Genomic DNA, 72,089 nt, shown 5'->3' with positions numbered 1-72,089 from the left:
AAATCTAGTAACTGCTCAATAGCAGTTAACTTTGTTTTTCTACCCCAGCTGACACTGTTATTGTATATTCTTTTAACCATCACCTTTTTTATCCATTGCTTAGTAAGTATGAATTTCAAGCTGAGTTGCAAGCGCTATAGCTCTTCCTTCTATTCTCTGTGATTATTACACTATAACCAACAGTGATTTGTAAAATGCAGGTTAATTGACTATTATACTTGAAATGCATCTGGGAAATCTTTGATGTAGGAGAAAAATCTGTATTGTGAGGGAAAAAAGTGTTCCATGGTCAAACATTTGACATTTCTGTATGCTCTTTTCACTCCGTTTATGGTGTACTTTGATGACTAAAGTTTTTTATCTTGATGAAGTCCAGTTTATACATTTTTTTCTTTTGTTGCCTTTGCTTTTTGTGCTTTTTCTTCAAGCTATCATTATGATGGTTTTTAAAATGATTTGGAGTTCTTTTTTTTTAAGATTTATTTATTTATTTTTTTTATATTTATTTTTGGCTGCCTTGGGTCTTCGTTGCTGCTCGCAGGCTTTCTGTAGTCGCAGTGAGCTGGGGCTACTCTTCATTGTGGTGCGTGGGCTTCTCATTGTGGTGGCTTCTCTTGTTGTGGAGCACAGGCTCTAGGCGCGCGGCCTTCAGTAGTTGTGGCTCGTGGGCCCTAGAGCACAAGCTGAGTAGTTGTGACGCACGGGCTTAGTTGCTCCGCGGCATGTGGGATCTTCCCGGACCGGTGATCGAACCCGTGTCCCCTGCATTGGCAGGCGGATTCTTAAACACTGTGCCACCAGGGAAGTCCTTGGAGATCTTATTTTAATAATTTGGTACTTTCCTTTGCTGTATTTTTAATTGTCAATTAGGTATTTATATTTTTCTTTAGATGTGGAGCCTGGATACTTTTCCTTCTCAAAGCATTGTTATTTGGTTTGGTGTGTGGAAGAACTCTGATTTTGGAGATTTTTTTTTTTTTTACAGTATCTAAGAAAAAATTAGTTCTAAACATTGCTTAAAGGAGTAATTGTTTTTGCCAGCATTGAGACTAATTGAATTAAATATGCATAAGAGTAGAAAACATGGTTTCCCACCCAGGAGGTATAAAGCTACCTTATTTTCAAAATTTAATGTGTGGTTATTATGAATATTTATTCTGTTGAATATGAAATGCATAGGCTAAGTATATTTGACTGGATTCAGGCTTATATCGGATCTTTTAATTGATCCATGTAGCTTAGGTAAAAGATTTACTATAGAAGTAATGTTAAATTCCAAGAAAATAAACTCTGTGAGCCAATTTCATTGACAGGCAGGTATTTCTTTTGGATGATTTGTCACAATTACTTTGAAAATATTTTCAGAAAACTTACCACAAGGCTTGTGTGAAATTAGGGTCTCCTTTATCACTATTTGTGAAATCTCAAGAAGGAAGACCCTAATTGGTATAAAAGTTATTCTGGCAGCATTTTCTGCTCACCTGATGAGAGGACAAGTGGGATGTCCTGATTAGCACTTTGTGGTCAAGTGTTAATGACTCTGGAAAAGAGCCACTGTGATACTGGAAAGTGTCCAGTCTCTGAAGCTTCTTGATGCTTTCCAGCATGTGAATCCTGCCTGAGAGAAGGCTCCTGACCAAAATAGCACAGAAAGTTGGGTCAATCAGATAACCACCATCTTTCGGTAAAGGTCAAATTTACATGTGGAGATTTATGGATCCTGCGTCTAAATGAGTACAAGATGTGTAAACCTCCAAAATATTTTTTTCTAGTCTCATTTTTCACACCTATTTCCCTCTCATTTTTCCTTTTGGCTTATTTATCACCTCCTTAATTCCTTTTTGATTCAAGGAATCACAGGGGGTCAGTGGCTCAGGGAATCTAGACCTAAGGGTGGAAAGTTCTCAGGAAACAGGTAGCTGTGAGTCTGACCTGGGCAGGCAAACCAGAGTGCTATTTCCCTTTCAGAATTGGGGTCAGGACTGACTGTGTGAGAAATCATTTTGATTGACACAAACTGGGAAAACACAGTTACTAGACATTACACAAGATAGAAAGCCCAGAGTCCAGGCACATTGGCAGGAGCCAGAAGACCTACAAGGACTGAAGAAACAAAAAGTTAATGTAGAAATTTAATTCTGTAGTATCTCTTTTAACTGCCTTACCTTTTACAATCCCAAGGCTGCCATTTTATGGTCCAGCTTCTAATTAGTCCTTGATTATACAACTTGGATTATCTTTTAAATGGTCTCCACCCTTTCCCTCTCTTTTCTCTTGGATTCATCAGGGCTTTGGGATCAGATTGGTCTTCCCAAAATACCTAGTTGAGCCACCCCACTACTGTAGAACCTTCAACAGCTCCCCATAGCTTTCCAGATTAATTATGTTCTTTAGCTTGGCTTTAAGGACTTCCATTCTCACACTTCACACTATTTTTATCATCTTATCTCTCCTTATTCTGTATAATTACTTTAAATGATACCCAAGTGGCTGGTTTCTGAATGTGTCCCGTGCATTCCCTCTTCTGAGTAATTTCCATCATTCTCTCTCCCCCTGTTAAGTCAAAAACCTACTGATTCTTTGTCTTTTTTCAACTACCATCTCTACTGAAGATAAAGTCACTTCTTTGACCTTTCTTTACCTTTCATGAATCAGTACTATTGAGTTCTTTTGTGGTACTTTTTTCATACATCTTTCTTTAAAAAGTGATTGATTTACTTTCTCATATACTCTAATTAAACCAGGACTGTTTTATTTATGACAAATTATAAGCAGAGCTCTTAGGACCTAGGAATTTTCAAAAAAGAATTTTAAAGATATGCATCAGGAAGGAAGAAATTTAGCCTAGATAGTATTCAGTTGTAAAAAAACAGTGGTCAGTAAAGAAATTTCTAAACATGTAAGTAATTTAAATAAATATTTACTAAAGAGTAATAATGATGACTAGCTTGGAGGGTTTAAAAAATAAAGTCGAATGAAAATATATGACATTCAAAGATGTGGAAGATGGAGGCTAAAAATATCAACTTTGTCAATTCAAACATTCATGTTAAAGATTTAAGGACAACTACGGGAGGCAGGGAAATAAAATGATTACTTCTAACCAGCGAATAGAAGAAAAGGGAGTGAAGAAAATGTGACCGATCTGAAGAAGGAAAGAAAGAACAAAAAAGCACCTTCCTCTTCAATAAAAGAATGTTAAATAGAACACATAAGATAAAATGGCAAAAGTAATAAAAATAAATTAGTAAACTAGATAAAAATACAGAATCCTACTATATTCATTTTATACCTATTGTATTTTATACCTATGTCAAAAACAAAATGTCATAAAAAGTTTGAAAAGATATACAAGGCAAACACTAATACAAACACTAGTGCAAAGAAAAGCGGAATAGCCAAATTAGTATCAGTTGGACTAGACATTAGGACTAAAAAGCATTAGTAGGAATAAAAAAGGTCACTATATAATGATGAAAGGAACAATTCACCATGAAGATGTAACAATCTTGAACTTTTAAGCCCTGAACAACATATTTCCAAATTATACAAATTAAAATTGGAAAGAATCATAAAAATAAAATAATTTCACGATGATAACAGGAACTTTTAATAAATCTCTCATTGATAAATCACCTAGAGAAAAAAAATAAGAATTAAAAATCTTGAACAAAAATTATGATTTATTAATTAAACTCTGAACCCAACGATTAGAAAAGAGACTTTGAAAAAGTATGTATAAACCATTTACAGAAATTGATCATGTTCAAGTCTCTACACATATAATTGATATTATCATATAGACTATGATCTTTGATGAAAATGCAATAAAATTAAAAATTGATAACAAAGGAATACACACATAGGTCAATGGAATAGAATACAGTACCCAGAAATAAACTAACATAAATATTGTGATTTTTGACAAAGGAGTAAAGGCAACACAATGGAGCAAAATTAGTCTTTTCAACAAATGGTGTTAGAACAACTGGACATCCACCTGCAAAAACATGAATCTAGAAAAGACCTTACACCCTTCACAAAAATTAAAATGGATCATAGAACTAAATGTAAAGTCCAAAGCTATAAAACTCTTAGAAGATAACATAGGAGAAAGTCTAGATGACCTTGGGTATGGTGATGACTGTTGAGATACAACACCAAAGACATGATCCATCAAAGAAATCATTGATAACCTGGACTTTATTAAAATGAAAACTTCAGCTCTGAAAAAGACACTGTCAAAAGGATGAGAAGACAAGCCACAGACTGGGACTAAATATTTGCAAAAGACATACTGGTAAAGGATTGTTATCTTAAATATCTGAAGAATTCTTAAAATTCAACAACAACAAAAAAAAAACTAACAACTTAGTTAAATAATAGGCAAAAGACCTGAACAGACACCTCACCAAGGAAGATAAGCATATGTAAAGATGCTCTGCACTATATGTTGTTAGGGAATTGTAAATTAAAATGGCAATGAGATACCACTGTACACTTACTAGCAGCTTTATTTATAATTGCCCAAATGTGGAAGGAACTGAGATGTATTTCAGTAGGTGAATGGATAAATAAACTATATTTATGGATATAGTGGATATCCAGATGATAGAATATTATACAGCACTAAAAAGAAATGAGCTATCAAGTCATAAAAAGACATGGAGGAACCTGAAATGCATATTACTAAGTGAAAGAAGCCAATCTGTAAAGGGTATATACTGTATGATTCCAATTACATGACATTCTAGAAAAGGCAAAACTATGGCAACTGTAAAAAGATCAGTGGTTGCCAGGGGTTGGGGGATAGGGAAGAATGAATAGGTGGAGCACAGAGGAATTTTAGGACAAACTATTCAGTATAATACTATAATGGTGGATACATATCATTATACATTTGTCAAAACCCACAGAATGTACACCACCAATAGTGAACCCTGATGTAAACTGTGGACTTTGGGCGATGATCTGTCAATGCAGGTTCATTGATTATAAGAAATGTAACACTCTGGTGTGGGGTGTTAATAGTGGGGGGAGGCTGTGAGTGTGTGTGGGGTCAGGGTATATGGAAACTCTGTACTTTCTGATGAATATTGCTGTGAACCTAAAATTGCTATAAAAATTAAAGCCTTTAAAAAATTTATAACAGAAAGGTAGTTAAAGAAATTCCACCCTCTATATTTGGAAGCTACTTACGGACTTAAATCTGATTATGAAAATAAATAAAATATAAAATTACTTTTAAAAGATTAATATTACATTATTTTTGAATTATATATAATAATTAAAGAAAACATCAGAAATATTAAGATTGAGAAACAGGTGTAATACAGTGCAAATAAAGGAAAGGGTAACAGTGTTCTAAAATCCTTATTTTAAGTAGAAAGACTCAAAATATGCTGTATCATTCTTGATTGAAATGATTTGAAAAATACAGATTAAATGAGGGTTTTGAAAAACTAGAAGAAATTGGCTTTAGATAGGATCAATTAATATTATAAAAATGTAAGTTCTCCCTAAATCAATCTATGAACAGTGCAATTCCAGATTATCAACAGCTTTTTCTGAAATGTGATGAAGTGACTCTAAAGATTTTCTGTAAGAAGGTACATGTCAGAATGAAAAGGAAGTTTTACAACTGAATAAATCTCAGTACCTTGCCAAATATTAAAATGTGTTATGATAATGTGATTCTGAGATACTCTGAAGGTAAATTAAAAAAATATAAAAATATATGTGATGAAGATGGCATTTCAAATCAATGATATAAAGATGGATTATTTAGAAAAAAATAGTGTTGGGAAAATTGTGTAGTTATTTGGAAAATAATGAACCTGGATTCACTGATATAAATTCTAGATAAGCCACAGAATTAGACATATACTTACAAATAAAAAACTAACCAACCAAATAAACTATAAAAGCAATAGTAAGAAACATGAGTTTCTATTTATTTAAAAAATATATTTGGGTAGATGTCTTCCTAATTGTGAACTGACATGAAATTCAAAACCCGTAAAGGAAATTTGGATAACAATGGCCAGTAATAAGAGCGATCAATATTTATTGAGCATTTTCAAGTGCTAGGCAATGTTTTTGGCTCTTTACATTTTCTTTTACTTATTTAATACCCTTAACCCAATGAGGTATATAGATTTTATTACTATAACTCTTTTATAGGTTTGAAAACTAAGGCAGAGGGAAGTTAAGTAACAGTAAGTAAATGGTGAAGCTGGAATTCTGAACCCAGTCAGGTTGATTTCATACCCTGAGTTCACTCTATGGCACTATACCACACAACACTGCCTTATATAACACAAAAAATGTGTACAGCAAAATTCAGTATAAAATCAAAAGGAAAATGACAAACAGGAAATTGTGAGCAACACCTAAAGACAGTCAGAAACCAATATGCCTTACACACAATGAACACTGAAAAATAAGAAAACGACACACCGCTTAATAGACAAATGGATACATTTCATGATGACATAATTTACACATTGGACTTCCCTGGTGGTGCAGTGGATAAGACTCCACGCTCCCAGTGTGGGGGGCCTGGGTTTGATCCCTGGTCAGGGAACTAGATCCTACATGCATGCTGCAACTAAGAGTTCACATGCCACAATTAAGGAGCCCTGGAGCTGTAACTAAGGAGCCCACCTGCCGCAACTAAGACCCCATGCAACCAAATAAATAAATAAATATTTTTTAAAAAAGGAGATAATTTACACAATAAGGAATACAAATAAATAATAAACATATAAAAGACCTTCGTTCCCACTAATAACTAAATTAATACAAATTAAACAGATAGCTTTTTCAACTATCATATTGTTAATAATTAAAATACCGATAATACCAATGCATCAAAAATATGGAGAAGCAATTTCTCTTTGACACATTATTAGTTGGTGGCAACTTATGTTGATACATGTTCTAAAGTGACAGTTTAGCTATATTTATTAAAATAAAACATTTATACAAAAGCAGTTTTACATCTGGGAATTTTATTTTATAGAAATATCCCAATATATGCAAAAGTATATATATACAAGATTATTCACTACAGTATTGTTTATAATAGCAAAAAACTTGAAACCATCTAAACATTTATCAATAAAAATTAACTAAATTCAAGATAAGCCAAATAATTAATAGTAATAATTTTCAGAGGGAAAATTGAAAGAATTCTCCTTTTTTTCTTTTTATGTATTTTTATTTTAATGTTTTGCAATATTAAAGTAGTACTTTTGCAATAAGAAAAAATAAGATATTTTTAAAAAGTTATTTTTAGGGATGTCCCTGGTGGCACAGTGGTTAAGAATCTGCCTGCCAATGCAGAGGACACAGGTCTGATCTCTGATCTGGGAAAATCCCACATGCTGCAGAGCAACTAAGCCCATGCGCCACAACTACTGAGCCCTCGTGCCACAACTACTGAAGCCCACATGCCTAGAACCCGTGCTCTGCAACAAGAGAAGCCACCACAATGAGAAGCCCAACTACTGAAGCCCACATGCCTAGAACCCATGCTCTGCAATAAGAGAAGCCACCACAATGAGAAGCCCGTACACCACAAGGAAGAGTAGTCCCTGCTCTGCGCAACTAGAGAAAGCCCGTGCAGAAACGAAGACCCAACGCAGCCATAAATAAATGAATGTTATTTTTAGAAAAACCCTACAATTATTAAAACAAATTAGTGATACTAAATAAACACTCACAAGTGGATATAAGCCCTACATTAAAAAGATTAAATTATGGTAATGAAGAATAGTTTTAGGAATCCAAGGATGGTTTAATATTAGAAAATTTATTTGTAATTTGTCAGAGTCAAAGGAAAAGTAGATTTGACCATTTTAGTAGACATCCAAAGACTCTAGATAAATATCAATTCTGATTTTAAAATATCTTAGTAGATGCGGTATCTCACTGAAATGGTTAAGATTATCTATCTGAAACCAATTGCTAACATCATATTTGACAGAATCTCTAGAATTATTTCTTTTGTAAAAAATGATATGCCAAGGATACTGAACATAACCACTACTCTGATTTGACAAGGTTCAAAAATTTGAAAAAAACAAGGATATCCCAAGGATACCTAAGGTAACCACTACTCTGATTTGACAAGGTTCTGCACATTTCAATAAGAAAATCTATAAGTATTACTAAAGGAAAAGAAAAATAATCTTTTTCTCAAATGATATAACTGCCTACTTGGACAACTCAAAAGAAGTAATAGAAATGAAATTACAATTAGTAAGGGTTCAATGGGTATTCATTTATAAAATAAGTATATAAAGCATCTATAGTTTTCCTACATCAGTGAAGAGCAGTTAGAAGAGGGAGATCCCATTTATCCTCATAAGTAGTTTAACAGATAGATAGAAGATGGTCTATAAATATTTTGAAAGAAAATACTAAACTGTCTTACAAAAAAGATTCCAATAATAGTTATCAAAGTGTTAACTGTGGTTATTATTGAGTGAATAGTGGTTATTATGGTTGGATAGTGTTGAATTAAAAAACATACTATTTTAATTTTATTCTATTTTTTTAAAATATCTAATTTTACAATCTTTCTATGTTACTTCTATAATAATAAAAATTATAAATTATTTTAAATATTTGTTGTAATCTGTGATTGCCACATTCCCTAAGAATATCACCTATAAATCGATTATTGCAACAGTGGGCCACATTTCAATTTGTCCTGTTGAGAAAGATATCAAAATTTGCATACCATTTTTTCCGAGCATATGCCGAAGCATTCTGTTGTTTTTTTTAAAAAAAATAATCATGGGAGGTAAATGTGGCTGCTAGTTCAGAATGAGGTTCGGCATTTGTTCAGTGTACTTCAAACATTTTAACATATTGGAAATGTGCTGCTCTTTTATCCCAGCATCGCAGCTACTTCTATGAGCAATTCTTAGTGGAGTAATCTTTTGAATATTTAACCAACGGCGATAAAACAAACTGTTCCAAATTTTATTTACTTAATCTTTTAAAAAAACAAAATGAAGATCACAAGCCTTGACTCTGTACTTACGAAAGAAAAGTACATCTCCACAGTGGAGATGAATTCTTTCTGTCTGAAGCTATGTTATACCTTTTAATAACGTTTTTAAGGCCGATACTAGCCCTGATGATCATATGCAAGGTAATTGTGTTATTTGCTAAGTGCTTCAAAATAAGTTTATTTTCATAAATAATACAACAGGGTTCTTGAAGAAGAACTTTATAGTACTTGACCCATTTCTTTTAAAGTAACCGATTCCCAGCACTTTCACATAAAGGGTAGCCATGGTAAGGACTATCTCTGCTACTAAGCTAAAACCCAGTTAGTTATTAAGAGTAAGTTCTGAGGTAACTTCAGTTAGACTCTTTTCTCTAAAGCTATTAACAGGTGAGAGAGACCCAGGAAAGAGTGGGGCCAGAAGGGAAGGAGAGAAAAGAATTCAGTGTGAGGGTTAAGAAAACATATGAAATATCTTCCTGAGTCAGGCAGAATGGGAATCAGATTGGGCCAAGCCAGGTAGAGTCAAGGTAGAGCCAGGCTTTAAAACTGGGGACTTGGGGTGCTCTGTTAGTTGGGGTTTGTGTGCTGCAGTAAAAGGAAGTTGCATTTGCTTGCCTTCTCTCCCAAGTCATAGGGACCCCTTGTGCTGTGCCCTTGGCTATACCCCTGTGTAGAAAGAGAATAAAGGATTTGCTGGATAGCGTCATTGTGCCTGGGGAGCCCGATTATTTGGGCTGTGGATGGTCAGCAATGAGAAATGGACCACTACTTTCATGTTTTCATTGCTCTCCCTAAGGCAGTACATGGGTTCTAAAAGGACATCGCACTAAGAGTGAAGGAAGAGTCTTGTTAAAATGCTCATTCCTGGCCATCTTTTCCCTGTTTCTGATTCAGTAGGCCTGCAACAGGACACAAGCATCTGCATTTTTAATCAGATCTCTAGGTGATTGTGAGGTGGCTTAGGTGTCTCTGATAGGCGAGAAGGATGGCTGAGTGGGAATAAGTGGCAAGGTGGCGTAGGAAATTGTGGGCAATTTCCTCTCCTCTCCTGGTTTTCTGCTGCATCTGATTTGCTATGATTGACCTTGTGGGTCAGGGAAGAGTGAGCAGGGCATGGGGAGGGGAGGGAGGAGGGGAGGGGATGAAGGGGTTGGGAGGGTGGGGAGAGTGAGTCCACCAAGGAACTTGCTTGAAATGTGACACAGAATCCTCTCCATGTGGGAAGCCCACCCCCTTTATACGAACTGCAGGTAATGGAGGGGAGTCAGTAGAAAAGTAGGGAACAGTTTGAGAGGGATAGTCTCTTCCAGAATCATGCCTTTTCCTTCTTATCAGTGTCTCAGAATTTGCCAGGCCTTAGGAAGAGAAAGTTGATGCAACTTTTGGGCAGATGCCTCAGTATACAGTATATAATGCTATTACCAAGTCTTGTTATGACTGTGGGTTGATTCAAGTAATCATCTCACAGAGGGAAAAATAAGCTTCTACAGAGCTAATCCTGACCCATTTGGGAATTCATAAATGAACCAGAAAATTATAACTGTGCAAGCGGGATTCCATAGAGGCCATGTTTACATATAAATTTGGCAAAGCCTGAAAAGCACAGAGAGTCTCTAGCTCTAATCAGCCCAGTTAAAAATTGTGCCTACTTAAACGCTAGTATAATAGCCCATTTGATCTTTATTTTAAGATAACTAAAGACTTTTCAGATTCTACATAGGGCTCAGCTCTATGAATAGGTCCCTAGTGTGCAATTAGTTAATTTTTTAGTCATTAATTTGAAACCACTTATTGCAGAATTATTTGCTCTCAATTCTCCCTGCCAAGGGTACATATGCACAAAGGTACCTATTGTACTAATTCATAAATTGGCTGGAATGATGGAGGCATCTGATGGAATGGCTCCATTTTCAAATTCTGGGCTCCCAATTGGGGGATTCATTCAAAGGTGAGTTTTTCACTATCATACACATTGCAAGACTTTAAAAAGTCTGGAAGTGCAGTGCTTTTACCTGAGATCAGGAGTGAAAAAGGACCTTAGAAGGTGCTTCTCTGGCAGAGAAGGCTGAGGAGGAAGACAGGGAGAGAAAGCTGCTACTTAGCAGAGTCAGCCTGCAAGGCATCTCTCTGCTTGGACCTGGGAAAACCTCGTCCTTACGTTCAGTGGAGTTTACGTATAGCCAAGATATTGGAATAACATCTAGGAAGAAGAACCATACATGTTAAATTATAGCTGGAGCATCATTGGTTTCATGCTCAGAAGGGGAGAAAATTTGGTGATGGAAAATTTGGTAAAGCATTAGGTTGGGCCAGATGGTGGGTAGGATATGGCAAGACCACAGCTGTAGAGGTATGCTGTAATTGTATTAATATCTGTCTTATTCTCTTTCAAATAGTTCTGGTTCATAGGTTTATTTTTGTTTGTATGTTTTAGAGGTAAAAGTTTGATTTGAATTATAACTTGAAGGAATTGCCATAGATTCTTTCCTGAGCTAGAACATCTGGAAGAAAATAGACACATCATTTAAAGATGAAAGAGATGTTGTTCTGGAGTTTGTAGCACCACAGATTGTATTTCCGAAATAACCCTAAATCCAGTGACAACAAAATACTATGTACTGTTTCCACCTCAATTCTGAGGCAGGAACAACAGGGGATATAGAAAATAATTCCCATAATTGTAATGAATAGCATTGAAGCAGCCAATTTTGCAGCCAGCTTTTGAATAATACAGCTATTTTATGAAACTATAGCTACCTGTAGGATTTAACAAGATTCATATGTTTATCTGACCACAGACATATTATCCTCAGCAGTAACATCATCACTCACTGGGGCCTTTGTAGTGACATAAAATTAGGCGGCGACTAGTGTTTTTCATATATATTTGAAATAATAGCGTCTGGTTTGGCTAGCTTGTTAGCTAATTGTTTGAATTGTAGGATCACAAGATTTGTGAAGCATTACAGATTTCTTTTTATTTTATTTATTTATTTAGTTTTTGCGGTACGCGGGCCTCTCACTGCTGTGGCCTTTCCCGTTGCGGAGCACAGGCTCCGGACGCGCAGGCTCAGTGGCCATGGCTCACGGGCCCAGGCGCTCCGCGGCATGTGGGATCTTCCCGGACCGGGGCACGAACCCGTGTCCCCTGCATCGGCGGACACGGACTCTCAACCACTGCGCCACCAGGGAAGCCCTACAGATTTCTTTTTGATGAAAAAAAGTTTAACAAAGGAATGAAAGGCAAATTTGATTTCGTGAACTATAACCAAGGAGGACTGAATCCTCCTCAGAGCAACATTTCATTTCTTGTATTTTCATCTCCAATTAGCATTTCCCATGTTCATTTCCAGTCCTAATTTCAAAGGAAGTTTATCAACATTAAGAATTCATTTAATAATTAATTCGTATTGGTGTTAGCAGCAACGCTACAATGCATTTATTAGAGAAGTGTGTAAATGTTCCAGGTATTTTTGGCCACAGGCATTTTCATAACACTAGATATTCCTTCTGCCTCCCTTTCCTTTCTCCCCTAAGTACCGAAAGACCAAACCTAAAGGACTAAAGCTGTCCATAAGACTTGAGAGAAATCAGCATCATATCACAAAGATGCGAAAACCAGGAAAAAAAAGAACCCCTGTCAGTATTCTACAAGCAGAATCTCTTCAACATGTTTACTGTCATGATCAGTTTTTCTCTGGCATTTGTGAATTTTGGAAAATTTTAGACGACTTTAACAAGAGGGACTTTTGGTGTGCAGAGAGAGCAATGAAGTGGGAGTCACCTTATGTGCCCCCTCCTGGGGAGGATTTGCTCTACTTTCCCAGGTGGTATGACTGGAAGGGGGCTTTTCAGGTGCTGGTAATATTCTGTTTCTTGATTTTTAGTGCTGATTACACGGTGAGTTCATTTTATGGAAATGATTTACATGCTTTTCTGTATGTGTGTGACACTTTAATAAAAAGTTTTAAAAAGTTTGGTGTCTAATATTAAGGGGAAAAATATAGCTGTAGTTTCGAAAACAGCAGCAACAACAAAATCACTCCCATCCTTTTCTCTTGCATCCTGTGCACACCTCCACAGTTGCATTTTCCACATTGTGTTCTAATTATCTGTTACATGACTGTCACCACTATCAGACTGTAAGAATCACTAGTGTGGGGAGGAAAATAGCTTTGCAGAAAATGTCTAGAGCAGTGCCTGGCACTCATTTGGACTCCCTAGATGACTGCTTAGTACATCAGTGATTTAACGAAAGGAGAAATGCTTCTGGTTTTTATTCTGCTCCTGGGTCACTGTGTTATATTGCACAGAAAACCTCTCTAGGTCTACTTGTCATGCAGAGAAACAAGAGATTTCATTACAGAATGGCTAAGACGTTTTCCAGTTTGAAAATATTAAAAATAAAATATAAATGTACCAGAACTATTTTAGAGTGTTAAATATATTCTATGGTGATTGAAATTAGTGAAGATAAGGATAACTAAAAAAAAACAAAATGGAAAATAAAAGATGACTTCAAAATATAACTAGGCTTCCAGTTTATGAAAATAAACATTGAGTTATTCTTCTGAGTGTCATATTTCCCAGTTTAATTCAATCTTTCATTTTCTGTAAGAGAAAATCATTTTATCTACCTTGAATTTGTGATGATGAAGCAAAGATAAATAGTAAGGATGCAATTTCTCTCCAAAAAATGTCCTTCTAAACAGGAAGGAAAAATGGAGACTGAATGTATCCTCCCACTTGAAAACTGGACAAAATATATGAAGCAGAGGTTTTCAGACATTGTCTATCAGGCAACGCAGGACATTGATCTCTGAGGGTGGTAAACCCGACAGGGAGACCCTGGAGAAATCATAAGGAGAAACCATATCATTTCTCCAGCTTAGTGCCTGGAGCGAGTTCCAGGCTGCAGTGTAGGGAGGAGGAAACCAGCGATCTCAGTGACCTTCATGATTTGAAGAGTTGGAGTTTGGAGTCTGGGGAGGCCAAAGTGGCTCCAGTTCACTGGTGAAGAGGGAGCTGGATGGATCTAGAGATCGGTCCTCCTTAGATCTTCATCTGACTACTGCTACATGCGTGTGGGAAACTACCCAAGTCTGGGGAAGGAACCAACAAAAAGGAGCAGAGGGAACATTTCATGGAGCTCATACAGAGCTGGGAATAGTTATGTTCCTACCACCTAAGAGTGGAAAATGTCATAATTCACAGGACATCTGAGAAATAAAAAGAGTATTCAGACGGGTATTGCCTCAGTGGTGGGACAAATGTAGACCTAAACAAGAGCTACTGAATTCTACCTAACAAATCTTAACAGCAAGCCTCCAAAAAAAAAACTCTTTCCAAATGATATGACTGCATCCCAGAATAAGGCTTGAAAATATGAGAATATAAAAATATCCAGCACTCAACATAGAAAAATTCACTGTGTCTGGCATCCAATAAATATTACCACGCATACAGAAAAACAGGAAAATATGATCCATATAAGGAGAAAAAGCAGATAATAGAAACATGCCCATATGTGACACAGATGATAGAATGAATAACAAAGATGTTGAAATGATTGCTATAAATGTATTTCATATTTTCAAGAATGAGGAAATATTGTATATGTTAAGTAGACATATAGGAGATAAAAGAACCATATAAAATCTCTAGAGATGAAAAGTAGAATGTGTAAGATGAAAAATATGATGGATAGGATAAACAACAGATTGGATATTGAAGAAGGTAAAGATTAGTGAACTTGAAAATTATCAATGGAAGCTATCCAATATGAAACACAGAAAAAACAAAAAGACCTGAAATAAATGAATAGAGCATCAATGAGTCATGGGACTACTTAAAGTAGCCTAATATATGTGCAGGTGGAACCCCTGAGAGGGGAGAGAGTGGTGTTTGATAAGGAGATTACTGTGAATATGAATCATCGACCTAAACAGCCACCTCTACAGAATCTCAGTGCTCTTTCTTCCAGACAAGGGAAGAATGACCTTCTGACCACCCTCATCTTCCCCCAGAATTGTTCAAAAATCATCGGGGCTACTACTTACACCAAAGACTCAGGGTGCGAGAGCCCAGGAGGCAGAGAGGTTTCAAAGGGTGGAGCTGCCACTCCAGTCCAGACTGACCAAGATCCCTCCACCTAGTGCCTCAGAAGTGGGGCTGCTGCAGAGAGCTGTGGCATTGGTGGCCCTGGAAGAGAGCTGTAATGTGGGTAGGACCACTGCAGACAGCTGTCATGGGCAGCATCTTGCCAAGCTGTGGGGATGACAGTGCCATTCCAGTGGGTCTGGAAGGGAGAGTATCAAGTCAAAGAGAATTATTCTCCAGCCTAATGGAATGGTCTAATGGAATTCGCCCTGTTAAGTTTTAGACTTTATGATCTGGCATTCCCTTCTTTCCTGTTTCTCCCTTTTGGGATGGGAACGTTTATCCTATGTCTGTCCCACCACTGTATTTTGGAAGCACATACCTAGTTAGGTTTCAAAGTTTCACAACTGGAGAGGAATTGTACCTTAGGACAAATCAAACCTCGAGTCTTATCTGATTTAGATGATATTTATTTATTTTTAAATTTTTATTTCTTTATTTTTGGCCGCATTGGGTCTTTGCTGCTGTACACAGGCTTTCTCTAGTTGTGGCAAACGGTGGCTACTCTTCGTTGAGGTGCACGGGCTTCTCATTGCAGTGGCTTCTCTTGTTGCGGAGCACGGGCTCTAGGCGCACAGGCTTCAGTAGTTGTGGCACGTGGGCTCAGTAGTTGTGGCTTGTGGGCTCTAGAGTGCAGGCTCAGTAGTTGTGGTGCACGGGCTTAGTTGCTCCATGGCATGTGGGATCTTCCTGGACCAGGGCTCGAACCCGTGTCCCCTGCAGGTGGATTGGCAGGTGGATCCTTAACCACTGCGCCACCAGGGAAGTCCCATAAATATGTTCTTAATCCTGTTTCAGTATTAGAAAAACTATGCTTCAGCATCTGACTGTCAGATGTTATCTTATGTGGGGTGGTGTGGTTTCCCCCAGTATTCTGGATTTATTACCTTCCAGGCCCATAATGGGCTGTACCTCTTGGGCACATTGTGGGTAGGTGGGATCATGTGGTCAATCCTGGTTAGGGTTAGGTGAGAATGAACTGTGCCACTTCTGGGCTGGAACACTGAGCCGATGATGTGAGTTAATTGGATTTTAGGGATGGTGGCTGCTTTATCTGCTTCCTGAGTGATGATGAGTAACGCTTCCGTGCCTAACTGTGGTTGGACATATAGTATGAGTCAGAAATTGACTTTTGTTTATTTTAAGCCACTAAATCTTCCTTCCACAAAAAAAGGGTGTTTGTAGGACCGTTATGTTTCTATAAAATATTTTTTTAATGTGAATATTTTAATAACTAAAAATGGTAGAGAAAATTTATAGCTTTAATTAAATATTTTTAAAAGATGCAGTAGAGTCGTAATACAGAAGACACATTGGCTTTAGGGTCAGACAAGGGTCAAGTCAGTTTTGCCGCCTTAAGTTCAAGGCAGATAGTTCTCTGAGCTCCTCAGATGAAGAGGATATACCTATGTCTGAATTGCTGTGATTTTTAAGCAAGACCATATATAAATTACCTGGCACAAGAAACAGAGTAACTATCATTTATTTAGTACTTAATGCATACCAGGCACTGGTCTAAACTTTATACCTAGTGCTATGGACTGACTTGCATTCCTTCAAAATTCATATGTTGAAGCCCTAACCTGCAATGTGACTGTATTTGTAGATGGGGTCTTTAGGACCCCATCAGGGTTAGAAGAAGTCATGAGGGTGGGGCCTTCATGATGGGATTAGGAGCTTTATTAGAAGAGGAAGAGAGGTAGATTTTTATCTCCACCATGTGAGAACTTAGTGAAAAGGAGGGTATCTGAAGCCAGGAAGAGGGCTGTCACCAGGAACTAAACCCTACTGGAACCTTGAGCTTGGACTTTCTTGACTCCTGAACTATGAGAAAATAGTTTAAATTGTTTGAATCACCCAGTCTATGGTGTTTTGTTATAGTGGCTCAAACAGACTAATACACATATTAATTCATTTAATCATCACAATAACTCTCTGAAGTAAGTCCCATTATTATTCACTTTCTACAGATAAAAAAAAACAAAACTGAGACACAAAGAAGAAAGTGACTTGGCCAGAGTTGCACAGTAATTCCAACCCATGCAGTCAGACTCCAAACCCATGCTCTTAGCCACTGTGCAATGTACGAGAACACAAGTGTAAACTCTCAAAGATAAGCTGTCTGTTAGTGCTGACGAGCTTACTCTCCAGGAGGAGCAATGGCAGCTCAATGAGGGGCCCTCATGTTTCATGTTGTGGCCCCTCAGGGGTACAGGGTATAGTGTAGCTGGTGTAGTCATTTGTTGCTCGCTTATAATTACAAGGTGGGAAACACTAATAGCTGTGTTGTTTCTGAGCCCAGAGGAGAGGCCTCCATTTGGGGGTGTGGGTTTGGGGGACAGATAGACAAAACACTCAATTTGGCCCCTTAACAATGAGAGGGACCTGAAGAGTCCAAACATGCGTTCCTTGTACCCCAATGTGTGTAGCTGCTGAGCACCCTGAAGCAATGGTGCTCATGACCTTGAAGTCAAAGTTCCCAGGGAGGCACATTTCTGTACGGAGGGGACCCAAGCCTTTTGGGTAATTGTGCATCCAGTGGTTCCTCCATTGTGTCTCTAAATGCAAAGTTGGTCTTTGTGTAGACACGATGCTAATGTCATTTTCTCTCCCCTGCATACAGAGGACCAGATGGGTTTGTGGTGACTTCAGGACAAGGCTTCAGTGGGAGATTATACCAATCGCCGACTCATAGGCCTGTGAGCTTGAGTTCTATGTAGGTAAGTCTACAATGTCTTTCGTAAACACTAAATTAAATGCAAACATATTTTTATATTGTCATCACTTTGAAGAGCTTTATCTTTCAAAGGAAAGAATTATCTCTGACTCCTAAACTCAATTCAGGCTTCACTTAAAGAGTCACTCAATCTAATCCTCAGAAATCAGCCACAGGGCTCCCAAATATTTCAGTCTTTTTAATGACGCTCGCTTTAAATTCAAATCCTATTTCTCAATATCTCTTTGAAATAGTTGAGAAGCCCTGTCATTTTTCAATTATTCCTGGGATGTTAAGAGGATTTTGAAGTTATCTATTAATGAACCCTGCTCCCTCTTGTCCCACCCCACAGCAGCTCTCCACTGCAGGGAGGAGAGTGAAAACTTACATGACCCTGGATCTGGGGAAGGAGGATGGACTGAGCAAGGTTGCGGTGCTATTGGAGATTGAAATAAAGGGTGTTTTGGTCACAAGCATGCTACTCACAGTTTAGTTCCCTAAGGACAGACGTTTGGTGTTTGAATTTGGAACAAATATAAGAAAATGGTCAAGAGACCCCCATTTACTGAGACTCACAACATACAAGGTGTCGGGCTAGGTGCACTGCAGTGTATCATTAAATCTTTATAATAATCCCATGAGTAAGTGCTATGATTACTCACCATTGAAAGGTGAGTAAATGGAGGCTTAGATAACTTGCTAACTTAGAAGGGGTGAGGTTGCCAAGCTAGTGGCATAGCCAGGATTTGAAACCAAGTATGTCTGAGCCCAGCAACTTAGTTTTTAGCCTCATGCAATGCTCTGTTTATTCAACATCGATCATTGAGGGTAATCAAAGAGAGGCATCAGAAGAAAGCATTTTCTCACTTCTGTACACAAAAGATAACAAGATCCTCAGCTTTCAACAGTGATTCAGCAAACATTTCCTAAGGCCCTGTGGTATGTGGGGTGCTCTCATAGGGGTGGTGTACCAGGGGCATCATGTCATGGACGCGTGCTGGGGCACTGGCATTTTCAGACATGGACTCTAGTAGAACAGAACCTTCTCTCTTCCCACTTATGACAGGATTCAGAATATAAACAAAGAGCTCCCTCATCTTATGGGGACTGAAGTGCTGAGACAGTAATTTAAAGTTCTAAATAGTTTTGCAGAATCTCCTAAAGATTCCCTGGGGATATTTCAAAATTCAATTCAGTTCAGTAAGTGTTTAGTAAGTGCTGATGATATGCCAAGCCCAGGATTTGTACTAAGGAGACAGAGATGAGTAAGACATCTTCCCTGTCTGTGAGGAGCTCTCAGTCTAATGGGGGCTGTTTGTTCCAGATGCAAATACAGAGATTCTGTTACAGAAATTGATAAATGGGTGAATGCCTTTACCTCGAGTAGGTTTTGAAAGGCATTACATAAATGTCCGCAGTAAAATACCGTAGGAGAAAAAAAATTTAATGTAATGAATAAAAGGGGAAAGAAAAAGGTTAGGGTTAAGCCTAAATTAAGTCCGGGAAATTATTAGTACATGAGGCATAGCCCAGTGTTCTGCCCAGTACTTTGTAGTCAGCTGGTTTTAAGCTTCCTAGCTGTGAAAGCAAAAAGGGAAACATAATCAGTCATAAAGCTCACAACAGCCAGAGAAACATACCTGTTGCTTAAGAGAGGCATGTTTTCCCTGGCATCAGACCTGAGAAAAAATTTTCCTCTGAGTCTTCCTAAAAGAGACCCATATGAAATAGTGACCCATATTCTGAAATACCACAGCACATTCCAATAATAAACGCAGGAGGTATTTCCAAGTGATGGCTTATCAGCACACCAGCTAAGTTAATAGTGCCAAAGAGAAAGTCTGAAAATAAACATCTCTAAGGGTCACCAAGTCCAGGGGCCAAGGTGACTATTGTTCTGGCTCAACCTGGGGGCTAGAAATTCACCTTTGGTCTGGGAGACATATTCTGAGATGATCTCTGTTCCAAATTTGTAAGCTCCTTGGGGGGAGAGGAGTTAGCTGCTTTACCTTTGTTATACCAGGTATACTCAACCTCGAGCAGCTTGGTCACCTGCCCGTCGGTTTTTTTTTTTGTGGTTATCACATGCTTTGGAGTGAAACAGACTGGAATTGTCTTTGCTCCCTTACTTTCGTTGTTTCATGGTGGACAATTTGCTTACCCTCCCTAAGCTTCAGTTTTTCTCTTCTGTGAGTTGGGAGAGGAATACCTGCTTCTCAGGTTTATTGAAAGAAACAGGCGAGGTGGTGTATAATCACAAAGCTCTGTGCTCAGGGGAGAGCAAACACTCAACAGTAGCTATCAAGGAGACAAAACTCCTGGAAATGTGGGTAATAATGTCACTTGTCTTCTTCAGATTGCAGGGGCATGACCTTTTTTCCTTTATGACTTTAGTGTCATCAAACAACTTTTATTACATTAGTATATTTTGTTAGATTTTGTTCCAACTAAAGATTCAGTATAGCATTTCTAATGCTTTGTTTAACTTTGTATAATTTTTAATATAATCCTAAAGCTTTTTTGCTAAGAGCCAAGAAAAGTACTTGTTTTATCTCAGGTTTATGAAAGAAAATGCGACATAAAATGAAACAGAGCAAAGGCATTTCAGACCAAAAGTAGCTTCACCAGGCTTTCCCAAGACCCTACATTAGCATCTGATAGAAAACAACATCCATAGCTTAAATAAATGCACTGGAGACCTGTGAGGCTGTAGATCTAATTTTAATTAAAATTAAGATTTTCAGAAGGAGTGATTTCATTAATGCCCTTACTTAATAGACAAGTCCCAATCTGCATATCTGGACAATGCATATTCAAAGCAGGTGATGAAGGCTTGCAATATAAAGGCTCAGAAAGCAAATTGTTGGCTGACCTTGGACTGTATGGGCAGGCATGTGTCAAGTCCACATATCTGTGTCTCTTACCAAAAAACCTGTACCTCTTTAAATGCTCATAGGTATAAAGGCATGGTTGCTCTGTTTTTCTTACCTTGGCTCTTTCTTTCCTCTCCCAGAGTGGCTCTCTTGCATAGCCTTCCTCAGACTAGGTGGCCCAGGGGCCAGCTGACCCCCCTCTCAGTCAGTTCTCAGGGGACAAATCCCAGTAGACACTCAGGGAGATGTGGGCCATTGTTATATGGCTTCTGTTGAGCTTCCCTGGAAATAGGAACAATTTGAATTTCAACAACTATTTGTTGGCAATCAGAGCCCTGTGAACTTGAGCCTGTAGCTATGATTTGAATGTCTCCAGGAGGGCATGTGGCGTGGCATAAGGTCACACTGTCCCAGTCCTATTTCATATTTTGATTTGGATGGTGGACCAGACAACATCTCATTAAGTGTGCAAACTAGATCATGTTAAGTAAGTGGCTTGAGTACCTGGCAGAGAAAGATTGGATTTCCAAGTAACCTTAGAGAATGAGTCAGACATAAACAGAGGAAGGTTAGGGGTGATTTTATATATGTATACATCGCCCGTCCCTCACATGGGGGGGAGAGAGAGAGAGGGAGAGAGACTGGTATCACCATATCCATGGTGTCTATGGCTACTTGGCCCAGGCTGACACTAAATAAATACCAGTTTAATTGAAGTGGTCTAACTAAATGATTCACTCAGAGAGATTAGGAATGCTTTTCTAGCAACCTGGTTCACAAAGGATCTGGAGTTCAGGATAGTTTTCTTATCAACTAAAAAGTAAACTTGGTAATTTTCAGCTGTCTTTAATGCTAGTTGCTCTCATTGCCAAAATGAAACCTCAAAACAAAACAAAACAAAACAAAACCGTAGAACAATGAAGAAAAAAAAGCTGGTGTTCTTTTTACTGCTTCTGTTTCCTCTTTCCTTTATCCAGAAGATGCAGTTGGGGCTATGTATAGGAGATGCTGATGTAACTTTTAATTTCCATTTGGGGACTGATTGTGGTAGCCCTCATTCCCATTTATTGTTTCCACAAAATCTCTCCACACACAAAGAAACGCTGGGCCCTTTCAATAACTCTGGGCCAAGTTCTTTCTCCCCTGTGCTGTAGACACAGTTGGGATAGACGCAGCCATTGGAATCATGGATATCTAAGATCCTCTGGAGGGCAGAGTTCAGTGAAGAACCATAACTAACTGTTAGAAGACCAGCTTCAGGGTGAAGGGTGTCTTGTTCAAGGTGCTCCCTGCCGGATGCCCAGAGATGGTGCCTCTGTTTACAGGAGTGACCTTCTTTGGGAGCCGACCTTCCCTGGAACATGCCAGTTCATATTCATTTCAAGTCCTGGAAGTTTCTTCTGCTGTGTGACCTCTGGATACTATCTTAAGCAGTTATTTATCTCACTAATTATTCCACCCCCCCCAATGTTTTCTTTCAGTGTTTTACACCTTTTTTTTTTAAGCTTTAAATAAAATTTACCTAGGCTAGAGAACTAACTCACAACTTGAAACAAAATAATTCTCACTTTCTTTGTGGATTTTCTCAGTGTCTTTAGATGTTTTTTATTATTTTCAGTAGTTAGGCTCAATTTAGCGGAAAAGGATATTTGAAACAATTAATTGTTAACTCTCAGTGGTATAGATAAAATTATTGTTTAGCTTTTCTTTCTTATCTACCTTTTCTGTTTGTTTGATGGAGCTCTAGAAGCCAAGCTTTGGTGAAAAACAAACCCAGGATTAAATATAATAGACACTTGTCCCTTTTGCTTCTGTAACTTCAGGCTTTTTCCCCCTCTGTAAAATTATTATAATGATACCTACTTCCCAGAACTGAAATGCTGATTAAATGCTCTGATCTATGTATTGCTCTTAGGATGGTGCATATAACATAACAAGGGCTTAATTAATGGCAATCATATCATCAACAAAATGGAAAGACAGCCTACTGAATGGAAGAAAGTATTTGCAAATCATATATCTGATAAGGGGTTAATATCCAAAATATATAACTCAATAGCAACAAACCAAACAATCTAATTAAAAAATGGGCAAAACATCTAAACAGACATTTTTACAATGAAGACATGCAGACAGATGGCCAACAGGTACGTGAAAAGATACTCAACATCACTAATCATCAGGGAAATGTAAATCAAAACCGCAATGAGATATCACCTCATACCTACTAGAATGGGCATCATCAAAAAGACAACAAATAGGGCTTCCCTGGTGGCGCAGTGGTTGGGAGTCCGCCTGCCGATGCAGGGGACACGGTTTCGTGCCCCGGTCCGGGGGGATCCCACATGCCACGGAGTGGCTGTGCCCGTGAGCCACGGCTGCTGAGCCTGCGCGTCCGGAGCCTGTTGCTCCGCAACAGGAGAGGCCACAGCAGTGAGAGGCCCGCGTACCGCAAAAAAAAAAGACGACAAATAACAAATGCTGGTGAGGATGTGGAGAAAAGGGAACCCTTGTACGATTTTGTTGGGAATGTATATTTGTGCAGTCACTGTAGAAAACAGTATGGAGGTTCCTAAAAAAATTAAAAATAGAACTATCATATGATCCAGCTCTTCTACTTCTGAGTATTTATCTGAAAAAAATGAAAACACTAATTCAAAAAGATATTTGTACCCCCTTGTTCACTGCAGCATTATTTACAATAGCCAAAATATGGAGACAACCTAAGTTTCTATTGATAGATAAATGGATAAAGAAAATGTGATAGATAGATAGATAATGGAATATTATTCAGCCATAAAAAAGAATGAAATTTTACTATTTGTGTCAACATGGATGGGCTTTTTAAAAAGTTAATTAATTTTTTATGTCTTTTTTTAAACATCTTTATTGGAGTATAATTGCTTTACAATGGTGTGTTAGTTTCTACTGTATAACAAAGTGAATCAGCTATATGTATACATATATCCCCATATCCCCTCCCTCTAGTGTCTCCCTCTCACCCTCCCTATCCCATCCCTCTAGGTGGTCACAAAGCACCAAGCTGATCTCCCTGTGCTATGCAGCTTTTCTTTTTTTACTAGACTATTTCCTGTATAGACTCTGGTTTTCTAAGCAGCAGAAACATTTTTCAAATGAAGTATTCCAAAGCTCCAATACATAAAACAGAAATATCCTGACTCCAATAGTCCTTCGTTGTGTGAGCTTTGGAAAGATTACTTAACCTTTCTGAGTCTGTTTTCTCTTCTATAAAATGGGGATCACAATAACTTGCTGCAAGGATTAAATAAACTAATCCATGTGACGCTGCCAGCTCAGCATTTGACATAACAGGCCCCTGATAAGTGCTATTTACTTTCTATGTTGCTCTCTCCACCCACCTCCCTTTACTCCAGTCCTACTCAGTGAGTTCCTGCTATGTACCCAGCACTTGCTAGGTACTGGGTAAAACAACAGTGAGCAAGGCCTGGTGCTTGACCTCAGGCTTAGAGAAGCCCTTTGCGTTAAAGACTTTTAGTGTGGCTTGGAGTTTGATGATACAGGACTTATAACTATATATATCAATATCAGTAAAATATAAGTTTACCACATATTGTAGGCAGGGTTCCAAAGTCAAGTTAAAAAGCATTGCAGAAGACAAGTGTTTTTGTGTGATATTCATGATTGTTTGATACCCAGGGTTGCAAAATCAAGTTTAAAAACACTGGGGTACACCAAACTGTATAGTTTTCACTCTAGAACTTCTAGAAACTTTACCTTGGGAAAATGCACGATGACTTTATAAGGAAATCTCTGGCAGTTCTGTGCACATTAGGGGCTCAAGGAATATTTGATTTGTAAATATCAAATCAGTGATGCACATAGTTTCTGAGACATTATAGGAGGAAAGGAAATTTCTAGCTGAGGCTACCGATTTTCTGTTGTCTCTACTTTTCTGTGTGGGATTCATGTTGGACCCAAAGATGAATCCAGTGTTGACAGGTAGCAAAGGGGGTGAGCAAGGCACTCTGAGAAGGAGAGAGTAGATAAATTCTACTTTGTTGTGGCATAAGCCTTAAGCAACTATTTTTCTACGGAGGATTATGCATTACAGTAACTTAGTAAAACTTAGAATAAGAAGAAAACCCAGCATTCAGACTGTGCTTGAAAAGCTAGATAAAGCCTCCACAGAGTTGAATTCTAAGAGTTTTGATTTCTCTGTTGAGGATGTTTGTAATAATTCTGCATTTCATGCTACTTATTCTAACCCAGTGAACTTAATAGGGCATTTTGGTTAAATGTATGATTCCAAAGCTTTTCCCAGGCAGGAGGTAGGTATAGAACGGTAAGACTCATTCGACCGAAATCGCTAACATTTTAGAACAAAACAGAAGCACGGTTAAGCTTGTGAAGATTTAAATGTGTTTAGAGGTGATTTAATGTGTGTGTGGGGAAGCTGCTTTTCACTGTGCCAAATTCACACAGACAATTTGGTACTTAGTTTCCTCCTAACATCTCTCTACCTGTTTACCTTATTTCAACTCTCCTGTACTAGGTATTTGTTCCAGGAGCCACAATGCCCTGAGTCTATCCTGGTGCTGCCCTCACCCTGGCCTTCTGATGTCTCATTCCCCCCTGTTTCCTTTTCATCTGCCTGCATGGATCGCCATATTGGTTTTCCAGATGTTTGGGCTTGAACTGGACAAGTGTCTCTTTTGGATCCAATTCTTCATCTGCCCTTGCTAAAGTAGTAACCCATCAGTCTATTAAATCAGTGCTCATAGGAGAAACTTAGAGGAGACCTGAGGGGCTCTGCTTCAGTTCCCCAATTGTATGCATTTTTAGGGGCTTTCTCAAGGCCAAAGTCCATCCTTAAAGACTATATATGGCTCAGTGTTTCCCAATCTTTCTTTCACCGCCAATCTCTCTTACAATTTTCTTCCCTTCACCCCAATTTTTTTTAAAGAATTTTGTCTACCAAACAAAGGATATATTTTCCTATTAATTAAGGCTTTCACTTAGCTTGATGTAAGTATCAGCTCCCTGAGTTGATACGACTACAATCACGAGTGAAGAAACTTGATGTTTTAGCTGTGCATACATATTTCAGATAAACATGTGACATCCAAAGAGAGTTTTGATATTAAGAAAGCTCTACGACCCCAGGAGGATCAGGGATCCCAGGTTGGAAAAATCATTTAAACTAAAGAAATGATTCTAATGGTGAAGATTTCATTAGGTGGTACTATCTCAGGCTTGTTGGGAGATTTTGAAGGGAAATGGGGGTTTGATCTGCTGCTCAATTCATACTGTATGAACAGTTGCCAATATTTATTAACACATACCTTTCCTCATTCTCACGCATGCTATATACCATATGTGTGAAAATTTTCTCCTTGTAGAGGTATAGTTTAGGGGGAAGTTTTATGAAATAGAACTTTGTATGGATAATTTGTAATGTGAACTTAATTGTCACTCTTCTCCAAAGTTAGCAAATAATAGAGGATAATCTTAAACTAGTCCTAGAGGGGTTTCAAAAAATACGCTAAATGGCAAGATTGAATGATTAAGGAAAGACAAATGCCAGGTCTTCACTTCCCTCCATTCTCACCCAAAGATGGTTTCATTAGCACCTTTTTCCAGCAAGGGAAATCCTTAATCACACAAGCCATGTTTATTATTGAGAACTGACTTTTCTACTCATGGCAATTTGAAGAAATAAAAGACCTCAGCGCTTCATAATGTTTAAGGAGAGCCAAGAAAAAATCTGGGGACTTCCCTGGCGGTCCAGTGGTTAAGACTCCGTGCCTCCAAAGCAGGGGGCACAGGTTTGATCCCGGGTCGGGGAACTAAGATCTCATACGCCATGAGGCAAAAAAAAAAAAAAAAAAAAAAAAAAAAAAAAAAAAGAGAGAGAGAGAGAGAATTTGAACTACTGGTGGAAGGAACAAACTGAAAAATCAATCAGGAGCTGAAGTGGAGGAATCTTTGTAAATGGCTATGAGAAGCACCTGAGAATTAATGTTGACAGACACTTAAATTGCTGTCAGATTTTACTAATGGAATCACGTTACTACTAGAGCAAATTGTGTGGTTTTCAAATTTCAGCAATAAAGGAGAGGAGAGAAAAGTTCAGGCTTAAGAAAAAAAAACTACATTCTCGAAATGCAATATGCTAGAGAGTGAGAAAGAAAGAATTGTTGGAAGTGGCAAGAAAGTAACTTTCAGGTATTTGGTAACCAGGATAGCAGATGTGAGAGAAGTCATTGTCAAAGAAGAAGTGGTTCTATACCTTTATTCTTTTGAACTTAATTGGAACTGGCAGGGTTTTTTTTCCCTAAAAATAAGCACTTAATTTTAGAATCATTTTCAATAAACAGAAAAATTGCAGAGATAGTAAAGAGTTCTTGTATACCCCATATCCAATTTTCTCTATTATTAGCATCTTACATTAGTATAGTGTATGTATCACAGTTAATGAACCAATATTGATACTTTTTCACAAACTGATGTCCATACTTTATATGGATTTCCTCTTTCCCCCTGATGTCCTTTTTCTGCTCTAGGATCCCATCCAGGATACCACTGGACATTTAGTTGTCATGTGTCCTTAAGCTCCTCTTGGTTGTGATAGCTTCTCAGACTTTCCTTGTTTTTGATGACCTTGACAGTTTTAAGGAGCAGTGGTCAGATACTTTGAAGAATGTATCTCGGTTGGGCTTGGTCTGATTTGCTTCTCATGATTACACTGGGGTTTTAGATTTGGGGGAGGAAGACCACAGAGATGAAGTGCCATGCTCATCACATGCTGTCACCGTGACTTATCCCTGTTGGTGTGAACCTTGACCACCTGGCTGCGACAGTGTGTATTTGTCAGGTTTCTTCATTGCAGAATTACTCTTTTTTTCCTTTCCATACTTTTTGGAAGGAAGATACTATAAGCAGCCATCAACTAAAAAGTGGGGACCTTTGGAATCCTGCATGGGAGATTTGTCTGCTCTCCCCCATTTACTTATTTATTTCATCATTTATTCATATCAATATGGACTCATGGATATTATTTCATATTTGGGGTCATAAGTCAATACTCCTTTATTTTATTGTTCAGATTGTTCCAGATTTGGCCATTGGAAACTCTTTCATGTGGCTCCTGTGTCCTGTTGACATACTCCCATCATTTTAGTTCTTAATTTTTTGTTTGTTTTTTTAGCACTTCCTTACTTCTGGTGCTACAAGAAGCTCCAGGCTCATCCTGTATATTTCCTGCCTCAGTCCGAGAATCAGTCATTTCTCCAAAAAGCCCTAGTTCTCTTCCTTGGAGAATGGTATTATAAATCAAGATGTGGGCCCTCACCAGAGGCTATGCTCAAGTCTCAGTGCGGGGAGGGAGTGACCTACTATGAACTATCTTACTCCCTACCAACCCCCTTTCCCCATTTCATGGGAAGCCTGGAAAAATACAGAAAGAGGTCAAAGAAAATGAAAACTAGCTTAACTATCTGCCCAAGAAGGCTTGATATCCAGAGATTCACTTGCAGAGGTCTTCAGTTTAACCTGCAGTCATCATAACATCAGTTCAAACATATATTTGTTGCTGAAGATGTACACAGCCTGGCATTTGCAATCCTCCTTTCACCTCACCTTTGAAACCCTCTGGTGAGAAGTTGGCTTGCAGCCTAAGTGTGTGTGGGTTTATAGCTTGCAGTTTGAATTTCACTGCACACAGTTTAGTTGCGTGGAGCCCCATTTCACTTCATAACTGAGCCCTTGAATAAATGTGTTTCTTCATCAAACCAAACAAGCAAACAAAGCCACGCTTGCACTAAAAGGAAAAGACTGCCTGCTATCCGTGAACCCAGTAAAACTCCCACTTGCCATTGCATGTATGCAACCAGCAAGGTGCAAATCAACGATCACATATTTCTCTGCTGCGGGAGCGCACATCTGTGTGATCAGAGGTGCGCTGCAAGTGAAACTTAGCCCGATGCTTTTGCAGAGCCGTAATTCTCTTAGGAAAGTGAGAGGGAAAAGAAGCTTTGAAAATAGAACCAACAAAAAAGAAGCAGGTACATAACTGGATAATAATCACAGAGAGCGTTGTGGTCAACTGGTCCAACCTCCTTATTTTATTGAGAAGAGAAGAGCTAAGTCCCTTGCCAATCTTACTGAACTAAGTAGGGGCAGCCCAGAACTGGAGTTCAGGTTTCTGACTCCGAAACTGGTGCTATTTTCATGCTGCTTTATAGGGGATGCTTAGAGTCTTAAACCTGGTTTATGTTCAGTGTTCTTGGCAAGTTAGGAAATAAATAAATTATACATACATAAGTTTTTATTTTTCCTCCTGGGGGGAAGTGTATAGTGGTAGAAAGCAGGGTATAATCTTTGGAGGTATCATTCTTAGCCCCTCAGATAGGCTTTGGAAGTCCTAGTTTAAGCATGCATCAGAAAAATAAGGGTCAGCATAGACAGAGGAGCTGCTGGCATTGAACATTGTTTTGTACCCAGCATTCTCGGCCTTACTATTAGGGATGTTTAATTGATGTCCAAATCCAGGATACAGCATCATTTCAACAATTTTATTAAATCTCTGGCTACAAAGGGGAGAAACTCAGACTAGCACAAATTAAAGAAGGTAATTTAATTAAGAATGTAACAATTAGTGTCATATACTGAAGGACAGGAAATAATGTACCACAGAGCTTAAGGAGGATTGGATTTAAAGGATTCTCAGAGGGTTCTAGAGTTGATAAGTCAGTAAATATTTACTAAGTAGCTGCTATACGCCAGGTACTTGGGGACACATAAGTGAAAAATTCAAAGTCATTTCCTCAAGGAGCTGATGTTACAGTGGGACAATTTGAACAGTAAACATGCAAATGGATTAATAGGATTAATTCATTTACTGATAAATGCCGTGAAGAAAATAAAACAGGGAAATGTAATAGACAGTAATGGGGCAGGAGGTTCTTTAGCTGAGGTGGTCAGGAAAGGCCTTTCTGAGGAGGTGACATTTGAGTTATGAGAGGGAGTCAGGCATGTGAAGATCTGGGGAAGACACTTCCAACTAGGAGGAACAGGAAGTACAAAGTCCCTGAAACAAAACTGAGCTTTAAATGCATGGGGATGGAATAAGGCTGGTGTGGTTCAAATGAAAGAATTGAGGAGAGAAATAAGGGACATAATGTCAAAGGAGTAAGCAGAGGACAGATCGTAGAGGGCCTTTTAGACTTTGGTGAGAAATTTGTATTTTTACGTGGATGCAGTGGAAATTCATCAGAGTGATAAGCAGTATAGCAATAACTGATCCTGCTGCTATTTGTAGAACTGACCATAGTTAAAAGATTATTGCAGGGGCTTCCCTGGTGGTGCAGTGGTTGAGAGTCCGCTGCCGATGCAGGGGACATGGGTTCGTGCCCCAGTCCGGGAAGATCCTACATGCCGCGGAGCGGCTGGGCCCGTGAGCCATGGCCGCTGGGCCTGCGTGTCCGGAGCCTGTGCTCTGCAGTGGGAGAGGCCACAACAGTGAGAGGCCCGTGTACCGCAAAAAAAAAAAAAGATTGTTGCAGAAATTTACTGAGAAATGATGATGAGGTGGTGGTAAAGAATTGGTAAGGGGTGGTCAGAGTCAGTATAAATTTTGGAGATAGAGTTCATGGGACTTGCTGATGGATTAGATATGGAATATGAAGGAAGGAGAGGAATTGAGGATGACTTGTAGGATATTTGACCTGAGCAACTCAGTGGATGTTGGTGCCTTTGTTGAAAAGAGGCAGGCGAATAAGTCTCTACCCATCTAAGATGATGTGGACTGAGGGATCAAACATTCTTTTGGCCATGTTAAGGGTGAGATAATTTTTAGACAGCCATAGGGAGATGTCACATAGGTGGTTGGATACTTGCGTGTCAAGCTCAGGCACAAATAAAGACTGCTCATGCAGAATTGAGTTGTCACAACGTGTTTACTTTGTTTAAAGCCAAGGGATTGACGGAGACTAACTAGAAAGAGAATATTGAGATCAGAAGAGAATCAAAGGCAGAATCCGGGAGGCGTGACAGTGATGAAAGGTCTGGTGGAAGAAAAGCCAGCAAAGGAGATAAGGAAAGAGACTGGAGAAAGTCGGAGGAAACCTCACAGCATAAAACTGTAAAAAATTGTTTCAAGAAGTGTCAACTGTGTCAAATGCTGCTGAAAGGTCAAGTAAGATGAGGGCTTAGCGGTCATTTGCAACTTTATTAAGAGTTATATCAATGAAACAATGGGGGCAAAATCCTCATTGCATTGGGCTGAACAGAAAATTGGAGGCAAGGCAATGGAGACAATGAGGATAGATAACTTCTCTGTAATGGGGGGAAAAAAAAACCCCAGAATGTGTGGACACAGATTCAGAATTAGTTTGATGGTGGGAAAATATCATTCTTATCCGATTGCATTTAGTTTTTCTGTGAAGTATGAAGTGAGATCTCTGGTATTTGATTCTTTTTTCTCAGCTCTTATTTTCCATTTTCCCAGAATACTGAGAACAGCACCTTAGCTCTCCTGTAACTTTAGCTTGCAAGTGTCTTTGGCTTGCCATGGTACCGACTCTGGCCTCAAATCGACATTAACATTATAGCAGTGATGACCAACATGGTCTTACAGTGGTGTTTATGTCTCAATTCAGATTCTTGAGAGGGACGGCCATAGCTCATGCTAGTTTGTTGGCTCTGGGTCAATGTCTACTTCTGATCCCACTAGTTATAGTAGGAGGTCTTGGTTAGCTAGTAGAAACATGCAACTTAGGCCTAGTCCTTTATCATGGGCTTTTCCAAAGAGGACAATATGAATTGGAAAGTGTCTTAATTTCCTGTGGCTGCTGTGACAAATTACCACCGATGTAATGGTTTAAGGCAATAGAAATTTATTTCCTCACAGTTCTGGAGGCCAGAAGTCCCAAATAAAACCATCAGGAGGGCCAGGCTCCCTCCTGAGGCTCTAGAGGAGAATTCGTTCCTTGCCTCTTCTACTTCTGGTGGCTGCTGGCATGCCTTGACATTCTTTGGCTTGTAGCCGCATCACCCCAATCTTTGTCTCCGCTTTCACATTGCCTTCTCCTCCCTGTGGGTCTCTCCTCTGTGTATCTGTTCCTATACTCCTTCTACCTCTATCTTATAAGAGTACATATGACTGCATTTAGGACCCATCTGGATCACCCAGAGAGGTCCTCCTTTTAAGTTCTTTTACTTAAGCACATCGTTTGCCACATAAGGTAATAATCACTCTTTTTGTCATATAAGGTAATTTTCAAAGTTCTAGAGATTAGGGTATGAACATATACTTTTTTGTGTCTGTGTGGGGTGGGGACACCATTCAGCACACTGTAAACAGGTACTTGAAAACCTGAAAACATCTTCCAGGGCTTTCCTCTTTGTCAAACATTTTCTAAAGGATAAGAATGGAGATAAAGGATGCAAGGGTTGGATTCAAGATTTTGCCTAAATCAGTCTCTGAGTAACCATCGTATCAAAAGGACTTGTGTTAACTTAGATATATTGACACATAGTCCCAATGAAAAATAGTACCATTTGGCACCATGTTGGTCATGAAATGAGAAAATGCATTTGAACCAGACCTATTTTCTTCTCATTGAACATCTATACATACATAATGGAAGCAATAGATGACTGTGGAGAGAAATTGACTATACATGTCTTCCTTGATTTATGATGCGGCTATGTCCTGATAAACCTATCATAAATAGAAAATATCTTAAGTTGAAAATGCATTTAATATGCCTAACCTACTGGACATCATAGCTTAGCCTAGCCTTCCTTAAACATGCTCAGAACACGTACATTAGAATACAGTTGGGAAAGATCATCTAACACAAAGCCTATTTTATAATAAAGTTTGAAGATCTCATGTAATTTATTGACTATTGTACTGAAAGTGAAAACCAGAAATGTTGTGTATGTGCAGGATGGTTGTAAGTGTATTGGCTGTGATCACATGGCTGCCTGGGAGCTGCCCCTGCCCAGCAACAGGAGAGAGTATCATACTGCATGTTGCTAGCCCAGGAAAAGATGAAAATTCAAAATTTGAAGTACAGTGGGTACTGAATGTGTACTTCTTTCACACTATCATAAAGTAGAAAAATTGTAAGTCAAACCGTCTTAAGTCAGGGACCATCTATACAGGTATTTTTCCATCTAATCTGGGCTTTGTGAAGTGTAGTCAAAAAATTTATTAGTGAAACAGTCAGCTTTTACCTTGCTGTCCTTTCTTGTCAGTTGTCAGTCAAAGAGGGGAAAAATATAGAAATAGAAAGTAGCTTCTGGGCTTAGAAGAACATGAGAAAAAATATTTACAGCTTTATTCAGGCTGTTGGAGTTATTTCCTTGGCTACATTTCCTTGGTGTGTTCTTTGTGAAATTCCCTCGTCCTGCTCTCTTAGCCCATGAAAGCACAGTTATATTGCTGACCTTGAGTCAACCTTTCCTGAGGAAATCCTCCTTTTGAATAGTTATTCTTGTCAGCACTTTTTTCCTCCAGTCATCCAACTGCCAAGTCTCACCTACTAAGTTAGAGGAGAGGAATTATTCTAAGTGTCCTGCTCATAACTTTCTCTTCTGGGATGACTAAAAATCCCAGGGTTATTTCCTGTGAGAAGCACTGTCCTCGTGTTGATATCTAGTCTGCCTAATTTGACTTTAGATTAAACAGGGACCTGTTTATTCTGGTCCGTGGAGTGTTCACAGTATCCACAATTACCAAGCCCACTAGTTTTGCTTCTGTTCTCACCCCTGGGAATAATAACGGCCTCTACAAATTGTATGAAGGAGGACCAAAGCTTTGTAGGGGAAGAACATGGGGGGGACTCCTCTTGGGCTCTTTAGCCCCTGGAGGAGCTCACTGCTCATTTCTACCCTCACAGTGGTCTCTGGAGCCGCTGACCTGCCTCCCATGCAGAGAGCAATGGCCACACCCGGGGTCTCCCTCCTCTCTGTTTAGAGGCAGCCATAAACGTCCTTGTAGTGGAGCCTTTTGGGATGGATTAGAGAGGCTTAGCTACTTTGCATAGTGTCAGGTGGAGAGGATCTATTTAAATTAAGCAATAGAGAATTACATTCCCAAAAGTACCTTTAGATGGCCAATGGTCTGAGCATTTAAGTAAATTTCTGAATCATCTAGAGCTAGATTCTAGACCTGAAAATGTCACTTCTAAACCTAAGACTGAGTGATTTTGACATCCTCTAGGTGTAGCCAAATATCCCTTGCTTTAACTTCTTTTCTCTAGCAGAGTATTTCATAACATGGTGCTGACTGCCCAACACCACCCTTCGGAAAACCTTTCTTATTTAAGGACAGAAATAAAATCCTTCTTTAGTTTTCTCTCTTTTTTTTTTTTTTTTTTTTTTTTTGCGGTATGCGGGCCTCTCACTGCTGTGGCCTCTCCCATTGCGGAGCACAGGCTCCGGACACGCAGGCTCAGCGGCCATGGCTCACGGGCCTAGGCGCTCCGCGGCATGTGGGATCTTCCCAGACCAGGGCACGAACCCGCATGCCCTGAATCGGCAGGTGGACTCTCAACCACTGCGCCACCAGGGAAGCCCAGTTTTCTCTTTTTTAGGCAAGTTCCTTAGTATTCCTTCTTTGGACAGATTTTCTATTTCTTTAATCATTTTTCATGGCTTTCCCCACAAACTCTGCCTTGCCTCTACATTCTTACAAAAGTATGGAAACTAAAACTGCCAATGATGTTCATATACAGGTCTGACTGTCCCTCAGTACAGTACAAAGCTTATGTCTAGACAAGATATCACCACTCTCATTTTTTGCTTAAAGTGAATATTATGGAAAACCGGCTGAACTGTTCTGCTGGTTGATTTTATGTGTCAACTTGACTGCACCATGGGGTGCCCAGATATTTGCTTAAACATTATTCTTGTGTGTGACTGTGAAGATGTCTCTGGGTGGAATTAACATTTGAATCAGTAGACTGAGAAAGTAGATTATCTTCCTCCATGTGGGAGGGCTCATCTAATTGGTTGAAGGCATGAGTAGAATAAAACGCCCGAGTAAGGGAATGCTTTCTCTCTTTCTGCCTGACTATCTTCAAGCTGGGACATCAGTCTTCCTCTGCTTTTAGACTTGGGCTCAGGCTAAAACTTACACCATTGGCTTTCCAAGCTTTCACGCTTATGGTCTTGGACTAGAACTGTACCATCTGTTCTCCTGGGTCTCCAGATTGTTGACTGCAGATCTTGGACTTCTCACCCGCTGTACTGCATGAATCAATTCCTTAGAGTAAATTTCTCTATCTATCTATCTATCTATCTATCTACCTACCTATCTATCTATCTCCTGTTGACTCTGTTCTCTGGAGAACCCAAACCAATACACTTGCCTTAGGCAGGAAGTAAATCTAGGATATTTACCTGTACCTGAAAGTATAAGCCATCAAAGATTTCTTGAGTCATGCCTATAGTAGGACACAAGAGTCAATCTTAAAGAGCTCCTACTGGTCAAAGATGGGAACATTTGAGCATAAAAATATGACTGCCATATGTCATGGCATCACGTCCAGCTTGGGCAGAAGTCCTTCCCCTAGTGACCAGGGAGTAGCTGAGGACTTGGTGATGGCAGCTCTGGAGGCCTTACTCTGGGTAGACCCGAGGCTATGTTGCCCCCGTGGTGGACCAGACCAGTATGGTGGACTTCAGGTTCTGAGGGGTGGACGGTCTAAGACATACAACAGCACCGTGGAGGTGAGCTTCGTGTGCCAGCACCTGCAGCAGGCCCCTGATACAGGACATGAGCTTCAAGATCCTGGACCGTGTCCTCACCCCAGAACTCATAACACCATTAAAGAAAAAGACTGCCATAGATAGAAATAAGAAAAAAATCTGTGAATTCATAATGATACTTCGAAAAGGAAAATGTATACCATGTTGGTTACCTTTGTAGGTTACCAGACCACAACTCATTCTTCCGAAGAATGATAATTAAAGAGAAAGAATTGAATGTATCCTGTCTTTCCTGTATAGACTGTATCTCATGATAACCATATAGATGTAAATGTCCTTCTGCTGCACCCCCCCTCCCCCTGTCACCCCAAATGATAGACCACCAAGAACATACCTGGAGCTCAGCAAGTCAGGTTTATTACTTGTTGCAGAGAAGGAAACAGGGAACTGTGGGGCATCTCAGAGGGTGTTAGAAAGGACATATTACAGGATTTGGGCTGTTGCTGTATGATGTTGGGGGTGGTTCAATGAAGAGGGGCTTTGTTCTGGATTGGAAGGGAGGATAATTTTATGATTGGGTATTTTAATGAATCCTAAAGAATGGCATGAGGGAATTTAGTAAATTCTATAAGGCAGGCTAGAGCAAGGCTAAAGCTGTAAAGCAATTCATATTATCTATGAAAGGAGTGTGTTTAATATTTTTATCATGTGCACAGTGACCTTGTTTTTACCTGTGACAAAACAACATTATGAAGTGGTCTTGTTTTTCATCTCATTTCTTCAAATTCAGAAAGTGACTTGCCATTCTGTGAGATTGTTTGTATCCAGTAGGAGACCCTTGAGGTCTAGCTATGAGTGTCAGGCTAACGCCTAAGGTTTAGGGCTATTTTTCAGTTCTGAAAGGGCTTTTCTTTTCTTTTAAAAATAGATAGTAGAAAATAAAAGCATAGAAATGAAAGATTTGAATAATCCCATATTCAACCCCTAATGAAATAATGGATCTAGGCAAGCGAAATGCTAAAGTCATTAGGTAAAATGTTAATGGGTTACCTTGTGAATGGTTCAGGCTGGCATCACCTGAACCTCTCTGATTAAGCTTAGTATTACCAAAAGTGGGAAAGACAGACATGATGTGCCTCTTGATGTGACTCACAGCATAACCTTTAAAATATTCTTGCCCCCAAATTTGAATCTGAATCTAGGTAAATCTCTAACCACCAGTTTATAGGAAATATGAGGGGTAGAGCACCATCTTAACTAACACCATGATGGAACAATCAGCTAAATCTAGAATCTTCAGCAAATAAATGTCATGGGGAAAAAAAAAAAGAGAGGGGGAGATATTATAGATTTAAAGAGACTTGTAAAACATATCAACCAAATGCAGTGTGTGAATTTTGTTGGGATTCTGATTCAAGCAAGTCATACCAAAAGACATTTTTGAGATAATCAGAGAAAACTGAGTTCTATTTCCCGAAGATCTGTTCCATAATTCCCAGATACTGCTTTTGCTCAGTCTCTATTTAATTTGGCCTTTATGGGATAGGGGTTCTCTGCAATGACAAAGGTCTCCAATTGTTATCAGTGGAAAACTTTATTTTCTGCCTCATTCATTTCTTCAAGGTGGTGTGTCCATCAAAATAAGAGACCTGTTACAGAAAGAATTGAATAGATTGTAATATTGACTATAATTTTTATATGGTGGCTGTCATATGCAGTATTTAAAGACTGAGCTGAAAGTTGAATATCATACTATTACTTTGAAAAACTCTATGGGATTCACCATTTTATGGCATTTTCCACCCAAGAGTAAATCTTTTATAAATGTTCAAATTTTTAGAATCCCCATGGAGCTGGGATAATAGTCACTGCCTAAAATGGATAAAGACTAAAAGCCAATCATAAGCAAGTATTACCTCACCCTCTGGGGCTCTCTATTTTTAGCCTCAGTTTTGTTTCCAGAGATAGAGGTGAATAACTTTGTCATCCATTTCTCTTTACTAAATGTGCATCCTGACCTGTCTTTACTTACTCATCAGACTGGCGTTTTTGGTTACTAATTCCTTTCAGATGTTCTGATCACCTTAAACGTTCTTAATAATTCAAGGACACTTTCTCAATAAAATACTATGTATGTGCCTGTAACCACAGAGTATCGGGGAGCAGAATTCTGTGTTGTTATAGAATGCATGATGAACAGAAGCATGCACAGTGGTTAGTTACTCTTCTGTAGATTGTCTCTTTTGCAGTATTGTGGGAGTTTTTGTAAAATAGACTGGGTATTTCTGTGAACCCAAATTTCTGTCACATGGTTTTATTGACATGTCAATTAAAATTATGTCTAATAAATGTCATGTTATTATTTGAGGAAAACTCGTGGCAGCACTTTAGATTGCCTTCATTTAAAAAGTGATGTTCCATATTTAAATGATTACCTCATTAATCTCTTTGATGTTAGTTAAAATTCAGCCCAAGAAGCAAATACTTGAGAAATCACAATTTTTAATATGGTAGGGACATAAATTCATTTTAAGGAGACGAGTTCAGATTGCCCTATCACTCTCGGCTGGGCTAGAACATTACTAAGTATCAAGTTTAGTTCACATCTAAATATTGAAAGTCCATTTTGTTTCTTTTTTTAAATTTTTATGTATTAAAATTTTTTAATTGAAGTATAGTTGAATTACAATGATTCAGGTGTACAGCAAAGTAATTCAGATATATATATGTATATATATATTCTTTCTTAGATTCTTTTCCATTATAGGTTATTACAAGATATTGAATATAGTTCCCTATGCTATACAGTAGGTCCTTGTTGTTTATGAAAGTTGTTTTTTAAAACAGATTTCTTGTGCTTTCTAAAAAAAAAAAAGTGATGTTGATGACAGGAAAATGAAAACAATTTATTATGTACAAGGACAAGGTCAAATAGCACTGTCACTGAAAGCTAAAATTCACAAATCTTTTCCTTTTATTTGGAGGGTATATTGCTCTTCCTTCCATTCTTTCTACATATGAGACCAGGCCTATGTTTTAGGGGGTTCTGACTTGGAAATAATCCAATAAGGTTATTTGCTCTCCCAAATGGCTCAGTTAAGTAGGAATAGAGATACAAAAAGAAAGAATGATATATGGGGCCTTCTGAGGGCTCAAAGCAGAGAATGGCCAGAGTCTGCCTGGGAAGGAGAAGAGGAAGGGTTTCAGAGAAGAATGATGTTTAAACTGAGTCTTATAAAAGGGGAAAGGACATGCTAGACAGGGAGAGGGCTGTGAACAAAGTTGGGGAGATCTGAAACAGGACAGTCCATCCAGGGAGCTGCAACTAGTTCAGTACTCCTGCAAGATAGTGTGTGTGTGTGTGTGTGTGTGTGTGTGTGTGTGTGTGTGTGTGTGTATGCTGTAGAAGGCAGGGTAAGGATGGTGATGATTAGAGGAGTTATAACAAGAAATTGTGTTGGAGTTGTAAGCAAGGCTGAGCTCATGGAGGGCTTCGTGTGTCTTACTAAAAAACTAGAACTTTATTCTGTAGGTGATGGGGAGCCTTTGGGATGCTGATCTCTTAATATTTCCCTATCTCTGTCATAGGCTTTCACCAATAGCCCAAGCACCCTTATACCGTCAAAGGCCTAGGATGATCTTTGAGAGTCCATAGTAATCAAAGGGAAATATGGACTATACATGTGTTTGTGTCGATGTTCCTTGAGGGACTTGAGGTAGCTCAAGTTTAGGCTTTTGAGAAATTTGGCACATTTCTTATTTCATAAGGCTAAGAGCATGGGGCAGGATGACAATCTGGCGTAAGTTTGTTGCAGGTAGGATTTATTGTAGATACATGGGCTTTCCAAGATGCCATATTACTTAGTGCTTCTAGAGGAACTATGTTTTGATTCTATTCAAGAACTTGATATAAGAACTTGTAGAGCTCTTTTGCTTTCTTTCTGTCTTCACACTTTGATGAAATTTTACTAGTATTTTTGTCATTTATTTTAAGCTGTATATTGTATATACCATGTTCATGATTTTAAAAGGGGACTTAATTTGCTAATATTTCCATTTATAATTCAAGGTCTCTGATATTATAATCTAGTCTTTGATTTGTATAGAAAAGCCTAAAGAGTTCAGGCATCAAATATCCCTGAAATAACAGTTCCAGTTAGTTCTTTGATGAACTTCAGAGCAAAGAATTAACTTTTTGTCCTTGAGAGGAGAGCATATTGATTCCAGTTTATGTTCTAAGTTTCTCTGGAGAGTTGGAAGAGGAAGGTGTCATGGTAATCCAGTTCCCTCAGTTAATCAAGCAAACTGTCAGCTTCTTGAAGGGCATAGGTGCAATAAAAATCTGGAGAAAAATCAGGCAGGTGAATTTTTGACGGTTTAGATTAAGAGCTGCCTGGAAACAGCTGCATTTTTCTTTTATTAAAACGATCCATTTTACTCATCCTACCTAAGCTCTTAAACACAGAAGGCACCTTGAGGTATTCTGTCCTTCAAGCTAGTAAACCCTGAACCTCTGCCTGGCTGGTGAAATCCCATTGTACAAGGAGTCCTCTTTAGTGAGTGTTCTGGGCATCTCCTGCTGCTTAGCACACTACACCAAGTGTAGTGGCTTAAACTTCTGTTTTGATTTTGAGGGTTAGAAATTTAGACGTGGCACAGTGGGAAAGCACATCTCTGTTCCTAGGGTTTAGGGGTCTTAGCCAGGGCCACTCAAATGGCTGGGACCTGGAACAGCTTGGGGCTGGTAGGGTATCTTTCTCTTTATGTAGCCTCACGGTTTCTCCATGCGGTCTCCCCATGTGGTCTCTAGCATGGTGGTCTTGATGTAGCAAGACTTCTTATGCAGTGGCTCAGAGTTCTGAGAGTGAGTACTACAAAACGCCATGGTGGAAGTTGCAAGGACTTTTATAACCTGGTCTTAGAAGTCAGGCAGCATTACTCTGTCATAGTTGGTCTCTCAGAGCCAGTCTCTCTTCAGCGTGGGAGGTGACAACACAAAGATGTGAATACTGGGTGGTGTGGATCATTGGGTGAAGGAGTGGGGGGCATTTTGGAGACCAGCTCCCACACTGAGTCATTACCAAGGCTGGTAAGCCTCACTTCTTCAATTCACCGTAGTAACTCTTCTTAGAATGAAGGTGAGCTAGATTTCTCGCAGGCATCCACTTTTGTCCACCCCACCCCCATCTCCTTCTCCCCTAATATATTTTTTAAGGCAGCTGGAGATACTTAAAAAAATTTCTATCTGATCATGACTCTTCATGTTCAAAAGCTTTTCCGTGGCTTGTTATTGCTCTTAGGATGAAGACCTTCATTTAGCAAATATTTATTGAGTGCTTACTCTGTCCCCAGCAAATATTCCAGGCTCCTGGGATACCACAGTGAATACAACTGACAGAAATTCCTGTCCTTATGGAGCTTGCATTCTGGTATGTGTGTGTGTGGAACAAAGTAAATAAGTACAAGTATTTGCTGTGATGTATTAGGGATAAATAAGAACCAGGTAAAAGATAGGGAAAGGATGGGTTGCAATTTTAAATAGGATAGTTAGGGAAAGCCTCACTGAGGGGACAGCATTTGAACAAAGACACAAAATAGGTGAGGGTGTGAGCCATGTGGATATTTGAAGAGAGAGAATATGGGCAGAGGGAATGGCAAGTGAAAAGACCATGAGAGGGAAACACGTCTGCCCTTCAAGGAAAGATGGGATATTGGGTCTGGGGCATACAGAATGAGAATGAGAGTAATGGGAGATAAGCCAGAGACTGAACAGAATATCAGATCATGTAGGGCCTTATAGGCCATAGTATACACTTTGATATTCACTCTGAATGAGATAGGGAGCCTTTAAAACTCATGTTTTAAAAAGATTGCTCCTGGGGGGCAAAGGGAGAAATAGGAAGACCGTTTCATGGCTATTGCAATAATCTAGGAGAGAGGTGGCTAGATGCTGGCTTGGACCACAATGGTATAGTAAAAATGATGAGAAGTGGTCCAGTAAAGATATATTTTGAAAATAGAATGAATAAGTTTTGCTGATAAATTCAGTGTAGGGTATGAAAGAAAGAGAGGAGTCACAGATGATGTTAAGCAACTAAAAGGGTAGAGTTGCCATTCATTGAGATGGAGGAATCTACAGGTAGAACAGATTTAGGAGAGTTTAGTTTGGGGATGTTAAAAAAAACCTTTAACATGACCTTCAAAGCCATATTTACCTCACCATATCCTGAACCCCTGCCCCCGCGCCTCCTACGCTCCATGCTTTTGTCTCATTTCCTTGAATGACCAGTTCCTCCTTCCCCTTAGGGGCCTTTACACTGCTTTTCCTTCTGTCAGGAATGCCCTCCCTGCTCCCCTTCAACTAGTTAATCCCTAGTCCTTCAAGCTTTGCTCAACTATTACTTTTTCAGCGAGGCCTTCCCGATCCCTTTATCTAGGTTTATGTTCCTGTAACTCCCTGTGCATGTTGTTTAATGTCTGAAGGTTACCGCTGCAAGAATGTGTGCTGTGTGGAGAGGCAGACCTTTCTTGGCCCCTCACTTCCGTATCCCCATTGCCTGCATGGTGCCTGCAGCCTGTGGTGCTCAATAATTATTTTAATCAAGTCCTAAATTCATTCAAAGATGATAACATAATCAACCTATAATTCCTTTTTTTTAAAATTAAACAGACTGGCTCAAACTACTTCCTTAAGTGTAGAATCTTCAGGAGGATAGACATTGGGCTGATGGCTTTGGAAATCCTCTCAAATGCCCGAGGATACTTTTTTACTATTAGCAAGGCCATATTATATTCAGACTTGTGCAAGGACTTTCTCCATTTGAAAACCCAGTAAAGCGTTCAGTGGCAGATCAGTAAGTAAAGGGAGGATGTCACTGGTATTTCCCACACTCTGGAACACCACTTTCTAAAGTCTTATGTTTTTCCATATATGGTAGCACTTATGTCATATTTCTGAAGAGCTTAGGCTCTTCCAATGAGAAGAGGTGCTGATTCACAGTTAGTGAAATGTCATTTCAATTCTTTGCTACCCTTTATGGAGAATATTTGTAGAAGTGACTTTTTAGCACAGAAGGTGAGAAGGGAAATGGAAGTATCTGAGAGATAGAAGGCAGTTCATTCCCAGCATATATTTAGTAGTTTACTTTCTAGCTGTACTGATGAAAGATGCACACAGCAAATATGCAGAACCATAGGGGAAGAATAAAGGTATAATGAGGCAGGTAGGACTAGGTGAGACATTGCATTTGGGTGAAACATCTTTTTAGTTGCCTATAGTTTAGATTTAATTATTATCAGTGGATAGTATTATGTTTATTAAATAGTATAGTGCAATTTTCTGGGACTAACAAGTGAAGTATTTGGGGGTATGACTTTTCTCCTGAAAACTTTTCCAGAAATCTTCATGGGCATTTAAAATCAACACTGTGGCATTAGCCAGAAATAAATTCTCTTGCAGAGATAAGCTGCAGGCGGGGTTCCTCTTTGCCGGTTCCAGAGAGTTGGGTTGTGATGGCAGGGCTGTTCTCGGGCAAAACAAGACGTGGATAGGGACCATTACTGGCGTCTCCTCCGATGCCCAGGCATTTTGATGGTAACCCTTTTCCTAATATTTTTGTGATTCCCATCCTCCTCCCACTTGAGCTTGCCAGAGTTATTAACGTCTCATCTCCACTTCTGTAATGAAAGCCTCTGTCATTTGGAAAGGGGCTTTGGGATGTCACGGATCATTAACACAGTATCTTTTTTTTTTTTTATTGCGTAATGGCTCCTCTTAGCACTCTAGAAATCCTATCGTGCAGGGAAGTTTCTGCATAAATTGAGTAGGTCCAGGGTACAGTTTTTCAGTTTTCACCTTTCTAATTTTCTACTGAGCCAGTCACTCAACTTCTAATTTCTCTATGCTCTAGCCTTTCTTGTCCCGTTAGAGTCACTGCTCGGAAAAGTTGTGGACAAAGTGAAATTTGTACCTTTCGGATATATTTGCCAAAATTCTTTTGGTTGAAGGTGATTGAAACTACTAACTTAAAAAGGGAATTTTTGTTTCATTTAGCCAGAAAGTCCAAAGGATGACGGCATCCAGAATTTCAAATAATGGGGTCAGGTTCCTGTTGTGCTGCGTTCAGATTTGGGCTGCACAGCATCATCCTCAAACAAGCTTCCAGTCTCAGAGTGGGAGAGGCTCCCTCCCTCCCTCCCCAGTATCTTTACCCCAAAAGATCTTGCGATCCAGGGTGACAGAATATTTTGATTAACCAGCTTGGGTTATGTGCTAGTTCCTGTGGGAGGGGAGGTAAGATTCTGCTGACATTTCCACCCAAGTCACATGGGATGTGGCAGTTCCCCTGAGAAAGAAATTCAGAGTCAACCATGTAGTGATGATGATGTCTCCATACTGTTTTCCCCAAGTGCTGTGTAAGGTCCTGCTGGGGAGGCATTTTTACACATCAGGCTATATTTCATCTCATCACTACACAGCAGTTCTTTTCCACTCAGAAGCTTAACTCTGCTGCTCCCAGGGGCAGAGCAAGGATAGATAGGTGGATGTTTCAGCTATGGATAGGGAAGTAAATTTCAGCTAAAATTAGGGAAGAACTATTAATAGTCCTTAAGAAGAGTCTAAAGATAAACTGTCTTGAAAACAGTGGCCTCCACGTCACTGGTTTTTAAACAAGGGTCTGCTGTCCACATGTAGGATATTTTCAGAAACGATTTGCACAGTAGCTAGTAGAGACAAATGGCTAGCACTTCTGACTCTGCAGACCGAAGTATTCTCTCTGACCATGCACATGGGTACAAATACAGGCAGGATTATAACATACTTACTGAACAGGTTTGAAGCTTGGGTTAGGGAAACATGTAGGGGCTGTTATGAGTTTTTCCTACTAAATTCTTAATTATTGCCTCTTAAAAGATTCTTAAGATGGCCTGTATTCCCCCCAGTTTTATTGAGATATAATTGACATATGATATTATAAAGATAGTCATTCTCATAAAAATTTTTGCATACACATAAAAGACTAAATATTTTTTAGTTTTATACATATATTTAAAAGTTTTCCTTTGAAATAGATTTCTATTTATTTAGCCTTCATATTTTCATTATGTTGACTCATTTCTTTAGTAAAATATAATACACAAATACCCAATTCATGCATTTTCTGATCTACTGTAATTTTTTTGTGATTGCACTCTCATCTTAATGTGAATGTCATAAAAGGTTGTAAAGTTTTTTCCAAGTTATAGCCTCTAATTATTTTCCATGAGTTAAAACTGAAAATTTTGCTATATGGATTTTTGCATTATATATTTCATTATCAAATGAGATGATTTATGTTAATGGCTATATTAAATGCATAGTATTTTTATAATATTGAAACTATGTATTTTGAGAATTTGGAGTTTTATTTGGTAATGAGGGCGAAACAATGAATTTTTTTTCATAAAAATAAAAGCCTTGAATGATTTGAGTTGTATTAACCTATAGAGATTTAGAGCCTGCAGACCGGATTCGGACACTTGGGTTCAAATCAAATGTTTACCCTAGATGTGTGCCTTAGGAATGTTAACAACTATTTTATGTCTCAGTTTCCAGCTTTGTAAAATACTGACAGTACCTGCCTTTTAGGATGATGGTGAATTTCAAAAGAGGCAATGCAGGCAAAGTCCATGGCACAGCACCTAGCACACAGTAATAACTCTGCACACTCTTAGCGGTTATAATGTTATTATTTTCTATTCAGTGGCTTCCATGGATGTGAACAAAGCTATGTGCCGGGATAAAAGCTCTGCCAGTCGTCAACAAATCAGTTTTAGTTATTCATCGTCATTGCATTTTTTCACCCTGATGACTTGCTTTGTTTGAACAATTTTTTTTTTTTCGGTATGCGGGCCTCTCAGTGCTGTGGCCTCTCCCGTTGCGGAGCACAGGCTCCGGACACGCAGGCTCAGTGGCCATGGCTCACGGGCCCAGCCGCTCAGCGGCATGTGGGATCTTCCCGGACCGGGGCACGAACCGGCGTCCCCTGCATCGGCAGGCGGACTCTCAACCACTGCGCCACCAGGGAAGCCCTGAACAATGTTTTGAGGTGAGTTCAAGCATGAACTCCCTCCTGCCCAGTAAGTGCAACCGTTGTTAGAGTGTGAAAAGCCCTGGTATTAAGGTTAGGATTATGACAGAAACTAAAGTAGAGATAATTTTTTAAATTGTGCGTGATAAGAAATGATGCATGTTGTGAGGCCTATGGGATGAATTCCTTAACTGTGAGGGCAATTCAGAAGGGCAAAGACTGATTCCGGCAACATGGAGAAAGAGCCATGTCCTTCAAAAAGAGACAAGGGCAAGTGATCTTGTAGCCCTAAAAATGTGTGTGTGGCTAGATTATAGAAAATGAAAATTGGAAGCTGGGATGAACCCTGAGGCAGTATGTAAAACACAACTGGAGTCTGAGTGCACATGAAGGGACTGCAGACTTCACGGTAGCTGCCTGGTCCTGACGGCACATGAGGTGCTGGCAGAGTTCCTCCTGACTGTCAGCTGAATGTCAGGGCTCTGAGACTGTCTGTGAACTGAAAACGTAGCACAGGAAAGAGCTGCTGATGGAAAGCTGGTTTCTGTACAAAACGGGCTTGTTGGGTTAAAACCCCATTCTGTTCTGTACCACCTTAAACTAATGGGAGTTAATTAGTGTGCCCGTCAAAGGTTGTAAGGAGTTCTCTTCATACTGGCCTCAGCAGATTTTCAGTGTAGATGAAACTGGTCAATTCGGGGGTGAAAAAGACAACAGATTATATATCACCAAGGAGGAGAAGGATATGACCAGCTTTAATATTCCAAAGGACTAGTTTGTGCTCTTACTTTGAGAAAATGCATCTGGGAACCGAACACTTAAACTCCTAACTTGAAGATACAAATCTGTAGATTTAATTAGACCAACATTTCAGAAACTAACCTCTCTTGAAGAAGAGAAGCTTCTGTGTGATCTAAGCTACCTTATTTAGGCAGTAACCTTTGGAATTATTTCTATATACTTGCAAATGACATAGGAAATATAATTTTTGAAATATAACTTGAAACCCCATACAAGTTGAACTTTCTTGCTTGGTCAGAGGATGTGAAAAGAAAAACGTCATGCTAGAATTAATTTCCATGGCCCTTTGCCACAAACTAATAATTCTAATACAACATATCTTGCACTATTTCATTTTGCTTTTCCCAGTCGTTAAAACTGATTTTTTTGTGTTATGAAATAAATGAAGCAGTTTTTTTTAAAGGTCCTAGAATTTCCTTGACAAGTCTCTTATGTGTCAAGTGTATTACCAATTAACATCTTTTCTTTGTTTTAAATGATTCATAGTTTCTTCAGAAGTAGAGTAAGGTGTTGAAGCATAAGGAGCATGCTCAGTGAATAATTCAGCATGATGGGGAACAGAAAATGGGTCATGGTCAAACATCTCAATGTCCTTTTTACTTTTCAGAAAGTGTAACAAAATATTTTAGAATAGAGATAATTTTATAACACAGATATAAAATCAGATCAAGTAGACAAGTTTAAGGATAATGCTATACTTTCCATGTTATAACAAAAATTCAACAACCACTAATCTGAAAGTTAAAGGTCACAATTATTTTGAGATAACTATTGAATGATTAAAAACCAAATTCTTCCCCAAAGGGTGTGACATGACTTACAGAAGCAATGTTAATAGTTCAATGTAAACATATAACTTGAAATTTCCTGAGTCATAGCTTTTCTTGCTAGTGCAGGTCTTTTTGAACCTGTTAAGTACCCCCTTCCCCTCATCACTTTTTTCCTAGGAGTTGCCAGGGTGGATCACTTTTCCTCAGGAACTGATGTAGTCAGCCAGCTCAGGATGGTAACTGCCTTTTCTTCCTTTGGCACTCTCTTCGACGCCTGCTGCTCAGATGTCTGCCGTTGATTCCGCTGCCGGAACGAGCCCCAGAGGAATCACTTGCCCTGGGGATCACTGTCTCCTACAGGGCATGGTTGCATCTTCTGCTCAGTGCTGTGGTACCCCATGGCTACACCACTGTTGTGTTCCTCGGGCCCTACACTTAATTCCACGCAGAAATGAGGGGCAACTTTCTGTTGGTACCAGTGTCATCAGAATTTGCTTCCAACGTCATACAGAGTTTTAACTGAAATAGCACTGTCAGCTTTGTGCCCAGACAGCTCCTCCCTGACCACCCACCTCCAAGAGGGCCCGGACACAAGTTCACCGGAAGTGGAGTCTTCAGGTGGTTTCTCCCGATCTCTTCCTTAGAGATAGTCACTTCTAATATTACTTCTTTTGACTGAGAGTGTTCAATGTAGGGTGAATAGCAGACATTTCAAGGTTTATTTTGTCTTTTAGGACCAAAGACGTGAAGAAGGGAACGTCCATCTTTTGGGTCCTTGGTTTGCAAAATGTCATTGAATTTAAATCAGGTTTTCTCATCTGTGAGCAGAAGTCTGAAAATTCATAAGGAAAAATATTACCTCACATTCATTACGTTTTAGAGATAATATAACCAAATTATTATTAATTACAAATCAACAAAATTCAGATTAGTGTTAATGAGATTTCTCTTATTTTTATTCGTTTCAGAAATTGGGCCATTAATACCTACCTCAAATTTTTGTCTCAAGGGTTCAATTTGTCTGTGTGAAAGTTCCTTACTGTTCTAGTGCCCTGGGCCCTTTATGGAAATCTTTGATGTAACTCTGAGATGTACGGGTGGTCAGAGGCCGCTCAGCAAAGTAGGTGAGAGCCCAGTCTTCTGAGAAGATACCGGTGCTTGAATCCTGTCTCTCAATTTAGTGTCTGTGGTTCCTCGGACAACGGAACTTCTTTGCTTCAGTTTTCAAAGTGTACATGGGAATAATGGTAACAGTACCTATCTCACCAGGTTCTTGTGAGGACTAAATGAGTTTAAAACTTATAAAGAGCTTACAGCAGTACCTGGCTTAGAGCAATCTCAATAAGTGTTAGCTACTATTGCTAGCATATACTAACCTATTTATTATATTTAACAGAGGGAGTATCCCATTTGATAGCAAAACTCTGGGAAATATCAAAATGATTTACACCAGTGGTTTTCAAATTGGGGGACTACATCAGAATCACCTGGAAGGCTTGTTATAACCTCACCTTCAGGGTTTCTGATTCAGTAGGTCTGGGGTGGTGTTGACGGGGTGTAGTGAGAATTTGCATTTCTAGCAAGTTCCTGGCTAATGCTGATGTTGCTGGTCAAGACCATGCTTGTAAGCCTCTCAGGCAGCAGCTGAGATCACACGAGAGAGGAGGAAGGCAAGGTTGTCAGTGGGCCTTAGTCAACTGTGCTGGAATTCAGAACTGGCTTCTATGTCACACGGAGAAACTGGGGGGGGCACATTTAGAGAGAACAATGCAAGAACTTAGAGGAAGGAATCACACAGCCTCCTGGGCACCTCAGACTTTGAGGTAAGGATGTGAGATTCTAAGAGCTACCAAACGCAGCAAGCAGATGACTGAGCAGGTTGGATGCATCAGTGCCTGAAACTGACCACAACCAGGGAAGACAAAGTCTGACAAGTAACACATTTCTTCTTGGTTATGTTTTTTCCTTGCATTTTTCCCCTGAAAGCAGAATGCATCTTACAATTAAAAGTACCGATTTCTACCTTCTCAAAAAGTGTTACTGTATTGATAATGGCTTCTTAAACTTGCTCTTATCTTAGACTTAAAGAAATAATAAAGAAAACTTCTGGGACAAATTTAATACTTTAGATTTGATTTCATTAAAAAAGCCTTTTCTTGAATCATTTTTATTTTCTTCCCTCTTTTTAATTTGATAACCATTCATTTTTGCCTTAGAGAATGGCACTACTTTTCTTAACAGTGGATTTTCTATAGTTTCGGGCAGGCGCATCTCTCTAAAAGCTACAAGGTTGAATTGACCCTGGCATTCCTTACCTGATGCCGTTTAAAGTAACAAAAGTAACAAGATAAGGAAACTTTGTACAACTCTAGAATAATTTCTTAGGACTGAAGCATGAAGCAGAAATACCATGTCTATTCATATCAATATTAATGTTGCAAGGTTGAAAAGAATAAAGGCTTGTTGGGATTTCTGAATTGAATAAATATGGGAGACAGAGAGGAAATATGTTTAGGCCACTCCAGGTGTCATTTATACAAATGATCTTGTATACATGAGAAATACTTTTAGACCAAGGATAGCATATTTACATAGGTATCTTTCTAAACCTACTGGCAATATATTTGATAAATATCTTTTAATATTAAGGAGCTTCAGGTATCTGCTCTGAGTGGCACAAGGTCCCTCTGCTCATTTTTCCTTCTTGCTTTTAATATCAAATCCCTCTAAAGTAACAGAAACACAAGCATTAATACACCAAGGAAAATAACAACCTATGACTTGGAGTCATTTATTGAATTTGATGACGCTAATGCTGCAAAAAGATTACTTGAGCAAGTGTTAGTGAATCGTAGCATTGGCGGGGGGGGGCATTAATGATATACCGTAGAAGAAACATTCTTTATCTATCTATCTATCTGAACTTGTGCCAAACTTTGTCTTATTGCAACTCTCCTTTTGTGTGATGGTGGTAGTAGTAAGATGCTACTCTTACTTCCTTTTCCTCCCATGCATTAGAAACCAATGAACTATATTTACACTTTTTAGACCAATTAGTAAAAACAATATTGCTTTCTTTTATGTTGGGGGATTTCTTTTCAGCGTAATTAGAGATTTTAGAACTTGGTAAGAAAGTGTTTTCAGTGATGTTGAAATGACATTTGTGTTGTTGGCATTATCAAACAATGCAGAGGCCACCAAACACTGTCCCTAGTGCCTTATTAACACTTCTGGGAATGACTTTGAAAACACAAAAGGTTCGTATAAGTAAGTGTGAAATGGCAATATAAAGTCAGCATGGAAGTTTCTTATAATTAAAATTTGGAAGGCTTTGTTGATGTTTCTGCAATGTGTCCTGAGATTTCTTGCTAGGTTTGCTGCTGTTTCTAAACTATGTCCTGAGATTTCATGGTGGTATTTCTCTGGTTGCAGGGCAAGTTGGGATAACTCTGTTCTTGCTGTGTCAGAGCAGTAGGCAAACAATCAAGATACAAGATTTTTTTTCTAGATATGTTGTCACTTTATCAGGTATTAACTGTGCTCAGCTGGTATTAGAGGCCTACCTTCTGTAGCTTGAAAGATTAAAAAAATTTTTAATGTAATTATAGGTCTGAAGTAGGTAGTTACTGGTGTTGGATTAGTAGCTCAAGAATTTCCTGGCCAAAGCCTCAACAGTTCTTTTGGTCTTTCCCTCATGGTCCCAAGATGGCTGCTGGAGCTTCAGCTATCATGTCTGCTTTCCAATTAAGAAGGAAGGAGGAAGGGCAGAAGTATGAAAAGGGATTTCTCAGAAGCTCCACTAAAAGCCTTTGCTTTTATTTCATAGGCCATTCCTATCTTCAAAGGAGATAGGGAAATGGAATTTTTCAGTTAGACATATAACCCAGTGTTCTGCTACCAAGGAAAAGTTGGCAGACACCCTCTGACACATTCACTGACTCCCAAAGTGGTCTCCAAGTCCTTAGGAGAGCATGCAAGATTCTCTGTATTCTGTTCCAATCTCTTCCCAGCACACTGTGCCTAGTCCCATCCCATCAGGCTTCTCTGCCTTTGTTCACATTATCCACTGTTTCAGTTTAGCAGCTCTGGAAGCAAACCCTAAGACAAGATTTTCAGTGCAAGTGGTTTATTTGGGAGGCATAGTAGGAAGCACGGAAGTGAAACGGAAGGGAAAGCAGTTAATAAAGTGCTACCACTATGGGCAACTGGAGCTTGATTGCACAGGGAACACATCCTTGAATTATCAAAGGTAAAGGAGCGGGGCTTCCCTGCTGGCGCAGTGGTTAAGAATCTGCCTGCCAATGCAGGGGACACAGATTTGAGCCCTGGTCTGGGAAGATCCCACATGCTGCAGAGCAGCTAGGCCCGTGCTCCACAGCTACTGAGCCTGCTCTCTAGAGCCTGCGAGCCACAACTACTGAGCCCACGTGCCACAACTTCTGAGGCCTGCATGCCTAGAGCACGTGCTCCACAACAAGAGAAGCCACTGCAATGAGAAGCCCGCGCACTGCAATGAAGGTAGCCCTTGCTCACCGCAACTAAAAGGAAAGCCTGCGCACAGCAATGAAGACCCAACGCAGCCAAAACTTAATTAATTAAAAAAAAAAAAAGGTAAAGGAGCTCACATTTATATACAAATATTGTTAGCCATTGGTTGAGGGCTATTGCCTGGCTGTGTTAATCTCTTAGTCCTTTGGATCTGCCATGACCAGGCAGAGGAACCTTCCCCAACTCCTGAGAAAGCCTTCAAGAAAAAGGACTCAAATTCTGGCAGCAGGAAGTCATCCAGTTGTAAGGCCCAAGAGGTGTGGGTGGGCACCTACAGCATCTGCTCCACCCACTCTACTTGTGAACATCCTTTCCTTATTTCTGTTGGTCTGAGGAACACTTACTGACTTTCATAACCCTATGAGGAGTTACATCCTTGATAGGTTAGCTTTCTACCACTGCATGACAAATTACTATGAACTTAATGACTTAAAACTATACTCATTTATTAGCTCACAGTTCTGTAGTTTTGTAGAAGCCTAGGTGGGCTCGGCAATGACACGTTGTATCCTTCTCTAGCTTAAAATATCTCTGACTTCCTCTTCTGCAAACAGCTGGAGAAAGCTCTCTGCATTTAAGCACTCATATTGTTACCTAACGCCAAGGTTGTGTGCCCAACGCACAGTGAGGCCAAACACTACCAAAATGTTGGGGTTTGGAGCAGAGAAACGTTTATGGTGGGGCCAAGCAAGGAGATGGGTGGCTCATGATCAGAAAACCCTGAACTCCCTGAAGGGTTTCAGCAAAGCATTTTTAAAGGCCAGGTGAGGGAGGGGCGTCACAGAGTATCTGATCAGCTCTTGCACAGTTCTCTCATTGGTTGATGGTAAGGTAACAGGGCCGTGTCACAAGGGTTAACATTATCAATCCTTAGTCTCCAGGAGGCGTGAGGGCTGTCACCAAGGAGTTAACATCTTCCATTTGATGGGGGTTTTTCACATCCGCAAAACAACTCAGGGAATGTGCATCACACACTGTTATCTCGGTACTTCAGAGATGAGCTGTAGCAGAGAATGTGGGGCAAGGGTGTGCCCTGGGAAGGCCCTGTAGGGTCCTGCTGAGTTATAATAAGATTCGTTCTGGTCCATTCGGATAATCTCCCCATCTCATGATCAACTGTGCCACATGACATAACCTAATCATGGGAGCCATATGTCATTATATTTACAGGTTCTAGGGATTAGGGCATAGAATTTTGGAAGGGGGTCATTTTCAGAATTCTGCCTACCACGCGAATAAAAGCTCTTTCCTATAAAACCTCCTTTTCCACCTTCCTCTGTTCCCTTTGCCACTACACCCCAAGTTCCCATTGTACTCTGTTCTTTTATCAGAACCTATAAAGCTCATTACTGCACTAATTACTGTGGAAGACAAATTTCAGAATCATGCAGTGAAGGTTCAAATATGATTTTGTACTGTAAGATTTAGAGCAAAGTGCTAACCTCTCTCAATTTTAATTTTCCTTAAACTGTAAATTTCTTTGCTGGGTTGTTTTAAAATGTAAAGGAGATATTATATATAAGCTACCTAACACAGCATTTGACACTTCATATAGAGGCCCTCCCTAAAAGGTGGTTTTTCTTTTTTTATGTTTATCTGTTTACTCTTTCTTCACCATAAGCCTACAGACAGTGTGGATTATGTTTCATGCATATTTGTATTTCTAGAGCTTTAGCATAGTCCTGTATTCTTTCGTGGATTTCAATATTTGTTGAAGGAATGAATACATTATCTTCTTGTCTATTTCCTTATAGAACAGATGAGAATATAAGTATATTTCTTCTACTTTCAGAGTTGGTTGTTAAGAACATATAGGGCAGTTGATATGAACGCATGGATACTTGGCTAAATATAAAACAATGCGCCAATGGCATGGGGTGGTGCTAATGTACTCAATTGTTAAAAAGGCAGAGGAGTGAGTAGGCAACTTTGGTTTGTTACTGATTCTTATGCAGCCATTAGTTTTAACTACATATCCAGTTGTGGGAATTGGTTCTAAGCCACTGACTTGCTATAACTGATTTTGCCAATAAGGGTACATTTTTTGCAGGCAAGGATTATGAATATCAAACCACACAATACATAAATTCATGTGTTTTCAACTGATCAAAAATTCCTGAGAGTATAAAATGCGACAGAAGACACAACAAAGAGGACGGTGCTTACACAATGAAGAAATAAAGGTATTTTTTTCATAAGCAGTGACGGATTCAAATCAAAACAAGTTAGGAGATACAGAAGCTTGTAAATGGGAATTTGACCTAGAGTAACTTATTACACATTAGAGAGACTTTTGTTCGAGAGAGTTTTAATCAAAGATGATAGTTGGTGGAAGTGGTTACTGCATAAATTGGTATCCATAAGCCTAACCGGTTCAATGGTTTTGACAATAGCGTTGGATTAATTTGGTCAAACAGCCTGTCAGATGCAAGTTAATGATTTACTCCCACGTTAAAATAATTCTCTATTAATTGGTTTTATTATCAATAGTAGAAGATTATTAAATCAACTCTTCAATAAAGACTAAATTGTGGAAAGAGTTTTGTGTACTAATTTAGCCCAGGACTTTATTGTTGAAAAACATCATCATTAGATCATTCTCTGTCAAAATATTTTTCCAGTTGTCAGTGGATGGGTTTCACAGTCCATCTGGAAAATTCGGGCACCATTTCTGCTTTTCCTGGGCAGCAGCATAGACACATACTCACCAAGGTGCTTCAGTGATTCGTGAGATTATTTCTAGACAGAAATTCCGGAAGTCAGTGTGATGGGCTTGTCAAATTTTAATGCTGTCCTGAGTTTATTTCTCTCATGAGGGGTTTAGATATTCACATTGTAGGATATTGGAGGGACATGCAATAGATTCTGTTCTGCAAAGCATAGCATTTTAAGTACCATAACCGTGAAAGATATTTTGGAATGAAAAGCACTCAGCCATTACTGTTTTTTTCAACATCTTTATTGGAGTATAATTCCTTTACAATGGTGTGTTAGTTTCTGCTGTATAACAAAGTGAATCAGCTATACATATACATATATCCCCATATCTCTTCCCTCTTGCGTCTCCCTCCCACCCTCCCTAGCCCACCTCTCTAGGTGGTCACAAAGCACCGAGCTGATCTCCCTGTGCTATGCAGCTGCTTCCCACTAGCTATCTATTTTACATTTGGTAGTGTATATATGTCCATGCCACTCTCTCACTTCATCCCAGCTTACCCTTCCCCTTCCCCGTGTCCTCAAGTCCATTCTCTACGTCTGCATCTTTATTCCTGTCCTGCCCCTAGGTTCTTCAGAACCTTTTTTTTTTTACGTTTCCATATATAGTGAAGTAAGTCAGAAGGAATATTGTTTTAAAAAAAATTTTTTTTTTAGTGAACAAGTATTTTTTGAAACCCACAGGATGAATATAAATTTTTCTAGAGGGAAGCTTGTGGAGAGTAACTATGGCTAGTTCCCTGACATATACAAAGTAAGAAAAGAGCTTTTAAAAAAGTGACAGGGCTTCCCTGGTGGCGCAGTGGTTGAGAGTCCGCCTGCCGATGCAGGGAACACGGGTTCATGCCCCTGTCCTTGAAGATCCCACATGCCGCAGAGCGGCTGGGCCCGTGAGCCATGGCCACTGAGCCTGCACGTCCGGAGCCTGTGCTCTGCAACGGGAGAGGCCATAACAGTGAGAGGCCCGCGTACCGCAAAAAAAAAAAAAAAAAAAAGTGACAGATAATACCTTTCATGAAGACAATTTTCGCATTTTTGTTCCTGTGAAACTTCAGTTCTAATTGGGATTTCCAGCCATTTGGAGTTAATGTCTTAAATCCTTATTGAGTGACGTGTCACCATTCACTAAAAGTGATGTGAAAGTAACTCATCGCACACATTGAAGAAAACTATTTTTTCTTTCATTGTATTTTGTGTTCAGTAGTTGAATCAGAATGTTTTTTCAAAGTAAAGTGTTAACAAAAGTGTGTGTTTAATTTATTCTCAGTTAAAATTTTACAGAAGGGGAGAGAATTTGTAATGGTAAAGTATGATGGACTAATTTATATTCTCTCTTTTTTTTTAAAGTGCCTCAGGTGGGTGAGACCAGCTGATGATTGTATTTCTTAGGTCATGGTACACCATTATCATCCATCCAAGTAACCTTGTCTTTAGTTTTGTTGTTTTTTAAAATGATTGATTTAGTTCTCACTCTATCCTCAAATGCATTCATCCTTGCCCCCAAGCCTCTAGCATATTGTACTGTTTGTGTGTGCTTTTGAAAATTTAGTGTTGGTTTTTGTGCACGTGTTTTAATGTGCACAATTATATATTGTCTACAATTATATTGCTATATAAAGTTTCATTATGCTTCACTCAACATTAATATTGAACTCCATCCGTGTTGCCTTGTGTTACTTCTGAAACTGCATACTTTTGCATTGCGCACATATATTGTATTTTACTTTTTTATTCCAAATTAATGGACTTTCTTTCAATGCTTTCCTACTGCAAATAATGCTGCAATAAATGTTCTTATATGTGGACCTGTGTATATATTCCACAGAATAACCAAGATATAAACCTCTCCATTCCTTAATGTAGTATTAAGTTCAGATTGCTCCATTTTTTCATTGTAATTTTTCTCGACGTGAATCCATTTTTCCAATTATGGATTTATTTGACTGTCTTTTTTTTAGGAAGAGAAAAGACAGATTTTTATTCATGTACATACACAAGAGTTTACGGAAAAACATGACTCAAGGTGTCTTATCTTTATAATTTGGGACCTACACATTATCTTAATAGGGGAAGTGGAGGGGAAGAAAGCACACTTATGGAAAAACAAATGCCTTTTAGAAAAGATAAATGGGCCCCAAGGAGAATAGATGACAGGTATAGTTTTGTGACCATGTCTGTTTAGATGTGGTTCCAATTTCTCATATCTGTGATAGGAGTCAATCTTCCCTGGTTGAACATTCCTGGGGAATTTCCTCACAATTGAGTTCTTCTGGGAGGTTCTGCTCTTAGGCAGATAAAAGATTTCAGAAAAAAAAAAGCCTATTCTCAAATGACTTCAGTTCAAAATAATTTTTATGCCTCAATGGCATACGCTGGACCCCTGTACTGTGTTCCAATAAAACTTTATTTGTAAAACAGACTTTAGGCCATAATTTGCTACCTTTATTTTAATTTATTTTTTATTAATTTTTATTGGTATGTGGTTGCTTTACAATGTGGTGTTAGCCTCCACTGCACAACAAAATGAATCAGCCATAAAACATACAGATATCCCCTCCCTTTTGGACTTCCTTCCCGTTTAGGTCACCACAGTGCATTAGGTAGAGTTCCCTGTGCTATACAGTAAGTTCCCATCAGTTGTCTATTTTATACATACTATCAGTAGTGTATATGTGTCAATCCCAGTCTCCCAATTCCTCCCTCCCCACCCCTTTCCCCCTTGGTATCCATATATTTGTTCTCTACATCTATGTCTCTATTTCTGCTTTGCAAATAAGATCATCTATACCATTTTTCTGGGTTCCACATATATGTGTTATTATACGATATTTGCTTTTCTCTTTCTGACTTACTTCACTCTGTATGACACTCTCTAAGTCCACCCATGTCTCTACAAATGACCCAATTTCGTTCCTTTTTATGTCTGAGTAATAGTCCATTGTGTATATGTACCACATCTTCTTTATTCATTCCTCTGTTGATGGACATTTAGGTTGCTTCCATATCCTGGCTATTGTAAATAGTGCTGCTATGAACATTGGGGTGCATGTGTTTTTCTGAATTATGGTTTTCTCTGGGTATATGCCCAGTAGTGGGATTGTTTAGTCATATGGTAGTTCTAGTTTTAGTTTTTTAAGGAACCTCCATACTATTTTCCACAGTGGCTGTATCAATTTACATTCCCAGCAACAGTGTATGAGGGTCCCCTTTTCTCCACACCCTCTCCAGCATTTATTGTTTGTAGTTTTTTTTTTTTTTTTTTTTTTTTTTTTGTGTGTGGTATGCAGGCCTCTCACTGTTGTGGCCTCTCCCATTGCGGAGCACAGGCTCCGGATGCGCAGGCTCAGCGGCCATGGCTCACGGGCCTAGCTGCTCCGCGGCATGTGGGATCCTCCTGGACCAGGGCATGAACCCATGTCCCCTGCATCGGCAGGCGGACTCTCAACCACTGCGCCACCAGGGAAGCCCTGTTTGTAGATTTTTTGATGATGGCCCTTCTGACCAGTGTGAGCTGACACCTCATTGTAGTTTTGATTTGCATTTCTCTAATAATTAGTGATGTTGAGCAGCTTTTCATGTGTTTCTTGGCCATCTGTATGTCTTCTTTGGAGAAATATCTATTTAGGTCTTCTGCCCATTTTTGGATTGGGTTGTTTGTTTTTTTGATATTGAGCTGTATGAGCTGCTTGTATATTTTGGAGATTAATCCTTTGTCAGTTGCTTCATTTGCAAATATTTTCTCCCATTCTGAGGGTTGTCTTTTCATCTTGTTTATGGTTTCCTTTGCTGTGCAAAAGCTTTGAAGTTTCATTAGGTTCCATTTGTTTATTTTTGTTTTTATTTCCCTTTCTCTAGGAGGTGGGTCAAAAAAGATGTTGCTGTAATTTATGTCAAGGAGTGTTTGGCCTAAGTGTTTTCCTCTAAGAATTTTATAGTGTCTGGTCTTACATTTAGGTCTTTAATCCATTTTGAGTTTATTTTTGTGTATGGTGTTAGGGAGTGTTCTAATTTCATTCTTTTACATGTAGCTGTCCAGTTTTCCCAGCACCACTTATTGAAGAGGCTGTCTTTTCTCCATTGTATATTCTTGCATCCTTTGTCATAGATTAGTTGACCACAAGTGTGTGGGTTTATCTCTGTGCTTTCTATCCTGTTCCACTGATCTATATTTCTGTTTTTGTGCCAGTACCATACTGTCTTGATTACTGTAGCTTTGTAGTATAGTCTGAAGTCAGGGAGCCTCATTCCTCCAGCTCCATTTTTCTTTCTCAGGATTGCTTTGGCTATTCAGGGTCTTTTGTGTTTCCATACAAATTGTGAAATTTTTTGTTCTAGTTCTGTGAAAAATGCCATTGGTAATTTGATAGGGATTGCATTGAATCTGTAGATAGCTTTGGGTAATATAGTCATTTTCACAATATTGATTCTTCCAATCCAAGAACATGGTATATCTCTCCATCTGTTTATGTCATCTTTGATTTCTTTCATCAGTGTTTTATAGTTTTCTGAGTACAGGTCTTATGCCTCCTTAGATAGGTTTATTCCTAGGTATTTTATTCGTTTTGTTGCAGTGGTAAATGGGGCTGCTTCCTTAATTTCTCTTTCTGCCCTTTTGTTGTTCGTGTATAGGAATGCAAGAGATTTCTGTGCATTAATTTTGCATCCTGCAACTTTATCAAATTCATTGATTAGCTCTAGTGGTTTTCTGGTGGCATCTTTAGGATTTTCTATGTATAGTGTCATGTCATCTGCAAGCAGTGACAGTTTTATTTCTTCTTTTCCAATTTGGATGCATTTTATTTCTTTTTTTCTCTGATTGTCATGGCTAGGACTTCCAAAAGTATGTTTAATAATGGTGGTGAGAGTGGACACCCTTGTCTTGTTCCTGATCTTAGAGGAAATGCTTTCAATTTTTCACCACTGAGAATAATGTTTGCTGTGGGTTTGTCATATATGGCCTTTATTTTGTTAAGGTATGTTCCTTCTGTGCCCACTTTCTGGAGAGTTTTTATCATAAATGGGTGTTGAATTTCATCGAAAGTTTTTTCTGCATCTATTGAGATGATCGTATGGTTTTTATTCTTCAATTTGTTAATATGGTGTATCACATTGTTTGACTTGCATGTATTGAAGAATCCTTTCATCCTTGGAATAAATGCCACTTGATCATGGTGTATGATCCTTTTAATGTGTTGTTGGATTCTGTTTGCTAGTATTTTGTTGAGGAGTTTTGCATCTGTGTTCATCACTGATGTTGGCCTGTAATTTTCGTTTTTTGTGATATCTTTGTCTGTTTCTGGTATCAGGGTGATGGTGGCCTTGTAGAATGAGTTTGGGAGTGTTCGATCCTCTGCAGTTTTTTGGACCAGTTTGAGAAGGATGGGTGTTAGCTCTTCTCTAAATGTTTGATAGAATTCACCTGTGAAGCCATCTGGTCCTGGACTTCTGTTTGTTGGAAGATTTTTAATCACACTTTCAATTTCATTACTTGTGATTGGTCTCTTCATATTTTCTATTTCTTCCTGGTTCATTCTTGGAAGGTTGTACTTTTCTAAGAATTTGTCCATTTCATCCAGGTTGTCCATTTTATTGGCATATAGTTGCTTGTAGTACTCTCTTATGATCCTTTGTATTTCTATGGTGTCAGTTGTAACTTCTCCTTTTTCATTTCTAATTTTACTGATTTGAATCCTGTCCCTTTTTTTCTTGATTAGTCTGGCTAAAGGTTTATCAATTTTTTTTATCTTCTGAAAGAACCAGCTTTTAGTTTTATTGATCTTTGCTATTGTTTTCTTTGTTTCTATTTTATTTGTTCCTGCTTTGATCTTTATGATTTCTTTCCTTCTACTAACTTTGGGTTTTGTTCTTCTTTCTCTGGTTGCTTTAGGTGTAAGGTTGGGTTGTTTATTTGAGATGTTTCTTGTTTCTTGAGGTAGGATTGTATTGCTATAAACTTCCCACTTAGAACTGCTTTTGTTGCATCCCATAGGTTTTGTGTCATTGTTGGAATTTTAGTTTGCAGCCTCAAGCTGAGTTGTACTGTTTCCTCTTTCTCTGCACTCATAGTTTCCTACCTAGCAATTTTTCACGTAGCTCCAGGTGTATATTGAGCTTTCTTCATACTCTGATAATCAGTATCACTGAGCTGTGGACATAGGCCTAAGTTCCTTGTTGGAAAGCTGATTTTGCTTCCTTGTGTCTCTTGAGTGTGCAGGCATCTTCAGGCAGCAGTCTCAGTTTATATTATCTCACCTTCCTTTCAGAGGAAGGACAGATCCAATCCAGTTCTAGTTTCAAGCAATCAGCCTGGCCTAGATTCTTTTCTTGTCTTAGGTATTTTGGCTCCATATTATTTAGTCATACTGGTTCTTGCTGGCTGCATATCATCCTTGTTACACAGCATCTCTATCCAAAGTACACAGGTATGAATTTTTCAACCTTTTCTTTTATCTAACTCATTTTTACTTGAGTACTTGACATGGCATTAAAAATATATACATATTGCTGGTCCTTGAAGTTCTGGTTCTTCCTTCAAGTTTTTTTTTTTTTTTCTTTTCTTTTACAAGTTGAAGTTTTTCTTTTTAGATACCCTTAGTTCAAATGACGTAGAGTTTAGAACTGGGTTGAAAGGTCTGAAAATATGTCTAATTTATATTCTTTGCTACTGCAAAAACACAGTCTTTGTCTTTGCACAAGTCTTCAGAGAATAATAGGCCATCTATAAGGCAGATATCAGATCTGTTCACTGCTTTAGCCTGACAAGATATAGCTTGAATTTCTAATTAAATGACTTCTTGAATTCGAGACATAGAAATGTACATGTGTCTCTTTAGTTTTAAATCAAGTAGTCAAGTATACTCCTCTTAGTAATGTTATTCACCACAGTATTTTGAATATTACTACTGTAATCATACTGTAGTTCCCTGATCAGCAGCTGCCCACAGGACCCCCCCCCCCCCCCCGCTCTGATTCTTCAGTAGGTGAGCAGGTTCCTCCTCTAGTAAAGAGAAGCCAGCATACTGGTGGCAGTTTTCACATCTTTCCAGGGAGAACTTCCTTTAGTTGATTACAAATATCTACCATTTTTTCATCTTTCTCAGAGGATTTAAAATGTCATTATCTCAATCTTTGGAAGCATTTTTGAAGGGAGTGGAGTGGTTTCCAACAGTGAGATTTGAAAATAGTTCTTTAGATCTAGACATCTTTGACTGCTTTTAGAAAATTTAACAGTTCAAAGTTGGTATTCATTCCACCAACTTTTAGGGTATTTTTTAAATAGCCTCCTGACGATAACTTTCAATTTTAATTTTAAAATTTGATGAGTTTTGGCAAATGTTTAAAATCATGTAAACAACACCACAATCATAATATAGAGTATTTCCATTATCCCAAAATGTTCTCTTGTGGTCTTCTGTATTCAATACCCTACTCCAACCCTTTGGTCTCTGGCAACCTGATCTGCTTTCTATCACTACAATTTTGCCTTTTCCAGAATTTAATATAAGTGAAATTTTAAAGTAATAGTCTTTTGCTAATGAATTGTCCCCTTTATCATTATGTAATATTCTTTTTTATCCATGGAAACATTTTCTGACATCTACTTTGTCTGATACTAGCATAGCCACTCCAGCTTTTCTTTTTATTACCAGAGCTTTTAAATTTGAGACTATCTGTCTTTTTATTTAAAATGGGTTTCTTGTAGACAGCATATTGCTGGATTTTGCTTTTTTATCCAGTCTTACAATCTCTGCCTTTTTTGGAGTTTAATATCTTTGCTGTCACACATGGTATTTACTACAGGTGGCTGGTTGAGCACTTGAAATGTATCTAGTCCAAATTTAGATGTGGTGTAAGTGTAAAGTATACACTTGCTTCATTTCACTTTTTTGAATGTGACTACTAGAAAATGTAAAATCATAGCAATGGCTCATATTTTTTTTTCTAGAGAACAGCTCTGGTTTAGACCATTTATTATTTAATGTGATTATTGGTGTAGTTGGGTTTGCCATACCATCTTGCTATTTGTTTTCTGTTTGTCCCGCTGTTCTTTGGTACTTTTCTTTTTTTTTTTTACTCTCATTTTTAAGGTTAACTGAGTATTGCTTTAGAATTAAGTTTTATTTATTTATTTTTTGGCTTATTAGCTTTCTCTCTTTCCCCTTTCCTCATGGTTGTTCTGGGGTAACAATAAATATCTTTAACTTGTTAGGTTCTACAATCAGTAATGTTATACCAATTCACATATATTGTAGGAACCCCAAGCAGTACAGTTTCATCCCCCCCCACCTTTTGTGCTATTGCTGTCATACATTTCACTTCTGTATTCAAAATACTATTGGTTTTCTTTAATCAATCATCTTTTAAAGAAATTAAGTGAGGAAAAAATTTATATTTATCCATATGTTTACCATTTATGGTATCCTACATCCCTTTGTGTATATGGAAATTTCTATCTTGTCTCATTTTCTTCTGGAGAATTTCATTTAACATTTCTTCTACCATAGTCCTGCTGGAAATCAACATCCAGCTTTTGTTTCTTGACAAAAATCTCTATCTTCCCCTTGATTAATAAAAGATATTTTTGCTGGGCATAGCATTAGGTTTACAGGTTTTTCTTCTGTACATTAAATATGTATCTCTGTTGCCTTCTATCTTGAATATTCCCTGATGAGAAGTCTGCTGTTATATTTGTTTCTTAGTATATAATGTGTCATTTTTTACTCTGACTGCTCTTAAGATTTTATTAATCTGATTATGATATACCTTCATGTAGTTTTCTTTATGTTTCTTGTGCTCAAAGTTCATTGAGAATCTTGGATCTGTGAGTTTATAGTTTTTATCAAATTTGGAAAAAAATTTGGCCATTATTTTTCAAGTTCCTTTTTACTATAATTGTGTGTGTCAGGTTGATTGATTTGTTACACAGGTCACTTATAATATGTTACTTTTTTAGGCTTTTTATTTCTTTCTCTGTGCTTTATTTTGGATGGCATCTTTTTTCTCCAGTCCATTAAAAAAAATAATTCATCTCATTGCTGTCTGGATGGAAGTTTCATATATAGACAGATGAATTATTAACCAGATGATTTATGTTATAAATGGGAAATAACTATTTGCTGAAAATTGGAAATAATAAGGCTAGGAAGACTGTAACGTAGGTATTTCATTTTTACCCCCTTACACCTCACCACCTATGTATTGTAGCCTCATCCAGAGTAACATACTTCAGGAGTAAGCTGGACATTTATGCTGTGACTGTTTTGAGTACTCTAATTTGTGACAGTTTATTAATTAGAAAATGGAGGAAGTAGTGAGCTGAGACTACACAAAATACCTTTTTTGGCATTAAGGAAAATTTCCCGGTCTGCTTTGGAGAGCTGTTGGAAACTTGCCATTTGCACATTGTAGGTAAATAATGATAAAAGAAATACTTTCAACTGACTTTAAAGGAAGATAACAGCTTTATTTTGGTCTTAATACATCAGTGCTCCTTCATTCCTTCTAGCTCTTAATGCTGTAGCCACTTGGTAAGGAATCTAACCATACACATCAACTCCAGAGGCAGCATCTGGTATCTAACTTTATTGATTCTTCATATGTGGAACTTTCAGATGATAAAATACAGACACTTCCAAATGATGAAAAAGGCATATACAAACAGGCAAGGAAACCCCTAGTATGTGTGGCAAGTTCAGAAGTTTGATAAGTGTTGTGATTTCATATAATTCACTTTGGAGTAAGGGAGGCTGTTGTAATATCACAGGCCTAAGGGGATAAAAGGAAGACTACAGTTCTTGTAAATGTGAAAAATGAGAAAATAAAGTATTTTGAACAAATGTGAAAGTGTACAAAATAAATTTAGATTATTATAAAAATATATTAAAAAATTTCCTCCTTAATTCTCATTTGTCATTTATAATGGACCTATGATCTTATTTACATACCAAATAATCTGGTTCTCAAATTTCAGCATTGAGAGAGCAGCATCTAGTTAACAACCTTAAGTCTGGCTCTGTCCTCTGTGCAGAGGGCTACTTTATCAACATGAACAAATTCGTCAGTTTTAGAAAAATGAGCATTCTGCCTTCTTCCCTATATACCTCTCAGGAATCAAAAGCAAAAATGAGTCCAAGGTTCAATAAAGTAAAAACTACTGGAGAGGTGAGAGACAGACAGACAGACAGACAGAGAGACAAGAGACAGAGAGACAGAGACAAAGAGACACACCGAGAGACAGGGACAGAGAGATACACAGAGAGACAGAGAGACAGAGAAAAGGATATACTGGATCAACAGCATCAGCTTTACAGACTGAAGCAGTTTTTTTTTTTTTTTGTGGTATGCAGGCCTCTCACTGTGGTGGTCTCTCCCGTTGCGGAGCACAGGCTCCGGACATGCAGGCTCAGCGGCCATGGCTCACGGGCCCAGCCACTCCGCGGCATGTGGGATCTTCCCGGACCGGGGCACGAACCCATGTCCCCTGCATCGGCTGGGAGACTCTCAACCACTGCACCACCAGGGAAGCCCAGAAGCAGTTTTTGATGTCATTTTTTTTTTTTAAAGGTCAAAGTGCTATGGCGGGGGGCGGGGGAAGGAAAATTTTTTGTTCTTTTAAAATTAATTAATTAATTAATTTTTGGCTGTGTTGGGTCTTCGTTTCTGTGAGGGCCTTCTCTGGTCGCGGCAAGCAGGAGCCACTCTTCATCGCGGTGTGCGGGCCTCTCACTGTCGCGGCCTCTCTTGTGGAGCACAGGCTCCAGACGCGCAGGCTCAGTACTTGTGGCTCACGGGCCCAGTTGCTCCACAGCATGTGGGATCTTCCCAGACCAGGGCTTGAACCCATGTCCCCTGCATTGGCAGGCAGATTCTCAACCACTGCACCACCAGGGAAGCCCTAATGTCACTTTTAAGAAAAAAATTCTAATTTCAAAGTTTCCAAGTTCTACCTTCTGAAGACAGAGGCATAGTTAATGCGTCCCACAGAAAGGTTGGAAGCATAGGAGAATATGCCTTGGAAGTAATTTTTTCAACTTTGAAATTGGGCAAATAAGGCAAGAGATACTACTCCAAGGCAGTCAGCTGCTCAGTGGCATATTGTATTTTCTTTGCCATTTCTTCAAATTCTTTAGCTTATTGTTGGTTTTCTTTGTGGGTCATCATCTGTCTCCTAGACTTCCAGATCCTTGAAGCAGAAGAAACACTAGCCAAGTTGAGCTCATTCTCAGTGAGACAATGAATGAAGCCATTCTTGACTGTCCATCCTGGGGTATAGACGCAGAACTCCACCAAGGGCAGTTATGAATATCAAGATACAGTGATACTTGTGGGCTTCCTTCTTGGCGCAGTGGTTGAGAGTCCGCCTGCCGATGCAGGGGACATGGGTTTGTGCCCTGGTCTGGGAGGATCCCACATGCCGTGGAGCGGCTGGGCCCGTGAGCCATGGCTGCTGAGCCTGCGCATCCGGAGCCTGTGCTCCACAACGGGAGAGGCCATAGCAGTGAGAGGCCCGCATACCACAAAAAAAAAAAAAAAAGAAAAAGATATAGTGATACTTGAAATAGAGCTGCCAGGCCAGAGGCAAGGATGGACATTCATTTGGGTAATTTCTTTTTATTTTTTTATGTCTTCAAGTTCACTAATCTTTTATTCTGCTGTGTCTAATTATGCAGGTAATTTCATCTGGGTTGTCACTTCTCATATTGTATATTTCATCTCTAGAAGTTGACTTGCAGTCTTTTTATATCTTCAATTATTTTCTTCTCCTTATGCTCTTAGTTCCTCCTAACTTCTTAAACATGTAAAGTATAAATATAATACCTGTTTTTGTATATTATTTATAGATATATGTTCTTAAACATATGGAGTATAGATATGATATCTGTCTTTGCTAATTCTATCATTGTTGACATTTCTGGGTCTGTTTCTATTGATTGATTTTTCTCTTGTTATGAGTCATATTTTCCTGATATTTTTGCATGCCAGGTAAATTGTGAATTTTACATTGTTAGGTTTTTTTTTTTAATTCCTTTAAATACTGTTGGGCTTTGTTCTGGGACACAGTTAAAATACTTGAAATTAGTTTGATCCTCCAAAGCTTCTTTTTTAGCTTTGTTATGCTTAGTCAGATTAGCCCTTAACCAAAGGCTAATTTGGCCCTACTACTAAAATACTGTCCTTTGGAGGATTCTACCTTTGGGTATTAGGAGGTATTTCAACTCTGGCTGGTAGGAATACAAACCTTACTCATATGTAACCTCTGGAGATGTTTTTGCCTACTTCTTCCTGGTAGTTTTTGTCCAAGGCCATTGGTACTTTTTTTTTTTTAACCTATGAGAGGATCGGTACTCAGCCGAAGACTTCAGGGAAACTTCTGCAGATTTCTGCAGATGTCTCTCTGTGCAGTTCCTTCCTTTCTTTTATTTTGTCCCACAAATTCTGGTCATCTTGGCCTCTTTATATCATATTCTTGTCTCCTCAACTCAGGAAATTTGCTGGGCTCTGTTTGGATTTCCCTTCTCTGTGCTGTAGCCTGGATATTCTCTCTAGGTGGTAAACTGTTGCCTTTGTAATACTAATCTCATTTGTGTCCCTTATATTAAGGATCACTGTCCTTTACTGCCTGTTTCTCAATATCTAAGAACTGTGGATTCCTATTTTATTTGGTTTTCTAGTTAAGGCGTCATTTCAAGGATCAGTCCATTTCCTATTACTCCATTGTAGATTGGTGGTTAAAACATTGGGGTTAAAACTGGGCCCTTGGGACAGTTCAAGACAATTGGTCATCCTTCTGATGATTACTGCTGATGAGTGGTCAGGCCCCACAAAATGTGTCCCATTCAGAATTTTTTATTGAAAAATATAAAAACTCAGGGAAACAAATTAGAAAATTAAATTATATTTTAAAATAAAGTTCACAGGTAGCATTTCAAGCTAGTATTTCCAAGCACAAAGAAAATAAAACACTTAGAAGTACAGCATAGGACATAAATTCAATTTGATTAAAGATTAGAAAGATTTAACTAATTTTGTAGCACCTTTACACACAATCTTTCAATGATGTATACTTGCATGAAAGAATTTTAAAAACACAGGTGCCAAACAATGAAATTCATATGATATTAGATGTTTATTTTATTGACTTTAATCTGTATTTTTGTACAGTGATACATTTATTTTTATTAATATATGTCAGCAGCCCCATCATCTTTTGGTCAAGTTCAAAAGCAATAAAATTAAAATAGTGTGTGGTAGAGTGTTAAACACACTTTCATTGCTTAATTGTAGAGTATCATGGCAAAGATTTTATTACTTTATTTTCTAGTGACCTCCATTTCTCTCACTATTTCCAAGAAAGATTTCTTAGAAACTAACGTAATTAGAGAAATAAGTTGAAATGCAGTTTAATTCAGTTTTGACATACTAGCTGTGTTAATAGTACTATAATATTATTACTACAAAAGAAGTAAAACCTACAGTTTCTGCATTCCAGAAGTTTATACTCTATTTGCAGAAACAAGATTTACCTACATGAAACAGCTTAAAGACAAACATTAGTGCACATGGTATAGCCCTTAAAGTAAGAAAAATGATGACAAAATGTAGTGTGTGAGAGTTGGATTAATCAGAAAAGTGTTCACAAAAAACGTGAAATGTCAGCTGACTCTTAAAGGAAGGTATCATCTTGGATAATAAGAAGTAAAGACCTCCTACGTGATGGGAACGCCATGTACAGAATAATTACCAGAGAGGTGTGCTAGTGTCAGTGAAGGAGAGGGTAGACGTTAGTGCTTGGCAATGACTTTATTTATTTATTTATGTTTTTGTGGTACGCGGGCCTCTCACTGTTGTGGCCTTTCCCGTTGCGGAGCACAGGCTCCGGACGCGCAGGCTCAGCGGCCATGGCTCACGGGCCCAGCCGCTCTGCGGCATGTGGGATCCTCCTGGACCTGGGCACGAACCCGTGTCCCCTGCATCGGCAGGCGGACTCTCAACCACTGCGCCACCAGGGAAGCCCAATGACTTTAGATATTTGACCTTGAAAATAGTAGGAGCCACAATAGTATCTTAAGGAAGCTGAGATGATTGTGTTGCTATAGAAACATTATTCTTAGAGGTATATACAGGATTCCTACTTCCAACCCAGATGTCTGGTCCGATTTCCAGACCTACAAATCCAAGATGGTTTAAACTCATGTGTTTCTCCCAAACACAGTCTTCTTTTAGCATTTCCATCACAGTGAATAGAAACCTTTATAATCTTATTACATACACCAGATCTAGTAATCATTCTTGATAGTTTCGTCTCCCTATCCTTTACTTCCCATATTGAATATATCAATAAAGTTCCATTATCTTCACTGCATAAGAAAGCTCTTGAATCCTCCATTTATCTCCGTATTCACTGCTAATGAATTTCATCACCATAGCCATCATTTCTTACCTGGTTTTCTTGACTAGCCTCCATGCATTCACTCTAGCCTCCCTCCAATTAGTATTTCACACCTTTATGATTTCTTTGAGCTGCAAAACTGACCATTTCATTCCCTGCTTTAAAAATCCTTTAATGATTCCTTATTGCTTTTAGGACAAAGACTGCATTCTTATGGTGTCCCCTCAGAGGCTAGTTTCTGTATACATCTTCAGGCTTCAACTTATATCAATGCACTGAAACTACACAGATCTCCCTGTTCCCCAGTTTTACCAAGGTTTCTCCTGTCACAAGGCCTTTTATATGTGATTTTCTATACCCTGAATGTTCTTTCTACCACCATGGTGGATTAAAGATTTGCACAAATTCCTTGACACTCCTCCCATTGGGAGATGGTGTTCGTTTTCCTTCCGTTGAATCTGGGCTGGACTACAATTACTTTGATCAAGAATGTACAGGGGAAGTGATTTTGTGCCAGTTGTGGCACTAAACCATTAAGAGGACTGATTGCTTCCATCTTAGTCTCTTAGAGCCTGAGCTTCCACTTTAGAAGTTTGACTTTCTGTCTGGAGAGAAAATATGGAAGGGAAGATGGAAAAGGGGCCCAGTTTTCCAGCCGTCTCTGCCTAGAAGCCAGCCATGTCAATGAAGCCACCTTGGAGTCTCCAGACCAGCCGAGCTGCCAGCTGAATATCATGGGCTACCCCACATGATGCCACGTGGAGCAGGAAATTAAAATCCTGACCCACGAAATTATAAGACATAACGGTAAAATGTTGCTATAAGCTATTAAACTTTTCTGGTTGTTGTTGATAGATAACTAGAGCAGCCATCTTTCCCTGCCAACTTTGATAACCCATATGTCTGAATTATTTTTCCTAATCTCAGCTCAAATATCTCATCCTTGGGGAAACTAATTCCCCCAATTATATACTCTCATGAAAACATGCTCCTCTCCTTTGTAGTATTTGTTACAGTTGAATTTTATATCATTTTGGTGAAAATTTGATTAATAGGTGTCTTTATGATAAGGGCAGGGATGGTGTCATTTTACTGTTTACCATTGTACTTCTAGTACCTAACTCTGTCTCTGGCACACAGTATTGTTCAATAATGAATTGTTGAATGAATGAATAAATGGATGAATGAATCCAAGATCTATAGTAGTGGCAAGGAGTTGCTCAAAGCAAGTAAATTTACAGTATTTTGTTGTAAGACAGGAAGAATAGGGTGACTACAGTTTCCACTTTCCTTTAAGGGAATAGATGCTGAAAATTAGACCATTCCTAAGTCTTTTATTGAATCAAGTGGAAAAAACATCTCTCTACCAAATATAGTCTTTAGTCTTAAAGGTATTTTGGAGCCATGCAGAGAAACATGCGTCCTTTTAAAATCATTGGCCAGGTTTATAATTGAATTGATTTATTGGGCAATTTAGTCAAATTGTTAGTTAGTGCCAAAATCGCCAGTTGGTTTGTTCTGTGTCCTAAAAATGTGAGTCACATTGTCTGGTTGAGTAGAATAAAAATATGTTAAATAGAATATACATTTATCACATTTATATTTTATATTGGAGAAAATGCATTCTGGATCATGAAGGAAGGTTGCAACTTTCATATGAAGCTTGACATATGAAATGATTTCTTTCCTGGAAACCTTGAAATTTATGAGGAAATCAAAGTCATATGAGTGGATTTTCTGGCAGTTCATATAATATTTATGGGTGGAATGACTCTAGAGGACTATGTCTGGCAGTTTTTAAATTTCCTTCAATCACAAAACACCGAGTCCATTAATGAATATTTTAAAAGATATCTATACTGTGTCCTAGAACATGTTAGGCATAGTATGACTGTCCCTTCCTGCCCCGGGTTGGCACAGCTATATAGATACAGAAGGCCTTCCCCTGCAGGCTTGGTGCCTGTCCACACTCCTCACACCTGATATACAAGGGCAGAGACCCTGTCTGTTTATTCAGCGATCTGACCTCAACACCTAGCACAATGTCAGGTTCATTAGCAATGATTAAAAGTTTAGTTCGTTTTTCCAAATTATTCCCAACAGGAAAAGCAAAGCCAGTCAAGGTGTCTGTCTGCATAGAAATGTGTCATGATGAAAGCCGTGCTTAGCCTTGCGGGAGGAGGTGGCAAGATTGTCAGGGACAACTCTGAGAAGTCATCTCAGAGACTACGGAGGTGCTTGTCTACTAACCTCATCAACAAAAGGGAAGCCGAGAAATTTAGCCTAGAAAGGCCTTGATTTGTGATCTGCACACTCCCAGATAATTTCTTTTTAATCCTGTCAGGATAAATGAGAAGAAAATATTACATGCTAAAACTCTGTTTCCTCTAAAAGAAAAAAGTGCTATATATGTGTGCTTGATGTAGTATGAACATGTGTTGGTTATCTTGCTAAGAATTAGTGTTAGTGTTACCTTTACATCTTGTTTATGATTATGCTCAGTTTTTTTTGCCTCTTGCATAAATCACCTCACAGAAAACAAAATAAAGAGACTGCAGAGAACTTAAATATGACCTTAGAAATAAAGGCAAATTTCTGTTTTGAAATATTTCAAGGCAACATTGAACAGACCACTTACTAGCAGTGGTTCATATTCTTGGACAAATTGCTATTAGTTTTGTTTTATCATTCATTTATGAACTTGTGAAGGTGACATATAATTTTAAAAGAATTCTATGTACTCTTCATAACAGAAAACTCTCAACATGAAAATCCAGTATGCCCACATGCCTCAGGCTGAACCTTCACACTGTAACAGAGCTATTCTGGAAATGATTAGAACCTTATGCTAAATCTTATGCTGTGATATATAGGCTGTCTACTGAGCTGTAAGCCTAGGCGATGAAACGGCCATGTCACCTGTAAACAATGAGTGAATTTGAGTTTAATAATATTTTTTAAAATGAGGAATGTATTTTACTCAACATTTTCTCTTTTGACGTTTACTCCCCTTGTTATATAGAAATAACAATTTTTATAGCAAGGGTTTTCAAATTCTAGTTACCAACCAGCAACATCAGCGTCACCTGGGAACATGCTAGGAATTCAAATTCTCAGGCCTTACCCCAGAACTACTGAGTAGGAAACTCTGGGGCTGTTCCCAGCATTCTGTATTTTAACAAACCCTCTAATGTGATTCTGATGCCTGTTTGAGTTTGAGAACCACTGGCCTATAGAATTTGGTGGCACAGTATATTTAACAGAAAAAAAAATTAGAAAGATCAGTCCTATAGAAAAACTATCTAGATGAATATGTTTGA

Source organism: Delphinus delphis, chromosome 3 (assembly GCF_949987515.2).
Source record: "Delphinus delphis chromosome 3, mDelDel1.2, whole genome shotgun sequence".
NCBI lineage: Eukaryota > Metazoa > Chordata > Mammalia > Artiodactyla > Delphinidae > Delphinus > Delphinus delphis.
This window is presented reverse-complemented; position numbering follows the sequence as displayed.